Source organism: Zosterops lateralis (genome assembly GCF_965231275.1).
Source record: "Zosterops lateralis genome assembly, chromosome: 2".
NCBI classification, from domain to species: domain Eukaryota; kingdom Metazoa; phylum Chordata; class Aves; order Passeriformes; family Zosteropidae; genus Zosterops; species Zosterops lateralis.
In genome coordinates, this window is record NC_139763.1 from 63,387,047 (window position 1) to 63,459,135 (window position 72,089).

Sequence of the window (72,089 nt, forward strand, 5' to 3'; positions counted from 1 at the left end):
ACACTTGGTTCTATTAGGCCAAAAATGTTCCAAGCAGCATGTCATTTCAGCTGCAATCTCTGTTCCACTACTTTGTTACGAACTTGAGCTAATGGAGGAGAGTGGTGTCCCTCTCCAGTGCTATCATTCCATGCAGTAGTGTCCCCAGAGAGCCAGAGGTTTCTGATCCGATGTTGAGTCAACCCCCCCCATCATTTCACATTTATAGTTTTTTGTTTGATTCTTCTGAATAAAACAACAGAAATGTATGGAGAGACCTTACATAATAGACACCTTAGGAAAGCTGGAGTGACCACTGCCAAGCCAGTCCCAGGGGTGGTGGTGCCCAGCTGGTTCCATTTCCCAGTAAGACTGGATGTGTGCCAGCATGATGCCATCGAGGTGGATGGAACAGGGGCTGGTGTCAGCTGCTGCCCCAAGGCTGGGATGTGGTTGTATGCTGTTGTTTCATGCACTGCTACCCTTAAGGAAATGCTGGCAGGTGAATCTGGCATCTCAGGCTTAAGCAGGGAGTGCAGTCTTGGTTTACATAGAATCCCTTGTGTCCATGCTTTGGTATGATCAGTGCTGGGATAGAGCACACAGGGTTGGCAGTAAAGTTGTGCCCTAACGTGACACTGTTTCACTGTCTGCTGTAACCTCTGTCTGCGTGCTGGTGTCAAGTGCTTCTCAACACAAACTTCACAAAACTGATCTCCTCCTCCAGCAAAGTTGTGTTTTTGATGAATCTGCATTATGTATTGGAAAGGTTTTGACCACTTCTGTTTGAATACAAAATACTGACACAGCTGCTAAGAACAGACTTAACACTGCTGGAGGAAGTCATACTCATCGCTGAGGGGGTGGCAGAATGTGCTTATTAGCAGTAGATGACCCAGGATATTTCTAGTGAGAATCTGAGGCAAATGTCTCAAACAGAGGTAATTATTTACCACAGCCTCTTCTAAAATACTTGCTCATCACCTTCTTCCTAAGTAAATTCTGCTACCTGCTTCACCTTTCCACTCACACCCAGAGGGCCTGGGGTGAAGGGGGTACTACTCACTACTTTTCCTCCTACTCTTCCTCAAACAACAGGATTGTTTAAGAAATGAGCCTCCAATACAGTAAAGAACAGCTATTTCCACCTTAGACGTGAAGATGTGATAATTTAAGAGAATTAAGTTCCTAGAAACCTCATTTGAGGATTAGAAAAGGTCACTGAAGGATGCTGTGGCACAGCAGGGACCTGCAGGAAGATTGCATGACTACTTATTTAATTATGTTAGTGTACTGAGCCTGGTCATACAGCTTTTTATACTTCCCCATTCATAAAATACTGCAAAAGGCACTTGAAGTCACTTTATTCAGCCATAGTCTTAAATTCTCAAGGTTAATTCAGTTACCTGTTAGAAAATACAAGTAAATGCTCCATGAGCTCCACCTTCTGTACTGGGGCAAACCTCCCTCTGTGCAGCACTGGGTGGAGTTTTCACCTTAACTTACTTCAGCCAGTTTGAAATGAAGCATCTACTCTACCATAGCCAGTGATCAGTGCTGGGAGGGATGCATGTCCAGAGGGCAGCTCCTCTCTCTTGAACAGCCCTGAAAGGAAAGTGCTGTGGTCACCTAACAGCTCTGACCACAGGAGAATCTGAAAGGCTGTATGTGGACAAGATACCTTTATCACCATCTGGAATATAGAGTCACTTCACTCTTACAATTTAATTACTTTGAAGTTACCGCTTCAAAATCACCCTTTTCTCCATTTTTCTGAAGTTGATCTGTCTGAGGAGAGACAGTAAGACAGGAATGAATAAGCCTCAAGTGGAACTTCATTTTCTTGAACTCTTGTTTGGGTTTGTAACTAGGTGCTTTTCTTAGCAGTAAAACTCATAGTGTGACAATTCACACCCAGACTTGGTGAGTGCTTCCACTGGGGTGCCAGGGACCATGCCCTGTGTAATGGAAAGGGAGATCCTTTTCATTCTAGCTGAACAATGAGACAAGTGCTGGAAACTCAAAACTATAATACCCTGCTGAAGCTCCTCATAAATAAACTCCAAATAAACACCAAGTGAGACATATCCTCCTACAAATCAGAAAGCCTCTCATCCTAAAGAACTTACATTATTTTACCCTATTTCCAGAAAAACAAGTTTGTATCTTCATTGGGTTATAAAAAGAAGTTCACTATGGCATATTAACTGAGTTTTGAGCTAAAAGTACACTATGAAAGTTTTAGCAGCAAATAGGTCACTGTCCCATAAAATCCAAACACCGACTGTTTAAAAAAAATAAAAAATTAGACAGACTAGATAATGACAAGCTTAGTTAGCTTGACTTTGAGTGGGAAAGGGTAATAGTTATTAGTTACATTAGATTTTTGTGTTAAATTCTAGCTGTTAGCAATGAACAGTCACCACACTGTAGCCATCCTTACAACAAAGCCTACATGTCAGTGGACTTCTACACACTCCCTAAGCTGATGGACACCGAGACTTTCCTTCCAAACCATTGCACATTCTGACCACGGAGAAGTTCTCCAAGGGAAAAGTGTTTCTAGAAGGGAAGAGGATGTGCTCTTCAGCTTGGTAGTAGTCAGACCTCAGTTTCGGAATGCTCCCACTCTGCTGGCTTTGCTAATGAAGTTTTTCAGGAGGTCATGGTCCATGTCTGCAAAGCCTTGAGTTTGTGTAACAACAGTCAAATGGTTTATGCAGAATCTGAAGCAAAACTCTTCCAAGTCCTAGGAACAAATTTAAGTGATTTGTTATATGAATGACTGATAAAACTATTAACATTATTATTTTGTTTCAAATCTGTCATTTAATTAGAAAATACACCACATTGTTCCCATTATCAATCCCTTTTCTGATCCTTTTGATGAGATCACAAATTATAGGATGAAATTTGTTCATACGAACTATTGAATAAACGCACTTTGAGAAAACAGGAGCAGCCACCTAAATCAACTCTAGAACACCATCACATTTACTAGAATTTACTACGTATTCATTAGAAAAGTTACCAACAGGTGAAACCATCAAATTGCCCCAAAGAGAACTACTAGAGCATCAATAACTCCCTTGTCCTCCCTGCACTGCATTCAGTAGTGGTCCTGTGAAAAAGAGCAGACATTCTAGCCATGCTGGAAATAAAAGCAAAATATAATGAAAAATATGATGATGCTTGCTGAACCAAACTGCATGTTAGGATACATGTGTTTTTCATGGCAAACCTAGGATTGTGTCTGTCTAATGGGATTCCCAGATAGCACAAAAGTTTCTGTCTTGTCCTGGTCTCACTGTAAGAGGACGCTCAGCTGTTCAGCACAGGATGGGTACAAGCCATCAAGCCATACAACCAGGACTGCACCCAGCAAATTCTTCCTACTCAAACACCTCACAACAGTGGCAATCCTTCTCTCCATGCACTGGCTCAGTCTCCTTTGGTTGGGACCTGTGCAACACCTTGATGCGAAGAAAAATTAATTACCTTCTGCAGCCAGAGCTGGAGCCAGCAGCAAGGAAGTCAGAATCAATCGTAAAACTATAAACTCTTCAAGGCTTACAGCAAAAGGAGTAACCCATGCAATTTTATTTCTATGTTAACTACACAAACATTGCACCCTGGGATTAATAGTAGAAAGATACTCAGCAGACTACCTGTGCATTTCCTTTTGAAATCTTTTCAGTAGATTCCGTGTTTCAAAATGTAACTAAACCGTAAACTGAAGCACAAAATATCCTTAAAGAAGAAATATGGCATAGCAAGTATATCCTATCAACAGCTACTGGGAAAGTAGAAAAGGAATGAGAAGAAGCAAAAAAGAAATGAGAAGAAGCAAAAAATGTAGACAATCAAAGACAGTGACACCTTAAGTTCCTGCAGACTTTTGAAATGGTATCATCAGAACCTGAATTGCTTTACAGTCAATGTGTGAACTTTTATGCTAGCTAAAATGATCAGCAGCTAATTTTTCTGCTGCTGGTATGAAGAGAACCATAGATTATAGAGAATCCTGGTTACTAATTTTGTACTCAGTTTCAAAAAATACTGTCTTTTTTATTCTGCTTTATAGAAGAGGATAGTCTAAACTTTGCTACAGTGTATATGAGAAATATGCTTTAAATAACTTGTAGCAGAAGTTCTTTGTACTTTCTGAGGATAGGAAAAAATATTTTCACTATCCAAATCCTAGCAGAGGCATACAGTAGTCAAGTTAGTCTTCATTTAATTTGCAATGTGAATGGCATGTCACACACTACTATAATCTTTCATTTGCATTGTTCACATTTAATGACAAAAAAAAAAAAAGGAATTCCATCCTTCCAAACATCCAAAATATGAGGCCTCTTTCATGATCCCTCTTTTGGCAGTTTTCTGCTGAAGTCCTGACACACTGCATATGGTTCTCAAACAGGGAGTTACTATATTAATGTGGTACACTAGAAGATCCTGGTTTATTCCACGATTCCTTAGGCAGAGGCTACCCCCATGTCTTTGATTAAGAAATCTTTGCTGCACTTCTATCCCTTTCTGAGCTGTGAGTGTAGGAAGGAGGGCAACAATACACTCCTGAGTTTGGCACATGCTGCAGCCAGGGCAAGTGAACCAACTAATGATCTGCAAATTGTTTTTCACTCTTTCAGAACACAATTTAACACAGTCTCATAAGGAAGAGGAGGATAATATTTATTTAGTTATCCAGCCAACCCTTTTATTGTGTCTCAGGCGTTATGAACTCTGGTACTTTGTCCAGGCTAGTTTTACTATTTCACAACACACCTAAACATGTCTTGAACTACTCTTCAACTACTTCACCAGATACAGACCAACCAAAATACTTCTGCTTTGAAGATGTTCAAAAATCCTGGAAAGCTTGTAAGAGGAGAAACTACAGAAGAAAACTTTAGTGAAAGATCTGCTGTTAAGATAACCAAACCATTGGGTCATGCCTTCCTGTAGAGTTTTCCCTTGTATCAGCCCAGTACACTGAAAGCACAACTCCTCTTTGCCCCAACCATCCATGCCCTGTTTCTGATACCTGAGTTACAAATGCCTTGTAACTGGCAGCTGGCACTCTTACTATCTACTAATCTCTTGATATCCTCTCTTTCAATCCATAAAACTCACTGATTTCCAGTCTCCTCTTTGCAACTCCTACACAAATTCATCTTCTGTAGTTTGCTCTCTCCATATAGCACTGCAACATTTTTAACTCAGTGTTTGTTTCAGTCTCTTCTTTCTACTTGCCTCCCATACCTGAAAAGTATTTATAGCAATGTCCCCTACATCTAAAATACATAAGCAGACTTTTTGAATAATAAAACCCACCACACAGTTATTTCCACAATCACCACAGCACTAAGAACATCAGAAAAGGAAAATATCTTTGAAAGTATTTGTTTACCAAAAAAGCACAGATAACAGGTTGAGTGCTTGTGACTCATTCCAGAACCAAGGGCAGACCAGATGACAGGATATGGGGGAAGTATTAACAATAGGTAATTTGTTGTATGTCAGCATAATTCATTGTAAACGGTACTGCAAAAGTGTTTTTTTTAATAAAAGCTCAAGTGTAAATATGCAGGGACTTTACAGGTAAATTCTCCCACTGCCTGTAAAAGCACCAGAATGACTGTACCACACACTGGCAGACAAAATGATCAGGTGGAGAACTCAGGGAGTGAAAGGGCAAAATCCAAAGGCACAGATGTAAATGGCAGTGAGAGACTTGCATGCCCTGCCATGCCACATGACAAGGAAGGAAGCAGATTAAGAACCCTGACTCACAAGGGCAAGCCAAAAGGGCAGGAAGAAAACACTAAAACTGGGAGGCTTTTAATTTTTATTTTACAGCTTAAAAAGGGGAAAACAAACATTTGTTAAGCCAGAAAGGGAAATTACAGTAATCATGCCTCGTCAGTTAAATATAGTCGTGTTTACATTAGGCAGCTTCATTTCTCAGAAAACAACTTTGTTTACCTGAAGAGAAGTTCTTACCTGAGCTTCATACTTGACAGCAGCAGAAAGAAGAGCAATGGCATTCTCTTCACAAATGCCTTGTTTGATTGTTTGCTGGCAAAGCTTTTTCAGTCTGTTTTCTCTATACAGTGTTGCCAAATCCAGCAGCCCTGTGAGAATGTATACAGATTTAACTATTCTGGGACAAAATATATTAGTGTCTTTTCAAATTAATGAATCACCATTTTGTTTTAGGCTGAATTGATCAAAGACTTCATCTGTTTTTTTTTTCTCCTAGATGATGTGTGCATTTTTTAAGATCCCCTACAGACCTATCAAAAAAGGAACCATTTTATTACTATGCAAGTGTTCTGTTCTCTTGTTCTCATTCTGGACATCAATTACTGACTTACATCCTCTTAAATTCACACAGGGAAGAGTTCTCTTTTCATTCAGGACCAAAAATCACTACAGCTACTCAAACAAGTAAAGTTTCAGGATGGCATTAGTGCCTTTCTAATTAAAAGAAAGTTCTTAATAAGAGCAACAATGAGCCCTTTCTGAAAACTTTTCACTTTGATCTCATTTCATACCCACCACTCATTCTCCTTGGGCTTGTTTCCTGCTACTGCATCCTTTCTTCCTGCCAAACTCAAGCTTGAAGTGCTAATGACACTGAAATTAACAACCCCTGCTTTCCTTACCCTATAATGACACATATATTGAACTTTTCAAAACCAATAATCTGGAGTAGTTTCCATTTATGGGAAATACCTATTGCATCTTCAGGAGGGAGCCTAATGTTGTCTGTGTACAGATATTCCAGGAAGGCTCGGTAAACAGGATAAGAAAATTCACTCATTTCTATAATTTCATCGTCATTATTGAGTATGGAGCGAAAATGTTCACACCTACAAAACATGAACAAAGATTGTACACTGTAAAGAGTTGAGCTTCAGCAAGAAGTTGTTAAAAAACCAAAACAGATCAGTTCTAACAGACTAAACATACAAGTAGAACCTTTAGCAACATGATTTCTTGCTTTGAACATGTTCATTTCTTTAAGCCTTATAAGACTGATATATATAATTCAGAATTCTATTTCTGTTGTTAATATTTTATGACAGGCTCCTTTTCTGCTTACAATCTACAAGGAATATCCATCTAGTTTTGATGCCATTTTCTTAAATACATGATACACTAACAATAAATTTTATTACCTGTCTTGTAGCAGATGAAGTTTATATTTAATTTAGAAATTTCTAAGATTTGACCCTGATTTCTCCAGCATTTCCTAATGAAGAGGGAAATTATTAATAATTTTAGATATCACTTATTCCAGTGTCAGAGTCCATACACAATTTAGCACTAATCATTACATTCAAGGATTAAATTATTGAAAGTGAAGACACTCACTTTCATCTTTCATCACCTTTTTCTTACAAGTCTGAATACTTTTGTGACAGATACAAACAAGGACAAAGCACTCCCTTTGGTAGCTGTAATCTGCAACTTTCAGTTCACAGTAATTTACAATGCACTGTAACTTACTGTTCCCTAAAAAGCATCCTAACATGTGCATTGTTTTCAAAATTTCTGTTGATAAAAATGCACATCTCCATTTCCGATAACTTTTAACAAACACAATTTAATCTTACTTCTTTGTACTACACTAAATTGTAACTGTCCCACATCTGTATTTTCTCTTTTTTTACTCAGACTTTCCTGTAAAAAGTAGGATGGTTTCCTTTTAATGTCTCTGAGACAAAACTACAACATAAAGACAGTATCACTTAAATCCAAATGAAAAATAATTATTTAACTGATGACTTAAGTTCTTCACATTTTACTGGTTATTTAAATAATTTTTAATCTTAGTATTTTTGGCCTTTTAATAAAAGAATGGAACCTCTTGTCAGATTCATTAAAAAAATAAAGTAATTATCTAGCTTCTGCCACATCTTCTACCACATTGTGGCATTGGGAGAGGCAGACAAAAGTTTATTGTTTTGCTTCCCAGAGCCCTATGTTAAGTAGTGGTGATCATGCTATCCATCCAGTGTGGATCAGACCTTGGGAATGCTCTATGCCCCAATGGCACCACACAGAAGTCAGAGAGAATGTGGTACACAATGATCCCTGAAATGAAGGGATGATCCCACCAAATGAAGAGGGTGGACTATAGCCACCAGTGCAATGTACAAGCAATGAAACCAGTAAAGGGGAGACAAAAGTAATACAGATAAGCAGAGTAGTAACAGGAGAGCTGAAAAAAATCCCAACGAAACAAGGACAGGCAAGAATTATTAGGGAATTTTAATTTTACACAGTAATACACAAGAAACCACTAACAGGACTCAGGAGCAGAAATAAGAAGATGAAAGTGGTGATAAGCTGAATGAGATAGCCAAGCATTTTGAGGAAAAAACCAGCAAAGAGAAAAAAAAATATAACAATGAAGAGGATGAATCAGAAGCAGTTGGCAAGGCAGAAGACACTAAAGCAGTGTCTCTAGAATATCACAGAAGAAACAACATCTGCAGTAACAAATTAATCTCTGCATGTTAATAACAATGAGATCATTCTGTAGATCTGTTTGTTCCAAATCTCACCATAAAATGGTCTTAACTTGCAAAAAAGTTGTAAAAACACACACAAAAAAGCAAGCTTAAAAGTTAAACTCATGTTTAAAACACATAGAACAAGTAATCTGTCACAAAAGGGGAAAAAAGATCATCTGGATAGCACCTACAGAAGTTGCTGAAACAACTGAAGGGTCCTGTGGAAGAAAAGAGTGCCAGGAATAAACATAATCCCCTCCAATCATTCCGATGGAGGAATCCAATACAAAGGAGGAAAAACTGATTCTAACTACTGAGAAGACAGCAGAAGGAAGTGAGTCTTTTCCTCAGCAGAAAAACGTTATTGGACATAAAGGTCAAGGCTATTTAGGAGCACAAAGGAGGATAAATGTCAGATGGAGGGAAATGATGGGAAGGCAGGTAGTAGAGCAACTTGTTTGATAATTACAAAGAGTAACAGTGAAGAACAAGAAATAAATCCCTGAGTCAGGGAAAAGGGAATTTCTAAGAATAAGTCAAGATTTTTTTTCAGTGATGACTCAGCACAGTGGACTACACAACACAGTTTAGTTTATACAATTTATAAGTTTGTTCCTTACCTAATTTTGAGAAGAACTTTATGAACATGAATGTATTTTCCATCCACTAGGAACTTCAGGTCCGCAGTTTCAGGGTTGTCAAATTCCTTCTTTAGTGACTGAGCTACTGTAAGATGGTCATCAGCCTCTAGAATAAATAGGAGACATATAAAGTAGTGAGCAATACAAATATCTCCCACTACAATGTTCTGGGTATCTCTCAGCAATTAACACTCATAATAAATACATCTTAAGGCTAGTAAAAGCCCCCAGCAACCTATGTGTTCTGTATGGGCCAGAAAAGCAAAAAAAGGACAGCTTTCTTCAGTCCTTTCTAGTTTCCTGCTCCAAGAAAATATCTCTATTAAAAAACCTGTGAATTCCACTCCTCTAACTCATCTATATATAAGGCTAGGAAAAAAAAAAAAGTTAACAGTCTCAGAAGTTTACTGCTCCATATGATAGAAAATGCTATCAACCATTACTGAGTAAATTATGTCAAATTGAAACTGTTAGTTATTATAATATCCTCAAAAGATCAATAAAAAAATCATAATAAAATTTTCTGAAATGCTCCTATGAGGAGATATTATATTACAACAAAAATCAATCTATTACAGAAACAACATACTGGTTTGCAGTGAAACTGCCCAGTGCAATGTCCCTTAAAGTAAATACCAACACTTACAAGTTTATTCTAAAAGAATAGCTTTCCCTAGACTTAATGCTGCTAGAAGCACAGCGTATCAATGTCTGCATATTCCTGTTTGTGTCATATGTCTGCATATCCTACTGTGCACATGATATTTGCATTATAAAGTTAACCAAACCGCTTTGAAAAGTCATCCATTATCTGCATACAAAATTTTTTACCTCCTGAACTGATCCAAACCTCCATCACATAGCCTCAGACAACCATCTTCTTTAACACTACTTAAAAAAATCAACAACCTATTACACCCCAAAATCTCATTCTTAACTGTGACAAATATTTTGTCTTCTTACCAGAAAAATATGCATTATGGGTTTACACAGATCTTATAGATCTGTAATTAGTTGTTCTCTACAGAAAATTACATAAATGCTAGGTCCTGTAACCTATCAAGCTAGAAATTAGAATAGCATTCTGCTGGAAATGGAAAGACCATCTCCACAAGCTCCAGAACAAGCTCAACTCACACATACACTTTGATATTGTTACACTTTGTTTAGCACCGTCATTTTGCATTTCATTTAGTGAATGTCAGGTATACACAATTTGGGTAGGTAGAGGTAAAATGGATGGTGGAAAGAAATCCAATCTAGTGATGAAAAAAGGAAAGAAATATTTCTGAAACAATGATAAAGTAGAATACTTTGTTAGCTCTTATTTTGTACAAAGTGTGGTTTATTTATTCAGACCTCTGCCAGCTAAACGAGTAAGCATTTCAGCAACTATTGAAATTCTTCAAAGTTAACTGGCAATCCAGATGTCCACCAAGACACATCTCCAGTTGACTTCTACAGCCATCAGAGGAAAACTGAATATAATGAGGTTTAGCTTTGAAACTCTTAAAGGGAAACCAGATGTTTTTATTTGTTACAGCAGTGAAGGGGGAACCTGAGGAAGGAAATGAAGAGGCAGTTCCCACTGACCAAGGCGCAAAGCCAAAAAAACTCCTCAGCAGCTAGTGCTAAGAATTGTTTTAGAAATGTTAGAACTGCCACAAACATGAAGAGAATGGGAATGCCTGGGTGTGGAACACCAGAATGAAAACGATAAACAGGGGCTGTAAGCACGGCAGATGTCCATGGCATACAGGTCAGCAGCTGTAAGATCCCAGGACACAGCTGCCTGAAGATTCTCACCATGCGTGTATCAGATGACAAACAACAGTGAGTCAGTGCTGACAGCTTGCCAGGGTGGGACAGGATGAAGAGGCCAGTCACCCTCAGCTCCTGGAGTGTGCAAAAAGGCACAACTGAAACCAGCACAGAGGCACCTAACTAAAACAACCCAGGAGACATGACAAGGGTCTGATAGCCAGCATCCTTTATCCTGTGTCATCACAGGGAAGCCTGCTCAGACCCCCTGAATAGTGCCAGGATGCTGGAGAGACTACTTGGCGCATATGAAAAAGTGGCTTTGAAAGTGCATCTGAAACTTGTTTTGTTTAAAAGTAAAGTAACCTTTTTCTCCTGTAAGGCTTCACCTTATGCTTTGGTACAACATTGCTACAGTGTTATAGCACTATTTCCAAAGGAACCAAGAGTTGAGGTCAAAAAACCCCAAACCTCCCCAAAAAATCACACAATAAACAAATATACAACTCCCCCAAGAACAACAAACAAAACCCCAAAACCACAACAAGCCAAAACAAACAAACAAACTCCAACAACAACAACAAAAAAATCTAACCCAACAAGCCAAACAAAAAACTCAACAACACCCATCAACTTCATTAGAAACCATTATGGGATTAAAATGTAGCTGAAGAATGAGCTCTCTGGTAGCCAGTGATGTATACTTAACTCCTTCTAGTCAAGGCCAGCAAGACAGATCTTACTGCTCATCAAACATCTGAGATCCAGCAACTCATGTCTTCAGAAGACCAGGTCATGAACACTTGTGATGAAACTGAGTGCTTGTAGCCAATACAGAACATGGAAATTTAGATTCCTCAGTTCTTAGGAGTCTACTTAAGGGCACCAAAGTAAGCTTCAGAGTTCCTAAATGTTCTTCATGGCTTCCTCAAATGTCTGAATTCAAACTCGGCTTTTCTACCCAGAGCCACTGGACAGTCACATACAGAGGTTACACAAAAAAATCTTCCCCAAGCCTGAGGCATTTCCCCATAAAAATAGGCCACATCAATAAAACAGACAATTATTTGGCACTGCCATCAGGCTTTAGCAATTTTTTACAATCCCATATTACCACTTACACATATGTAACGTGTCATTACGACTACGCCTCCCGGTGCTGGTTTTTGTGAGGAACTACATTTAGGCTTCAAATACACGCAACTGTTTTATGAACTAACGATTCTATTTAGAAGGTGCCAGAATAATAAAAAAAAAAAAGACATTCCAGCTCACCTACGGAGAGCAGGCGCCACATGACGGCGGGGGTGGCGAAGCAGGCGAACACGTCGTCCGTGCAGGCGAAGTGGGTGAGGTGTGGGAAGGTGACGGACTGGCCACGGCACTGGCCCCACATGAAAACCTGCCCGCTCTGCGTCTTGGCCGCCGACGTGTGCGCCGAGTGGCACGCCGCAATCTCCACAACCCTGGGTGTACCAGCAAACAAAAAAAGGAAAAAAAAAAAAGCAACTCACTCTCACTAAGAACAAAATGCTGTTGAGCAAATGTTGAGCCCACTATCTCCTCTCTTTCTCTAGAAAGACACACTTTTATGCATGCATGTAAGCAAGAATGCTTTCTGGTCATACATAGCAAAATCAAAAGGGCTGGCAGTGTTTCTGCAAACAGCATGCACTCCAAGTTTCTCTTTGGAAAAGCATCTTGGGAGCAAGCAGCCAGTGTTGCAGCAGAGCCCTATATCTGCTGCAGCACATGCTCTGCTGACCCCTCAGCTCTCTCAAGCAAAACTATGATGAGTTTCAAGTCTCTGAATGTCCTTGGTGGTGCCGGGCAGTGAGGTGAGTGGCTGTATTAAGCTGTAGAGAACAAATACTTGGAGAAGATGAAGAAGAAAATGAGAAGGCATTTAAAAAAATGTATTTTGGCTTATAATTGAAAAATAATGAAAGTCTTTTTTCTGTTTGCTTATTGGTAACAGTTATAAACCAACAAGTTAAATATACTTCTTACTCATATAATTATTATTACTTTTGTTTAAAGGACTTCCACTTGGAAAATTAAAATTTAGAACCAAACAGCACTTAAAGCTGTTTCTAAGTCTTTTAGCTAGGCTATGTCTCTAATCCTAAGGTTGATTTAGGACTTCAAAACTCCCACTGTGTATAGCATTATGCAATCCTCTGTTTTGCAGTCTGAACTACTGCTTGTTTACTTGTGTTCTCAGCTGCCTGGGGATAATGGCAGGGAAACAAGTTGCTTAAAGCTATATGCAAAAATCTTGCAGGCTTTAGTGAGGCAATATTTTCACTGACATCAAGAATTCATATTCTGACCAACAAAAGGCAAAGGCAACATGCAACATTCAAACTTGTATTAAATTATTACTGTAACATTTTAACTGTGGCTAAAGTGTCTGGAAAAAAAAAATCAGTAACATTTGAAGCAAAACCACAAGTACACACAAAGAAATAGCAATGTTCAAGATCAGGCCATGTTTCACCACCAGAGCAGCAATGCCACCTCCTCACAATTATGTACTCAGACATAGGGTTAAGTGGAACACCTCACTTTCCTTCTTATTCACAACAGGAGCCCAAAGTTAAGATTTCTGACCATATGCATACATGGTTTTACAACAGCAACAGAAAAAAATGCCCCACTGTCCCTCAAGGACATAGAGGAAAATATTTAACTTGCAAAAATTGAAGCTTAATTTTTAGGCAACAATACCAAGAAACACCTCCTCCCCTTCTCTCTCTCCTGGGTTATGAGCCAGATTTAATAGCAGAAATAATTCAAATTGCAGATGTCCACCCTTCACTTTTTCTGAGTACACTTCTTGTCAAAAGTAGCATATTAAAACACAATTTATATTAACAGACAATAAAGCCTTTATTGCTGATTTCAAGCAATGAAACTACATGACTGAAGGGAAAGTGCAATTAAGGCCTCGAAAGTACAGTGAGCCGAAGCAGAAAATAGCATATTCAGATTTTCTTTCACAGGGATGGTATGGGGCAGATTCAAGCACTTTCAGTGAAAATTCTGTTCACATTTAACAGATGAACCATTGCAAAAAATTATAGGCTCCTTCTCCCTCCCCCTCAAAAAAATAGATTAAAAATACCATAATTTTATGTAGTTCTTCTGTGAGTATGTCAACCAATGTCTGATTGCAAGACTGTAAGTATTACCTGTCCTTATCCACAATAACTGTTGTAGGGTAAGACTGGTTACTTTTATTCCCAGTACCTAACTGGCCGTATGAATTGGCTCCCCAGGCATATATCTGACCTTCATCTGTTAGCACTAATGTATGTGCATAGCCACAGGCAACCTATAAGGAATAATAAAAAGAAGAAAATCTCATTTTATGTAATAGTAAGTTAACACATATAGATGCATCTTATGCTATAGGTTAATGTCATTGGTTCTATACTAGTGTAAAAATTACAAATACAGGTATGTTTATTAAAAATGGAGGGAAAGTAGATGAGGTGACTTTGGGGAAAATATTATCAATGAGAAACCCTGACAGATTATCTCAAGTGGAGAGCAAAAAGAATAGCTGGAAACTGAGAAAGAAGGAAAGCTATATGACAAATTTGAACAATATGCAGTAAAGATTGTCTGTCTTGCATTGACCTTGCTCCACGGGCAACTGCTCCAATATGAATAGCTTTACCAGTGGAAAACAGCTCAGGTCTCCCTGCCTGACCCTCTCGTCCCTGACTGACAGCCACACAAAACTGCCTCCCTCCCTGTGCCAGCTCTAGTGCTTGGAGGACCCTCTGCTGAGGTAACTCCCCAGCCCTGGAAGTGTTCAAGGACAGGTTCATTGGGGCTCTGAGCAACCCAGTCTAGGGGAAGGTGTCCCTGCCCATGGCAGGGGGTGGAACTGGATGGTGTTTAGTGTCCCTTTCAACCCAGGCCATTCTGTGATTCTCTGAATTTACATCACTGGAAGAAAACTCTCACAGTACGGTCTGAGAACCACACAAAATAAGAAACAATCAGCCAGGAAAGAGAGGCAAGAGACAAAACTCTCCATTTTGATGGCAGCACACAACTGTATCATAACCTCTTGTGGAAAACCCTTCGGTCCTGCTGAGCTGCCTCCTCACATCAGATTGGTCAAAAAAAATCCACTTAATACAGGCAGCACATCTCTCTCATACAGACAGATACACAGTGGCAACACTACAGCAACATTCTTGCTCTGCAGGAGTTAATGTAACTTAGGACAAATAGACGGCTACCAAAAACCAATCTACTTTGTTCGTAACTAGCTCACCTATCTTTATATGATCTGCAAAGATACACCATAAACACATATACTCCACTGACATCCATGAAGCATGTGATGTACTTTAAATGAAATAAATCGTCAAGTTATTTACTGAGTGGAGATCTATGACATAGTATTAATCAATATCAACCAAATGAAGTGGATGGAAATAGAATCTAAGCCAAACTTGCTGGAGCATCCACTCTCTAAATAGAAGAACAAATACATGGGAACATGATACTCACTTTATTCTGTTACTATCCAACAGTAGTTGCTGTCAGCAAAGATACTGTCTATATCCTAGGCACTGAATGTGAAATTATGTCATTAAATGAATTTCTTTTAAGAGACACAAAAAAATCCATAGCTTTCCTAAGTAAATGCAATATATAAGATCAAAAGTTCAAAATGCTCTTGCAAATTTTCACTAGGCTACAAAACCGGTGCTTTCTAACAGCTTGTATCATTTTCCTGACAGCATCCTCTATTTTGCACGAATTAAAGACTTTCAGTATCAGTCCTGCAGTCACTTTAAATACTTCTTATTAGTCAAAATAAGTCATCTGTTTGCTAGTTACACTGGTGGCAGCCTCGCTCTTTGGTAAAGTGCGGTAACCTCCAAAGGTCAAGACTAACTGTGGAATCATACAAATGTTAGCCAAATGCAGTGGGAGGCAATTTGTTCAGACTCCAAGCACCAGTAAGTCACTGCAGCTGGAGTGCAGTTCTAAAATGAAATTCAGTCTGCAAGACAGACAAAATGCTGAACTGCAGCATCTTTCCAGAAAAAAAAAGGCAAGGGTTAATGAAGAATGGAATATCCTGGAAAGACTCTGCTCTTTACTAAAATAACAGCAATAATTTTTAAATTAACTTTCACAGGAAACAAAGAACTAAACAAAACAAACATTTCTAATGGTCTAGTCCTCTTTAAGTAAAATCCTGACCTCACTCAAGTCAATGGCAAAATTCCCACTGAACTCTACAGGGTCACAGTTGACATAGGGCCATTTTAGGACACATGATTTTTTATTCTGATGTCACTTTGAACAAAGGGCTATCTCCTTCAAAGGCAGCCTCTGCTGCCTATAGGGCCCTTGCAGAGGCTCTTGGAGGGTTTGAGGGAGAGCAGCACAGACGTACCCGCTGCACACGAATGCCCTGCAGGGCTGCGATCCGGCACGGCGTGGGCTGGTTGCCACTGCTGCCCAACCCCAGCTGGCCATTCCCATTGTACCCCCAGACATAGACCTGGAAACAGAGACAAAGACTTTTAGCTGCTTGCTGCTAGTCACTTTTTTTTTTTTTTTTTTTTTTTAGGTAAACACAAACATCTTCACACATATACCTATCTATATAAACGCATATATACACACACATGTTATTCTTTAAAATGCCGGTTATGTGTTCATCTAGAATTGTTAACTTCCACATTCATGCTCTTTAGGACTTAGATTATGTAGGACTTTTTAATAACATTTTAATATGAAGCACAGAAAATCAGTGATTCATATGGCTGCTTGCCAACACAGAGTAAATCCAGCACAATACTTCCCTTTTTCAAAGAGCTGATTTCTCATTCCAAAATCTTCTAACAGAAAACAGACTAGAACAAGTTTAAAATGGAAGCTATGCACAACAGTTTGAGTAGGCAGTTTTATGCCAAACATAAGAAAAAGGGAAAATACTGAGCTCTGATAATTTCAGTGACATATGTTTTACTGCAGTCAATAGCTACTTTGTTCTAAACTCAAGTGTCTGGAGAAATAGAGCCAGTAAGATGTTTACTGCCCAATATCATCAGCTCATATGAATAAAATCAAGAACTTTACAACCTCCTTGTATCTTTGCAAAGATGACAAAAAAAGTATGAGAGAAATTCAAGAGGTACTCCAGTACAACAAATATATGCAATGTACTTTTGTTTTCTCTTAAGATGTGTGAATATGAGCACTGAAAAAAAAAAATCATTCAGTGATTATTCTCACATTCACTGATTATTCTTACATTCACTGATTATTCTTACACACAATACTTCAGATTCTAGTACAAAAAATAATTTATTTGTCTATGAATGCTAAAAACAGCCATGGTATAATAACAAAGTTTTTTTATCAGCAGTATATGCAGCTAGACTTGAGACAGTCTGGAAAGGAAAACTTCCCTTCTGAATAATAGCTCATTACTAACAGCTTTCAAAGTATCTACATGCCAAGTTATTACATGAAGTAAAATTCAGTCCAAATATTCACTTGACATTTCTTACCTCTCCATTTTCCACCACAGCCATAGAGCACATCTGTCCACAAGCTATATTAACGACTATTTTGTTTTGTAGGCAGCTGGTAACTCTTCGAGGAATTGGTTGATTTGCTGTTGAACCAGATCCAACCTGGCCTGAGTTATTATAACCCCATGTGTATACCTGTTGCAAAAGAATTGTCATCAAAGGTGGTTTTATAATATACAGTTCAAAGTACACATTCAAGAGAGGAAAAAGCTGTATGAATAAAAAATTTCATTTTTTATGTGAAAGTGAATATATTGTTTCACAGACCTAGGAAGACACAGGTTTACAACTGAACCATTTCTAACAAAAATATGCCAATCTAAGCATTTATATATTACATTCTTTTTATGCTCCCCCACTCAAAGGTAAAAGGAAACATGATGGCTGCAGTTAATGCTGGAAGAATCCATTGCTACTTTCCCACAACCCAAACCAGAATAGCTAAGTGGCACAGATGGCACTTCAAGGCAAATTCCAGAAAACTTTTTACTTTGGCAGGTAGAACTACTTACAGTGAATGTGATTTACATTAACATCTGCTTTAATGCCATTAAGCATTTAAAGTAGAGTATAGCATAGGAAGGAACTGGCTGCATAATTTGCTATTACAAGTAGATGTGGCACAAAACCAGTATTCTGCACACACTTCAAAACAGCTACACCCTCACAAGTTTCAATTTTTTAGAAACATTTGTGTTACATCAGCATTGTGAGGACTGCAAGAAGCAAGGTCTAATACTACAGGTGCAGAGTGTTTTCCTGTTTCTCACAAATGTGCATTTCATTAAGAGAAAAAGATATTGGTTCCCACTACACTCACCTCTCCATCAGATGTTAACACCATAGAATGGTGAGAGCCACAGGCAACCTCAATGACTTTCTTGTTCACCAAGTTAGTAGAGACTTGACAGGGAACGAAACCATGATTTGTTGTACCATTGCCCAGCTGACTATAAGCATTATGACCCCATGTATACACTTCTCCTTCTACAAGAAAAATGTAAACAGCTGGTTGCAAAAATCTCTACTTTTCCGATGAGTATACAACATAAAATTACAAACTAAAAAGTCAAATTCAGTAACAATATGGATACTTAAGTGTATAAATACATATATAACCTATGGGGCTGTTCAGCCCATGGATGTACCAACACTACCTGGCTCACATAGTGTTGGCCACAAATCCAAAAGGATAGTATCACCATACTCATAGTGAAGGAAAACATACTGCTGCAAGAAAAGGGATGGTGTAATATAGAAGAGAAAAAGAAGAAATGACAGTCAGAGTCCCCATTTCAATTTTTTTGTTACTGACAATCAATCAGAATTTCTTGTCTACACCCTGGCACTGTTTCCCACTTTCAAATTCAAATAATTAAAATTCAAAAAAAATCAAATTTTAAATAAAATTCAAAATATCAAATTCAAATAAAAATTTGAATGAAAATTCAAATAAGATTTCATTCCCCTACAATATGCATATTCCCTAAGAAGGGTTCTCTCAGAACTAGAAAAGCAAAATATGCTACACTAAAACAATACTTCTCTATAATAACTGGTTAAATCTAATTACTTTATCCTATCAAAAGTGAACAACCTTTTCCTCAGTTCACCAACATGTGAATACAAATCTCAGTAAACACATGAAACACATGGCACAGAAACATACGGGAAAGTGGAAAAGACATTAATTAACACAAGAACTGTGTAACATGTAACAGCCCTTTAAAAGGTAAGTTTAAAAAAGCTATGCTGAAGAAATGCTATTAATGCAAATGGAGTTATGAGTAAAAATCATCAAGGATCAGTTTTGCACCTGCTCTTTGTTAGTACTTCATCATTAAGTTAAGGAGTATGAGTGTTTCGGTGGGATCTGCCACTAACAAAGCTCAGAGGAATACAGATGCATAAATAAAAAAAGCATGCAGAATGGTCTGCCGTGAAGACTGGAGAAAATGATGGAACACAACTGAATGTAAAAGAACACGTTTACAACATAATTCCCCTCACCTACTTTTAGTTATAATCTAGAATACTGAAAAGTATTTCTTCATCAACTGAGAGAGATAAGTGTGAATATCATCAATTAGGCTCTAACAGATCCTCACTGGGAACACAACATTAATAATTTTTCTCAAGAGTAACATAAAAGCCACTACCACAATGCGGATAATAGAGTATCAGTGCAGGAAGCATGAAGGCTGGGAGGCAACATAATGGATCTTTAAAGCACATCCAAAAGTAGTTACTGGAGGGAAAAGATGCATTTTAGCTGAAGGACGGTGTCGGCACAAGAACACTGGGGTATAACGTAGCCACCAATGCGTTTCAAGAGCATCCAGAAGTTTCAAATTTAACTGAGAAGTAAAAGAGAAAGTCCTTCCAAAAGTACTAACAAGATCAAAGTAGGGCTTGAAAAACTTCTGAAAATAACAAGCCAGCTGACATGTCATATTTTCCAATTAAGATACTTCTGACTTAACAGTCCAGAATACTAAACACTCTCTCTTATGTTACCAGCCTAGACCTTTCACACCTGCTGGATGAATTTAAGTGGACTCCCTGAAAAAGTAATATTCAGATTGTACTTTACCTTCTGTAGCAAGAACAACATGAGGGCCACTTCCATAACTCAGGCAGGCTATCTTTTTGCCACACAGAGAATCTAACCTCCTTGGTTCTATAGTGCTCTGCATGTCTCCTGTTCCCAAACAGCCACTGCAGTTCATGCCAAGCACAAAAACCTGTCATAAAAGAATCACAGACTCTTAATTTAGGTTGCAATGGAGAACCTCCTCCAAAGGTCAACTAGTCCACCCTTGTTCTCAACAAAGATCTAAACAGATCAGTTAACTCAAGGCCATGTCCAGAAGATTCTTGAACACGTCCAAGGAAAACAAATCTCACAACTGCGTCAGGATTTAACCCCTCTTCTGGAAACTTTTTCCTCGTACTTAATCAGAACTTCCCATCTTGCAGTTTGTGTCCACTACTTCTCATCCTGTCACTATGCACTTGCAATAAATGTCTAACTCTATCTTCTCTTTGTTATTTGACTGTGATTTAATTTAAACTGAAAATGTTTCAGTAGCAAACAAAACAACCAGACATTTTTGCATGCAACTTACTCTATGTATACTATTGTACTACTGGCCTTCAGAAGGACTTGATTAAACACGACATGTCCATACAGACTCTTGGACAATTACCTCATCATTTTCAGTTGCATACAACACTTCATTACCAGCACTGCCAAATACACAGGCTTGACGAATCAACTTGATCTCTTCTGGGGAACAGAGAGAAAAAATGGGCCATTTCCCAACATCCAGCATCTTCAGGGCTGACAACAGTGTTGCCTCCAAGGCCTGGTATTATAAAAAATGCTATCAAACACATGCACAGAGAGAAATATATGCCTTTGCATAGTAAAAAAATCAGATAAACACCACCATCTTCTTTTCCAGCCACAAACCAGTATTTTAATTCTACAACAATACTCAAAGAAAGACGTTAAATAAATATATAAAATATATAATGAACTAGAAATAAAGGATCTATATTCATGGAGAAAAGTACCATGTAAGAGGTTAAATAGTGAGGTCGTATTTTCACTATATTCATACAACATAAGTGCTGTCTTACAGAATTCAATGTACACCATTCCAGTATAAAGTGTAAAGCAAATATTCAAAATTTGAAATCTGTGTATTTTCCCTCGGTGTTAAAATAAGAAACCATAAAAGAAGTCTGCCCAAGAATACATTTATCTTTGAGAAATATATATATTTGTTTTCATGTATGTGCTTTTCTATTCAAAGATGTGAATAAATTCTAGTTTGGAGTCTGAAGCACGTTACATCAGCTATAAGAATATTGCTTTTTCAATTAGTATCACTGACTATGAAAAAATACACAAAAAATATACATAACATTAGAAAATCAAAACTGAAACCCTAAATTAATCCTAAATTAAATTCTTAGGCAAATACCAGCTAATCACACATTTCTTTATTTTGTATTTCTGAGAAGGAGAAAGGAGTGGCCATCTTCACAGGAAAAAAAGTTGTGGTTTTGATCACACCAGTTCTTTCCCTTGCAACAAATAACTGACCAACTTCAGCCAAATTTGCAAGTGAAAGAGAAGTAAGATTCTGCTGACACAATCAGCTTGGCAGCAGGCAGCTGGACAAACAGACATCATGTTATGAAATAAGTCAGTGAGCAAGTAGGTCCAAACTAATCCAATCAAATGCTGTTCCCCATGACACGTAGCAGGGTTATCAGGGACGAAGGACCAGAATCCATATGGAATCAGTCTTACTTCATCTGCTGTTTGCAGAATAATTTCTTTTATGTCAAGAGGTTACCACTTATTCTACAGAGAATTTTAGACTCTCTTAAGATATGAAAATAAATACTGAAAACATCGCAGACTATTCTTCCAACTGCATCAACAAAACTGCATCCCACTTTTGCTCAAGACTGAAGAAGCTTGAAATTCAAAAGGACAGTCAGGGCGTCCTTTAATTTTACAGATTCCTTTTTCAGAATAACATATTGGCTTCTTTATAATGTGGGCTCTAAATTCCAAGTGCTCAATGGGTCAAAACCCATTCATTTTATATAGAAAAGTTGTTTTTTCTGTAACCTTGTTCTACAAAGCACTCATGTCCTCTCCTTATAATTAACAGGTTTAAAAAAAAACCCCGAACCGTAGCATTTCTTAACACTAAAATAATACACTGGAAAAAAAAAAAAAAAATCCCCAACTACTCTTATAAAAAGTACCCAAGGAAACACTTCTGATACTGATCTCAAAAAAAAAAAAAAAAAAAAGAAAGAACCAAAATTTTATCAGACCAAAAAAAAAAAATCATAATCTAAACCAAGTCTCTAGAATATTAGTTACACTCAACTCAGTAAGAGATATTCTTTTACTTTTCCAGACTTTCTCCCCTCACACAATTCCACATTATATTTTGTTTCAAAAATATGAAAACCAGCTTCAACTCTAAGCCTACCAATATTTATATCCTGTAAGTGATCAGTTCCCTCATTATATTGCACGAAGCCATGAAAAGCAGACTTAGACATGAATCTCAGATGTTATATGAATATGTTGTTCTTCTAATATTTTGTGGATGACTTAAGCAAGATTTCTTCAGCTAGTATCATTTCAACCTATAGCTTTTGTTGTCTGTCTATCTTGCATGTACTATACTACTGCTAAATGGAACCTTTTGAGCAGAGCAGTACAGAATTCCCAATACAAATCGACACCCTGACCTTGGCACTGACTCCTTGAGGAGGAGGTTCATCATCCATATGGATTTGTGCTTGTGTCCCCCTGTGGAGAGAGAACTGTGGTTAAAAATCATCATTTCACATTGCTGCAACAATACCTTCTGAAACTATAAACAATTAATATTAAGCCAGAACTATCTTCTTCTGTGGGGTGAGAAAACAAGAAATGTAAAGCTCTCTCAGTTTGCTTTTATATACAACTGTACAATGATCAGTTAGGCAGACTACGCTCTTCTGTATTCTTACCTAAAATATTAATTCTTCAACAAAATATTTATTTAAAACAAGGAGGAAAATTAATCAGATTGTGATCAGAAAGGAAGATGTTTTATAAGCACCATACTCCTGTGTCTTTTCCTTGCAGTAAAAATAAATTAAGAACTTTCCTGACATAATGCTTTAAGACATTTCTTTCAGCAAAAAAAAAAAGCACACTGGTCAGGGAATTCAATTTCTGGCTTAAGCCTTCAAATGTCGCTTATTCCAATTTCATTCTGAAACCAATGTTAGAAAAACATTTGTATCTTTTCAGATTTACTGAGAGCTGCTAAAAAATTCATTCTGCTTCAGAAAATATTGTCAGCCCTGTAAATTACCTGTATAATTTTTATGACATACATTATCAATAGAAACAGATTTTCAGACCAGATATTTATTCACAAATATGCACAACTCTACTATCCTAAAATTATTTCCTAACACAAAGTTATGCAACTCTGTTTGCAGTAACACTACAAAAACGAGAAGCAGCTCTGAAGCTGTACAAGCCTCTTTCAGCGAACAACGATGAAAGTTGTACACATCATTTTCTTTGAAGTACATTGGTTCAGACATAGCTAAAAATCTCACATAAAATTCCATGTCTGTAAAATTCTGACTACAGGCAGAATAGCATCCAACAAACAAGGTACCATTTTACCGAGTTAATTTTCAGAGTAATACCCCATTAAAACAAGTATCAAATGTAAGTGCATAAAACTATCTAACTTACTACTAAACATATTTCTTATGTAAGACTTTATGACATAAGACCTAATCCAATTACATAAAATATATGAAATTAGTATGACTTAAGTATTATAAATGTTAATGATTCAACATGTAATCTACTGAATGAACAAACAAGTTATTTTCTTGAAACAAATAAAAACCTGAACAGCTCGACCATACTGAATATGCACAACTGTTAAGCTTAAGCTTCAACAAAACCCACAAATCTACACACACAGAGTGTATTTTATACACTTTGAGACATTAAATGAAGAATTCAGCTCCTGTGTGAAAGTCCACGGTGACTGAGCTTAAGGCTCAAACACACAACCAAACTGAAACAACTGGAAGCTAAGTTATATTCCCCTTCAACTAGAACAGACTACAGGGCTGACTCAGTCACCTACACATCAGCACCTACTGTTATTTGAGATGACCTTGGGGATCCCTGACACCAAACAGTGCTGGCAGATATGATACAGGACCCACAGGATATCCATGAGCCCATGCCAAGCTGGAGCAGCAGCTAAGAACCAAATGGCACCAGACAGTTCTGCCTGTGCAGCTGGGCAGAGCCCTGGATGAACACACACAGCCATTTACCAAGCTTTAAACCTTCATGGAAATGCAGGACCTTGCTGAGCTCTTGAGGTTAAGCAATTTCTTATTTTCTTCAACATACTTGTTCAAACACTGAGAACGTAACCAGTTGATTTTGTGTACATTATCTCAATTTAAAGTAGAAACAAATCCCCTAATCAAGGCCTTTGCCTGTACTACTGAGTTGTTCCGAAACATTTAATTTCAAGTATACCAGTAGTCCTACTGTCAAACTGATAATCAAGGCTATCCGATATTTTGCAGCATCAATTTCCAACACTCCCTGGCAATGCTGACAAAATATGTTACCCACTTCTTGACCATCCTTAGCCTACTCTAAGACCCCAAGGGAATAATTACTAACTGAATTTTCTAGCTTAAACAAATGCAGAATTCCATATATCCTTCCTCAAGCCATTTGATACAAAACTGATACCCATGATTCTTAAGGTTCTAGTATTTCACTTCAATTGCACCTGCTGCAGACAAAAGCATAGTTTCACTTAAAAGCAGTTGATTTGTCAGTACAAAGATACATTAGGATCTAACCAAGCTCAGTTAACTAATAAAAAGTGCTCCACTTCATCACTTTTCAGACCCCCGATAGTTTTCCCTTTTCAATAACAAAGATGAGTCACATGCCCTCCCAACTTAAAAGTTAAAACATGTTTTATCTTACAGATAACTATGAGAAAATTACCCTGCAACTCCACTTTCAGTTTGCTCTGCAAACATAGACATTTATTTCTGAGGAAATCCACAGGAGTACATGGGGTTACTCAAATTATGCCAGTTTATTCTTTCATTCAAATTCATGTCTTCTAATAAAAGTACATACTGGGCGCCACACATCTGTACCTGCAAAGTTGCTCTTTCTAAAAACCTGTAATTGATTTAAGAGTACATATTCACCTGGGGATCCCAAAAATAAAGACACAAAAGCCTCTTTAAAAACCATTCTTATACATATACTTTTGAAATACTAGCAATGATTCATATTTGCCTACTTGCACAAATTTTCCTCCAGAAATATAACAGTTGTGAATGCAGTCATGCAAATAAAAACCAGTATTTTCATCAAACAAGAAAAGACAAAAACCTGTACATTTGAGTACATCAGGTACAGGAAAAAAACATCCTAGCTATTTCAGACAAGTTCCTGAGTTTGTTTGTCTACTAAATCTTATAATAAGTGCATAACTGCTAAAACCCCTTACTTTAAAATAGCTAGCCACTATATTTAAAAAGAATGCAAAACTTAGTTTAGAAAGTAAAAAGGTAAGCAAGAAATATTTCTCATTAATAAAATATTTTATAATTTTCAATAGATGTATCTCCCAACAAAAATTCTGAAGTGCAAATCTGAAGGAGAAAACATCATTATTGTAAACATTCATTTCTTGAGGACATGAACAGTCTTTTGATATAAAAATATTTGTATTAAACTTCCACAAATCTCTTATCTGGAATCCAAGTACAATTAAGAATCTGGACAGCATACTCTGGCAGTCTGAGTTTAGGTCTTGGAAACTGGAAGTTTTGACCCTCATTTTGCTCTAGCCACAAGAGGTCTTTGGGTAAAACATGTGTTTCTGCAGTACACATAAGATAGATCAAGGAACATAAATACTAATTCCAGTAGCCAAGTTTCATTAGCAGTCCAAGACCATTTAACCCATAATATTTAAACAAGTTTACTGACTCATCTGAATGTAAACATTCTTGTAGATGCTCTCTCTAGGAACTTGGCAAGCAAACAAAAATTTTCAGAACTCCACTTAGTATTTCCTTCCACTTAACTTGAGCATTTATGAATCTCATCTGCTGATTCAAAGGGCTGTCTGCAGCTTCTTCCCCAAGGACTAACCACAGGCTTAGGAAAGATTACAAAGAAAAAGTCACAGCGAAAAGAGACTTGATGAGACTTTTAGAAAAGGAACCTAACCTTCTCTGACGTTCCTGATTTTTCAGCAGTTTCCTACCAGAGTAGTCTTAAAATGATGCTAACTTGTCCAAGCAATTTTGCAGGAGAGCTCAGATCAGCAATACTGCCAACATGTACTCCTATTGAGCAGGTCACATTCCTTTCTAGGAAGACTTTTTCCAAAATTATCTTTCTTCTTCATGTACAGTGAAATGCCAGTACTACACCCAGTGCTGACAATAAATTGAGAGAACTCAGCTTGTCATTCATTCTCCCACTGATGTGGGATTTTCCATTACTGCAGAAACGCAGACCTTGACAAACAGTGAGTAGTTGTTTGAAAAACTTCTAAGTCCAACTAAGGCATAACCTTCTCTCCTTCCCTTCTTGCTTCATGACACCAGACTGTGAATTCTTTGCTCCTGGCACAAGTTCCACCATGTGCCTCCTCATTACACAAGCAATTCAACACACAGTTTAGAGATTAGATCCAAGAAACTCTTTATTGGCTCCATCTCCAGGGGCAAAACTTCAGCCAAAAGCATCTTGTCAGACACCACCTCTCTTTTGGCATGACATCCAGTTCCACTGTTGCTCCAGGGAAGGACTTCCAGCATGACCCCACTGAAGTTTCCAGAGTTCCACATGCAGAATGCCTGTCCTAAGTGATGGTAAGACAAGTGCTCATATTAAGTTTCTTCATTTTTCTCATTCCGATTCCAGTTACTTTTTCCCCATTTAGAAATGTCTATCACCATCATTGATGCAGAATGGTGGGTTGTTGACCAGCCAGCAACATGAGAGGAAGCAACTGGAAAAAATCATCACCCACTGGAAGGAAAACATCTAAAGCAGAAATAAAAAAATAATCCCAAATTCTTTGCTCATTCTACAAACCCTAGAGCAAATCTGAAAAAACAATACCACATCTTTGGCTATCTATCTACTTGACTTTAAAAAAAAGAAGATTTTAAGAAAGTGGCTGGACTACTAAGAAAGGGAAGCTATATAACAAACAGAGACAGAAATACAAAGACAAGAAAACAGTAGGGTTTATTAGAAAATTAGGCCTCCAGTAAAGTTACTGAAATGTCAAAGTCAGCAGCTAAAAAAAACCTGATAAGAAAATGTCAATCAAAACACATTTTCACTTAAAACTATTTACACTTCATTCAACACATGCAAAAGTACCTTTTGAAGGCAAAAAAGTGTTTCAGATCATGGAAACCATGCAAGAACTACTTTAAGTGCTGAAAAGTATTATAGGAAGAAGCTGGAGTCACCTTCACATAATTACTGGTTTACTTCTCCAGTAAAAGAAAAAAAAAAAAATAACAACATAATGAGCATTATCTCTAGACCTTGAGATGTGTTAAAATATACATTTTGTGTGACAGTCTCTCGGGAACAAGGTGTCATTCCTGCATTGAAATCTATCCTAATGTAACCTAATGTAACCTATGTCTAACCTGAGGAGCTAAGGAAAAATATCTGTTCACAATCTTGATATGGCTAATCCAGGATTTTCAGAAAATTAACTTGAGAAGTTCCTTTCCTTTGCTGAATTGTTATCCAAACTCTAAATACATATCAGTTCCTGTAATGCATACAGAAACACAAACATAAAATACAACTGATGCAATTGTTGGGTCTTGCCTATTTTATATGCTAGATAAAACTTCATTTACCATACAACTGATTTGGTAGAACTGATAGCTTATCTTATTTTTGACCCTTCAATATGAAAGGTCAAGGAACCAGCACTAGGGAAACAAAATTAATCCAAAGACTCAATTTAAGAAAGGAAAATTTTTAAAAAATATTGTATCGCTTCAGTAGCCTCCTCCAAACTGCAACAGATGATTTGCATCATGATGCCAAGGCCATTTTAACTCAAGTTTATCACTCAGTGGTCTTATTTCTATTATTGTTTTCACTTGCATGATTAAAGAAGTTTAAAAAGACAATTGTCTGTAACTAACTCAGAATTACTTTTGCCAGTTCTTACTGTCAAACTGGCATTTTTTCTCTTCATTTTCATTTTGCTTAACTATCCTTTCTCTCGTCTTTATTTCTAAAATCATTTTTGATGGTTAGAAGTTGTTTTCAATAGACCTTTTAAAATTTTTTTTGACATAAACTCTGAATAGATTCTACCTTTGGCATAAAACAGCTTTCAGCCTTCTTTAGTTTCCAGGGCCCTCAGGACTCCTGTACAAACAACATCACTAACTAATCCTCTTGATTTTTCCAAGTTTGCCCTTCTAAAACTAAGAATCTCAAACCTGTTTAGTCACCTATTTTATTTCTATTTATTTTATCTAATTTAAAACAGCACAAGCTGACTAACAAACCACCTTTTCACACTGCTTACCTGAGAACAAGCCTAAGGTAATTCAGTGCTTATTTGGCAAGCTGGCAGCAGTTGTATGTAAGATCATACAGCATACCTGGATCACTGTGTGTCTAAATGATGCCATCATCTCTATCTCTTGGTTGTTCAGCCTGGATAAGAAGAGGCTCCAAGGAGACCTCACTGTGGCCTTTCAGTACTTAAAGGGGACTTATAAAAAAGAGGGAGAGTAACTTTTTGCACAGACAGATATTGATTGGACAAGGAGGAATGGCTTTAAACAAGAAGACAGAATCAGACACATCCTAGGAAGAAATTCTTTACCCAGACAGTGGTGAGGGCACAAACAGTTTGCTGAGAAAAGCTGTGGATGCCTCATCCCTAGCAGTGTTCAAGGCCACCAGATGGGGCCGGGGGGGCAACCTGGTCTAGTGGAAGGTGTCTCTGCCCATGGCAGGCAGTTGGAACCAGATGCTCTTTAAGGTCCCTTCCATTCTGTGATTCTACAGTCTAAGAAAGAAATCCATCTGTGACATAATTCCTGACAGTATGTCCTAGCAAGCAATATTCTTATACAAATCCAACTCCTGTGGTCTATAGCAGACACCATCAAAAGTTCTTGTAATTTTCTTGTCTCAAAGTAATGATACACTTGACTCTTCTTCTTTATCCACACAGTCTCTTCCTTCTACTTTACAGCTCATCATATCATTCACATCCTGCATAGTTCTGTCACATTTATTTCCTATATCTGGACAGTATTATCTCTTCTATCAACACTGAGCAGGACAATTGCTTCTAAATGTTTCCTTTACCCGGTGTTTGCTTTCATGTCCTCCAACATGGAATCACAGAATAATTTGGGTTGGAAGGGACCATAAATATAGTTTTGTTTCAACCTCTGCCATGGGCAGGAGCACCTTCCACTGGACCAGGCTGCTCAGAGCCTCATCCAGCCTGGCCTGGAACACTGTCAGGGATGGGGCATCCAGAGCTCTCTGGGCAACTCTTACAGCACCTCACCAACCACAGTGAAGACTTTTGTTCTAGCATCTAATCTAAATGCACTCCCTGTCAATTTGAACCTGCTCCCCCTTGTCCTGTCACTACATTCTCTTGTAAAGAGACTTGCCCCATCTTCCCTGCAAGTTTTTATGTACTGGAAGGCCCATCGATTCATCAGCCCGAATGGTTTCTGACCATTTGCACGAGCATCACTCCCTACAGACCTCACCCCACTCAATGTAACCTGTGCAAAACCTCTTTGCTGACTGTGCCTGACATTAGAAACTCCACTCGCCCAAGGAACGCCATGAAACCCTCCCATCTCCCACACAATAAACAAACGGTGCTTGGTTTCCAAAGCGTCCCTTCTTTTCCTTAAAGCCACAGCGGGTTCCCCAGCTCGGCTCTCTGCAGTGCCGCCACCATCGCCCCCCTGCGCACCTGCGGGCACCGCGCACACGGGACTCCTCAGGGCCGCCGAGCACACACAGACAGACCCACAGACAGGCACAGACAGGCCGCCACCCCCGTTATCGGCCCATTTACAGCCCGAGCGCCCGAGAAAGGCGGCCGCGGGGAGCGCAGCCCCAGCCCGGCCCAGCACACGGCCGCGCCCTGCCCAGCCCCGCTCCCACCGCCCCAGCCCGGCCAGGGAACCGCCGGGAACGGGGGAAGGGAAGCACAGAGAAGGGAGGGAGCCAACCCCCTTCCCTCCCTCCCCTTCCTACCCCCGTGGCCCGCAGCGCACCTTCCTCCCGGGCAGGCGGCGGCTCCTCCCCCGCCCCGGCGGGCCAAGGGAAGATGCTGCCGCGCTCAGGCGCCTCCTCCCCGCGGGCCCGGAGACAGGGGAAGGGGAGGGAGCGGCTGGCACCTCCCCGGGATCCACCCACTGCAGGGGAGCCCAGGCCGCTGTCCTGCGAGCCCGGCGGGGCTGGGAGCGGGGGGAGCGGGGAGAGCGGCGGGAGTGTCCCCGGCCCGGCCCCGGGATGACATGGATGCCTTGGGAAGAGCCGTGCCCAGAGCGAGCCGTGCCCAGGCCGGGGAGACACCGCCCCTGCCCGCCCCCGGAGCACGGAACCAAACCAGCCTGGGAAAGACCTCTGGGGTCCGAGCCCGACCTGCCATCCAGCGCCACCGTGACAGCTAGACCGGGGCACATCCAGTCCTTCCTTAAACACCGCCAGGGACTCCAGCAGGTCCCCGGGCAGCCCCTTCACGGCTGTTGCCTGGGCCAAAATCCACCTGTCAGCCACACACTGAGGGACACGTGGTCAAAGGGGAACGCCAAATATTGCTATGCTGTGTTGTGGTTTGAAAGCAAAATGAGTGAGAGGCTCCAAGTCAGAGATACAATTTAATAAGAAAAAAGGTAAAAAGGTAAAATAAAATAAAATAAATGCAATAACACAAAGGATCACTGACAGGGTCAGAATACAACCTGAGCAGGGTGGTGGAAGCAGTCCAGATGAGGTGCTCTTCCTGAAGCAGTGATCCTGTAGAAAGGTCTGGTAGCTCTGCTCCTCTGGGAATCCAGTGGGTCAGGGCTCCTTGCACTGTTCCAAATCCCAGCTTATATCCAGGTGAGAATGCTTGGCTCCTCCCCCTGGGCAGAGCATCTCACAATGGGATGAGGAGTGTGAAGTGGGTCCTTGATGGCCCATTAAACAGAGATAACTCCTGGAGGGAGTTACCTGTGAGTCATGGGCCAGGTGTTGATGGGCCATTAGCAGAAGACAGCCCTACACTAGAGCACTGCCCCACTTGGTTTCAACAGTTCATGAAGATGGTGATAGAATAAATACTTTGTGTACATCCTATGCTACAACCCAGGACAGCTGTTACAAACCGCAATAATTTTTATCCTTTTTCCCTAAAGGAAGGGGATATTCAGTATTCTGTTTCTCCTATGTCTTATGTTTAAAATTAGGCTCCCCCAAAGAGGATAGACTTTATAAGTTTTCCTAAAAGCAACAACCTGGCTCTTTTGCCTGGTTGTGTCTCTTACATAGAGTGTGACAATTACCTGCTGTTTTGCTGTAGGAAATACTCAGAGACCATACCCAATGATACATTACATTGAATGTTACATTATTGCTGTGGAAACCTTTTTCAAAAGGAGGTTTGCTCTGGATTTTAGGAGCTGACTTCCCATCAAAAATTAAATTCCTTTATGACCTAGGGAAGGTCTCAGTTTTTCTTTTAGAAATTACAGCTTCATAAGAATGTTTTGACATTTTAAAGATTGATGTACTCAGATGCAAGCCTCTGGCTGTCCAAAAATGAGGTTTGTGTAAGTACCTAAAGTTGCAAAAACGCTGACCTTAGAGTTACCAAAGGAGCAGAGGTTCCACACGTGTATGTTCTCCATCCTTGCAATGCTTCATGGCAGTCTCAGTCCATGGGCTACATGTGCCTTTCACCCCATTTCACCTATGCCACACATGAAGTGCCTGCAGAGCTGTGCCAGTGCTCTCCCCTGATGTGCTCCCCAGTGTGCACAATCAAGGAATCACAGAATGGTTTGGGTTGGAAGGAACCTTAAAGATCATCCATTTGCCACCCCACCCCCCACCATGGGCTGGGCTGTCTCCCACTAGATCAAGTGGCTCAGAGCCCCATCCAGCCTTGCCTTGCTGGATCTGAGGTGGGTGTACAGGTAGAATAAAACAGCTTTCAGCCTTCTTTACTTTCTAGGGCCCTCAGGACTCCTGTACAGACAACATCACTAATTAATCCTCATCAAATACCTGATGACCTCAGCCAGGCAGACAGTGGTAGCAAAACCCAGTGGAAGCTGAAGCTGTTAATATTCAGACTGGTAGTAAAGCAAAGTGTAATTGTCCCCTAAAACAATTGTGTGTATTGATTGTGCAGTGCATATTTTAAAACATATTGGATATTTTTCTGGAAGTTATGCTGGATTTGACTCATGGAAGTGCCGTGTATTGCGTTAGGCTGAAGGTCACACTTAGAAGCAGTGGAATAGGTGGTGTATTTGATCCCCTGAAATAAAACACAGTTTGATACAGTGAAGTCCCTAAATCTAGAAGCAATAGATGTGGATCGACAAGCAGAGAAACTGCATTCTGAAACATATAGCTAAAGGATTCAGTTCAGTGAACAACAGCTGAATGCCAGAGGATGTAGAAGTGAAAAAGCCTAATTTCACTCATGAATGTGCCAAGACAGGAATCAACAGTAATTGAAAGGTAATTTGCATCCGGTAATTAGTATTTTAGACCAGCTATTAGGATGCTGCATATAATGCTACCATACATTTTGATAGGGACATTGAAAATGGGATAGGCTGCATGAAGATGATCAATGGTTTGAAAATTAGACATAGCTGAAGAGATTATTTGTTTAGCTTATTGGAAAGAGTTTAAAGGTAATTGCAGTTTATAGCTTCCTTACAATGAGAAAATATTAGGTACTGAATGGCATTTTAATGTAATGGAAAAGAAAAAAACTTAATAAGAAGCAGTGGAGATATATTAAAGCCTCAGGAGTTCAAACTAGAAATGGTGCACAAATTTCTGACAGTGAAAGTGGAAAGTGGCCTCCATTTTTTATGCCTTCAAGTAAAAACCTGATCCAGTTATTTCTGCCTTTCCTTACATGTCATTTGTTGAACTCCTGTCTCGTTTTCTTCCTTTCATTTGAACTGTCCCTGGGTTGTTTTTCTTCTTTCCTAAATGTAATGCCAAATTTAGAACTCAGCAGCAATGAATGGAAGGGAATTGGAATGGAAAGGAATGCTCATTGCAGGGGCGTTAGCCTAGATGACCTTTAAAGGTCCCTTCCAACCCAAAACTATTGTATGATTGTATGATTCTAATATGTGCCTGTCTCATCTTACAAGCAGTTTGTAGTTCCTTCCAATATTTCAATTGATGACTGGGATGATGCTCATTCCATTTCTGCTTGACATGAAGCCCAGAAGGACTGATGGTGCACTGCAAGGCAGTCCAATTTTAGCCTGTACAGTGGCATCACATCATTGCAAAACAGGTAAACCTCATACTGGGATGTCCAAAAAATAGTATCTTAAGGCAGAAAAAAAACATTGCCAGGTTGTGAGAAAATGCTACTGCAAAGAGCAAGGAGAATTTTTGATCACTGGATGATCAGAAAAAATATTGAAGCAAAACAGATTCATCTTTGGCAATAGGGAAAACTGCTCTTACACTGGTAATAAGGAAGTTGGGAATTAATTGCCCAGTGAGGTTGTAATTTCTGTGATTTGAGATTGTAAATCAAAATTAAAGTAACTTTTGTTGATCGTAATTCAGGTTGTGGAAATTGACCAGATGACCTGTTGAAGTCCTTTCCACTTTTAGGATTCTATCATTAGTTCCATTGTACAAGATATTAGTTCAATTGTATTTTCCATGTAAAGGAAAAAATAAATGCAATAAGAGATATAGAACCTGCAGTTAAAATAGGAACAAATAACAGTTTTTAATCAAAGCAAAATATATTTTACATAAGTATTGATTAATAAGATTATGTCACAATAACCTAATTTTTCCAAATACTGGAGCAGTTTTTAGTGGCTGAATTCCCTTTAAAAAGCCATTAAAGTACACTGTTCTTTTTTGGGAGGACAGAATATTTTAAGAATGGAATAACAGACTACAATTTCAATGTCATATGGCTGATAGAACAAATCTAGGAAGAATCATCTATTATGTTTCTGTATTCAATAATCTTATAGGTTGATCCTGACAAGTATTTGCTTATATTCTAATGCCAGCTCTGTTGTGATTTTGCGATACTGCCCATAATGTTTGCAACAAATCAGAATTTTCCTGGTTTTGAAGTAATGATTATGGAAATATAATTCTTCATTATTTTTATTTTGAGTAAGCATTTCAACAGATAATCTCTGGCTCCTCTCCGCCTTGAATATAATTTTGGATGCCTTCAATAGTACTGTTTTTCAGCCTAATTAATCTCTTTTCATCTTTTCCAGAGATTTTAACAGAAATACTGTTTCACTATCTAGTCTCAGTGAGCAAAGGATCAAGGTTCCACTACCTCCATGCTTAAATATTACCTATGAAAAAATTGCTTTGAATTATTTTTAATCTGTGATGTACAAACTTTAGTGATGTCTGTCTGTGTAACTTCTGGAAACAGTTTTCTTTCAGAGTTACATCATACTATGTACAAAGAAGAAAACAGGAGAGAAGCTAGATCTGTGACTATTGCCATTTTCTATAAGCACTGTCATTTAATTCCTTGCAAAGATGCTATTTCTAGCACCACAGATATTCTTTTTCCCACAAAAAATGTTGCAGACAGGAAATGTTTTGGATAGTGTAAAAACATTTCCGGATAAACATTTTATCACAGCTTGATAACCATTTCCTGTTGGCAGGATTTGTTTTAACTATTGACATTTTGTTTGCTTTCTTGCTATAATTAACACACATATGGGATCTGGCTAAATGTGCTCATCCTGTTAAACAAAGGTTTTGACAAGTCACACATTTAATTATAATGTCATGCAAGATTTTATTGTCCATTTCCCTTCATTTCAACTTTGTCTGGAGCGGTAAATGAAGGAGCAATACACGCGCAGCATTCTGGGAATGGGGAATTCCCAGAAGGGTGGAGGTTCCTCAATATTCCAAACAGAGCATTGTCTGCTGCGAGCTCAGTGGTTTCAGTAAGCTTCCAAAACAACTTTAGATGAGAAGGAGGGATTTCACAAAAGATCTTGTTGTTTATTACAGACAGGGACTTAAATTGACCTGAAAAATACCAGAAGAAATTTGTCACTTTCCGAGCAAACTAATATTAAAAGGAGACTTCATTCAAGAATTGTGAAATTAATCACATTTTTTAGCGATCAATATATCTTTTCAGTCAGCAGAACTACTTTTGCCATTTTTGTACCTACCTACTTATTTTCTAACTGGCAAAAGTATCACTTGCAGACAGCTTAGTCTGGTTCTCAGTCACATGAAGATTGGAGGCATATTTATCTATCCCTTTACTAAACTGTAGATGGCCAGGACACAGTCTCTCTCCCTGCCTGGAGGCATAGCCTAGCTCATGTCCATATTATTTAGGGCTGTATTCCCCTTAAGATCAGATTGGCCAATCAACACTACATCTCAAATGGCCCTGGAGCTCCCCTGTGCTGTTTGTCATCCTGTGGCCTTCAAACATAACTTGCTTATGTCTATGCGGTTTTTTAAATCCAGTTCATTGTATTTGAAAGTGGCTGTTTATTACCTTTTGTTTAAAGTTTCACTTCCACAATTTTCTTTCCCACAGTTTTGTTTTTTTTTTAAAACCCTAAATTATGTCACTTTAATGAAAGCATGCAGGATTTGAGGGTGCAACACCTGCTGAGATAGCATTGAGAGAATCTGTAGAGAGCAGAGTTGGAGCAGGATTATCCACAGAGTCCACTGGAAATGGTGTTTAGCTTACACTACCCTTGAACTGTTCTAGTTGGCACAGGCCAAGTCTGCAGGGAAGTCAGCTAACCAGCAGCCTGGGTGATCAGAGGTCAAGTGGTCAGGCATGAAGAGTTTATGGAGTCTAAATAACACTTTGCTTTTTTTGTCTGTTGGAAAGGCCTGAGGAAAGAAGAATCTGGAGGTCAAGGCTTTGGGGAAAGCCTACATGCTTAGGGTTGAATTAAAAAAAATAAAAAATTGTGTGTTGTGGATAACTATATTTTTGCATGCACATCCTGATTGTATTCTTGGAAAAATATCCAAGGAAACAGAATCTGAAAAGTGGTGTCTTTGGTGGAGGGGGTGGGTGGGTGGGTTTGTTTGTTTGCTTTTAATTAGACTGGAAGAGAGTAAATAAAATATTCTTACAAAGAGCTGATCCCAGTCATGCAGCCCAGTGCTGACTGCACAATCTCTTCAGGCATCTGAAAGAAGGTGACATTGATATAATCGTATGTGTCACTCACTGAGGATTAGTGTAAAAATATGAGGTGTTTGTGGAACAGGAAAATGAACTCACAACCTTGATTTATAATTCCAAAAGGAAACAAAATTGGTTGCACTGAATCCAGTAATGGTGAGGCTAAAGTAGATTGATTTTCTATTATTGGACTAGCAATAAATAATAGGTAAGGCAAAGTGAATGCTATTTATGGATAGTGTATCCATTATTACCATCTGCTTTCTCTGGAACAGACATCTTAGTAGATACTGCCTTTGACCCTCCTGAATAAAGCAGTTTCCTGTACTAAAAATGTAAAATTTATGGTAGCATGTATTTGATGAGGTAGAACATTTTTCACTAAATTGCCTTTAGTTGTGTAACTGTATTATTGAAAGACGAGGTAATTGCTAATTTTAAGCAAATACTTTAGCATTGCTCTCAGATATCTTTCTGGCAAGGAACATATACAGTAATCTTATAAGAGGTAATGACTTATATCTCAGGTTTTGTGGGATTTATATTACTTGGTGCAAACAATTTAAAAACAGTCTGCATTTTTTTTTCCTTGGAAATAATTTGCAAGTCATTCTATGGGCTGTTAAAAAGCTAAATAAAATAAAGCAATTGCTTTTCAGATATGTATTAGAAAGAATGTTACAGATTATAGAAGCATCCCATTTTATCAGAAGCCAAGAGCAATGTTATATTATTTATGATTGCTATCAAAATGTGAAACTTATAAAATTAATTGTCAGAAGAATACTTTTTTTTCTTTTCAATGTACAACATTAATCCTAAGGTTCAAAAAAAGTAGTTTCCCTCCTGCAATTCAACTTTCAGAACTTTCCATTTTGAGATTCTGGATGTTCTAAACACAAATCAAGGGAGAGCACTTGACTGAGATTGCTCACGAGGGTCTCCTGCTGAGAAATCTCTGAGCTCTGAATGTTCAAAGCCTAGGATAATATTTGAAGGAAGTTTTCATATTTTCTTACCCTGCTTTTTCTAACTCACTGCCAGAGAACAGATTTTGTTAGAAGGCCTGACCCTTTATGGCACTTTTCCCATTCTGTGTCCTTATGTAGAGGATGTTTAATTATGTGTCTAGCTTTTTATGCTGCATAACACTGATATGCACTTTTTACTTCCTGTGAGGAAGTGCTCAGTGCTTTCTGGGATTGGAGTATTTTTTGGTGTTTTATTTTTAATGGAAACATGGTTGCCATTTGTTGATGTAAGGAATATTCTCTGTTAAGGTCAGGGGGACTGGATTTTGGACAAGTCTAAGAAATCCCATGTAAGACCAGCTGGGCATGCCCAAACCCACACTGAATCTAAGATGGAAGGTGTCTTATATACCACTATACTAAAGCATACAGAAATAATTAGCTTTAAAAAGAAAGCATACTGCATGTTCTGTATAAATGTATTTTATTGCCATTAGCAGCATTGTAGTATTATACCATATGCTCATTATGAAGTCTACTCCATATATAGATCTGGATACACTTAAAATGCTACACTAACCTGTGATATAGCAGCTCTAAAGGTAATTTACAGAGCACCACACATAAGGGAAATAGATGGTCATGTTTATTAAACAGCAACGTCAAAAAATAAACTGAGAATTTGAAATGAAGATTAATCAATTAAGCAACAAATCTGGGTCTACCTGAGGAAGTAACCATGTTTCGTTTTTCCCCAAATTGATGTGTAACCATTAGTTCTTGAAATACATGGGGAAAGGAAAATAAACAAGTTGCTCAGGGGAAAAAGCTGGAGCTATAAACTGGACACGGACAATTTGAGTTCTCAGTTTCATTTAAAATATTCCTGAAACTCTTAATCTTTCCCAGTGACAGGAGTCTTTGGATCACCACAAGGTTTCAATGTTCTTTTTCGTAGCCTAGGAAATCGCTCACACTGCGCTTCACAGCTTTTTCATATGTTTCTCTAAGTGCAAGTCATGATGTGTGACAATTCATCAGTCACCCTGTCAGTTTCTCTTCCAGTGGAAAAATGAAGATGATTCTAAGAAACGTGATGGAAACTGCCATTCAGGGGAGCTTTTGCGTTTGTGAGAGAAGTTGGAAGAATAAAGAAGCCTTGCCAAAATAATAATTTTGTCCTAATTCAAATGTCAAAAACCTTTAATCTAAGTAAAGTTAATTTATTGGAGTCATAGGTACAAATCATGCTTTACAGTTTAGCAATGGAACAGAATAGTTCATCTCCAATTCCTGATTTGTGTGGAAAGTGAATTACATATCTTTTTTTTGTTCCACTTAACTTATTTGTCTTTAAGGGCTATGTTTTTTCTCTTTTATTACTACTATGCATTTATACACCATATGTTCAACAGTATTCCTTCTCTTCTCTTTCCTCAACCCCCTACCTTTCCTATATTGTAGTCTCCTTGGAAATTTCACAAATGGGGTGAAATTGCTTCAATTGAATAATGCCTCTGGCCTGGTCATTAAATGGCCAAAGCAGAGCTCTGGCCACTGTACTATAGTACAAAACCCACTTGTTAAAACAATAGATGCAGAAGTCCAGGAAGCACTTTTGATATGTAAATTGCATTCTTCAGTAGAGTGTGTAGCCCAGACCTGTAATTAAGCAGCAAAACAAAATTACCATTTCAGATGTCACTCCTCTTTGCTACTTCCTCTGGGTCTGGGCATCATGCATAAGCACTGCTGTATGGTATAAACAAGTCTTAGGGTCAAGGTTGGGGCACACAGCTCTCCTAGACCAATGTTCAAGGAATACAAGTGATGGTCAATTCCACTTCTTTCAGTAGTGGAGGTCGCATGTTTTTTTGTTCACAACTTCACTTGTGGTTAGTGGTGTTCTCTCTTTCATTGTTTTGAGACAAAGACAGAAGGGTCCTGTCGTCCCTGCATTTCTTGCCTTCAAGTGTTTGAGTCTTTGCAGCAGCTTCTCACGCTGCTTCATGTAAACAATATAGTATTCTTAGAATTTATCTGTATGTTTTGCATTCTTGTTCTCTGAGAGAGAACTTGACTGATGGTCATATTGACCAATGGAGTCAGGAGGTTGTAACCTCTTTGGGCCAATCTTGGCCCTCTGTACAAAATGTATATAAGCTATTGGAGTCAGATAATAAAGAGCTTTCCATGATTCACCAAGCTGCTGCCTGCTGTCCTCTGTGAAAGTCCACTCCCACATCACAACGTGTTGCCCCTCTAAAGGGCAGGGGTAACAGGGTCCCAACTGGTCCTGACTATCCAAGAAATTGTGTCTGAACTGGGATTCTCTGGAAGAAATCTATTCACCATAAATTAAGTAACTTACCTTCCATCAGTGGATTAGTGTTTCTTGTTACCTAAAACATTAAGATCCTACAATAGTAAACATCCCTGCTGTGAACTATTTCCTCTCTCTTCCTTTTCAAATCCAATATAGAGACTAAACTAGAATATGCGCTGATCAAATTCACAGAAGGTTTCAGGTGCAGCCAGGAATGTAATAAGGCCTCCTGGGGAAAAGTTCAATGCTTTAAGTACAGCTTGTTCAGTCTTTCCTTTTTTTTTTTTTTTTTCTAACTTCAGAGAAGAATCAACATTTGGTGCACTGCTTTGTTATGTAGATGTTGGTTCTACATATTAATTTGTAAGAAGGCTAGGACTTGGATAGTGGATTGAACCACCTTAGCACTGAAATCCTTAAGAACTCCTGCATGTATCATTTTCAGAACTTCACCTTATAGTGTTCCACTGACTCCACTTTCAAAGGGCAGACTTGTGTCACTGCTCCGTGCCCACACTTTACTTATCTGTAAATCAGGTCTACCATCACTAAAGGTATTCTATTCATGTGAAGGAGGACTTTAATGACAGAAAGAACTTATAGCCCACAGCTCATGAAATAATTTAATGGATGCAGATTAAAAAGACAAACAAACAAGCAAAACTAAATTAAATTTTAAAAATATGTGTGTAAAAGCTAACATGTAACCGGAGGGTAGGACTTCAGCTGTCAGGTAGCTGGGTGCAACATTATGGTTTATATTAGCCCTGAAGTTACTTAACCCCATCAAGACAGGAACAGCTCCCTCCAGGAACATTGGGATACAGCTGGATCACATCTTTCCTATCAAGTCCCATGGTCGGGTGGATAAGCTGCAGCAAGATCAAGTATAAAAGAATTGTAAAGTTCTCATTTGGAGGAAAGAGGATAAACAGCAGAGCTGCGCCCCACTTTAGCTGCTTGCTCTAGCCACTGCCACCAGGCTTTTCTGGGCACCATCCTTGTAGCAAATGGAAAGGATGTGAGGAGGAAGGCTCCCTTGGACAATAACCACCAGCCAGGAGAAGCTGGTGCTTTGTGTATTCGGCTAGAAAAACTCTCTAATGAGACCAGTTTCCTCCCTGAGGAGCCTTCTCTTTCCAGAGGAGAAGAATGAATATCTGAATTTCAGTAACTTCTGAAAGTGTACAAAAGCCTAGTTTCTCAGGGACTCGACTGTATTTCCCAAGCTGAGTCCAAATGCCATTTCCAGATCTGTATGCCTGTGCATCCAATGACTTTCTCTCAGTTGACATCTAGGCCAATCCAGATTCCAGACCTGACCTGTGTGACTGCACCTGAGAGAAGGAGGTCTGACTGCAAGCACTGTAGGGTAGTACAGGCTGGAGACCTCTTCCCTGATGTCAGGGAGCCAGATTTCATTCATCTTTCATGTCCATTGCTACTTCCCTTTTGAGATGAGATGGACTAGGCAAACTTAAAGGATCCCTGAAATGACCATCTGGAACTGAGCCCAGCACAGCAGTCTCTCCTTGTCCCTGTGAGTGCTGGTCAGGATGAAAAAACAAATGAGAACCCAGGCCTTTCAACAGGGCCAGTATCCAGCTGGGCTCATTCCCCAGGGCACTCATGTCTGAGGCTGGGCAGTGGCCTTTTGGCAGGTTTCATAACAATGTGGAATCAGGAACCAACATTCCATCCACGTCCCAGCTTCAGTACATAAGTCCTCTGAGGTTCTTCAAATGAAGTGCTCTTCACTCCTTCCCATACATCATTAATGGAAGCACTACAGTTTTATATTTCTGCCATGATAGTTTAACCAGCCAAGAGAATAAAACAAGATTACATCAGTATTGCAGGGTTTGCTAAGTAAACAAAAAAATATTAAGATGCCATCTGTTTTGCTTGACTGATTTAAGGGAGCGCATCAGTAACTAGAGAGCAGACTTGCCCTTAGCACATTTTCAAATATTGTTTGTTTGTTTGTTTTGGAATTGCTTATCCATAAAAATTCAACAACTGCTCCATACACACCTTTCTAAGAAAAACTCCACCTGAATTAGAAAAAAGGAATGTGCTGTTAATGGACAAACACAGTAATATTGCAAGCTGTGATTGGTATTGTTGCTGTAAAAGAAGTTTGTACTGGAATATCACATATTAAGTATTATTACAACCACATAAGAATTTTGAGTAAAAAGTATCTTTATGTCATTAATCAGATCCTTGAGATGCTGGGTGCCATTTGTTGCCAGATAATAAGTTCTGATCTCCTTAGAGTTGTGGCCTGTCTAATGTTATAGGGGACATAGGTAGAATATAGTTCGTGAATAAATTTGGATTGAGAGGCTTAGGCACAATGTATTTCTGGTACCTAATGCTCAAGGTTCGGGGGTGCACACCAAATCACAGCCTCTAAGTCTTAAAAACCTTCCAAAGATCTCTTTATGTTTCTGCTGCAAACCCAAAGCTTAAAGTATGTCTTAAACCTCTGCCTGAACATCTGCACTTCTCTCATCCAAATTTAAGACTGTTTATACTTCCCATCTACCCTGGCTGACAGGAGGGCAAGTGTTCCTCCAGGAAAGACCATAGAGTGGTTTGTCACTCAGCCATATGATCCAAAATAGTTTGGAGAGGTCAGGCAAGCAGGGCTGGTCTGTAGGGCTGATGAACACCTTGAGAAAATCTCCTGATGAACACCTCCTGACAAAGAAGTATGTTATTCTTTGGACATACAGTTTAGGCTGCCTCAGAAGACTTACACAGTTTTTTTGTGAACAAACAGCAAATCTGGTCCCAAGGTAGTTCAAGTTTGCTTTTGCAGAGCAGCACTGAATAATGAGATAGGATGCAACTTCTCTCATTATTTTGGTGATGCTCACACTGGACTCCAGAGAGTCATGTTGCTTCACTCCCTGCATCCATCATGTTTAACACAGCTTTGAATCACCCCAGTGCTTATCAGTTTACAATACAAATGCAATTGCATGAGTACTATTGGAGTTACATGGCTACAAGCAGAACAACTAAAACATGAGGGTGCTTAGGTCGAATACTGACGATTATATTAATGCTTTACATTCAGACCATGAACAGGATTGTATAACCTGATGGCCAACATTTTCATGATGATTTAGTGAGCAAGAAAGTACTTTAGGCCTTCCATTCAACCATTGTAGCATCACGTAACTTCAGGCATGACTGTGATATGAAGGGTGTTCTGCAGCTGCTGGTGGTGCTCCAGTGAAGCATCCTACACACTGTACACGGATACCATGGAGCAGCCAGCCAAGAGGAACAGTGCTGAATGTGGCTCAGTCTTAATTAAATTCCTTATCATCGTGACCTGTGTGTTATTTCTTCCATATGGAGCCAGTCAAGCTGCTTCAGCCACGAAAAACAACAATAACGATCAGGAGAAATTAGAGAGACAGGAGTTATTATGAGCAAATTGCACTGAATAAACAAAGAAAATGTCAGCTTTACTTAGAATGTGTAACCTGATGTCTATGTTTGTCTTGTCTCTACCACGGCCTGCTTTTCAGGTCTTCTAAGTACTTCCACAAAGGCAATTTCCAAAAAACCCTTTAGGCCAGTGGAGCCAGGTACAGTTTTCTATAAAAGCATAAAGAGAGAAGGAAGCCCAGTGGTCTCTTTTACCTTATAATGACAGCAAATCAACCACAGAAGATAGTCCACATATCTCAGTCCCTGGTAGTCCTTCCTGGTAACCAACGTTTAGTGTCTGCTTAAAAGTCCCCCATGTTCCTGCCCTCACAGAAATTGTTCAGGAGAAGGAAAATTTGCCTTCTGGTTCAATCCTTTGGTGTTGCCAGGACACAGGTCTATGCAAACAAACTTTAAGCTCTCTAGGGCTAAGCAGTAATTATCCAGCTTTGCCAGCTGACTGGTTGACTTGCTGCCAGGGGACTGAAGCAAGGCTGGAGACTTCTAAGCATATTGCCTGACAAGTGACAGAACATGCAGCAGGGATAAAGGTACAGATTAGCACGGTTCAGCGGACAGAAAAAGAAGCAAAATGGGGCTAAATGGGATTTGGCCGAAATATATACTTTTTCATTGGGTGCAAGCTTCATATAGAGAGTCCAGGGATGGAACTATTCAAAATTTCAAGGGAAGTTTCTCCCAGCTCCAGTTTGCAAATATTCCCTTAGTGCAGTTTTGTCCCCCACAGAGGCTTCATGTATAGGGAATTGTTCTTCAAAATCTCTCTCTTTGTTTTTTTTATTCCCCCTTAGTGGAATTTCTTTCTAAGGAAGAGCTATGGTTACAATCCTATCTAAACCAGTTCTCTTCTATCCTCAACCCAATCTTCTAAAAGAAAATTTTAACTTCTTTTATCTGTTTCATTGAATGCAAATGGCAAATCAAACCTGAAATTTAAGAGAAAAATCAGTTGCAGTAAAGCAAAAAACCAATTTAGTACTGCTTTGCCTTTGTAAGTACTAAATTAGGGATGCAGCTTAACTTCAGGATCACAGCCTAAATTAAGAAAGCTTTAAATTATAAGGTTCATTTTGTTCATTGCTCTGCTTAAACAACAGGAATCTTGATAGGAAGCACCTCTATGAAGCAAGGGAATTAAGAATTAAAATATGAACCAAAAAAGTGCTGTTCAAATTGTACCATAATCTTCCCAGCACATGCAGGCTTTGCCATTTACTCTATGGGAAAATGTTTCAGAGACAGGCAAAAAATACATAAGCAAATAAATATGGGTAGAAACTAATCCATGTGAAGAATACCAGGCTAAAAGTGAGTCTTTTTATAATGTGGGCTATCAAGAGGAATCTGGCTTAATTCTCCAAAATTAAGAGGCCTCACAGAAGTGCAGATGACTTCCTTTTTTGATGAATCTGAAGTATTCCTTCCTTCATACTGTGAAGTGCCATGGTCTCTTCAGCAGGGACTGCTGTTCATGGTGACATGAGCTGAGAGCAATGTTTGTATTCCTCAGTGAGGCCAGATCCAGTCCCCACACAAACAGGGATCACAGGTAGGAGCATCTTTCCTACCTTTAGATGTCCACAGGGTAGACCTATACAATCACCCATGAATCCTTTCTAATCAGTGAAGAGCAGTCCCCATTTTGAGGGGTGATTTGCTTTATTTTAGATGTCTCCTCTAGGACAAGGTGAATTAAACCCAGGCAGTGGCTCTTTCTCTCTGCTAATATAGTTGGAATTTGAGATGGTAACTGGCACAGAAGTCCTTGTTTGATGGGGTAAATCCATCACTGGCGCTACCAGGCCTTGTGGGAACATGGCTGTTTACAAGGCAACAGCATGACAACCTGCTGAAATGCACTGAGATTTTGGAAAATCTTTCGATAATTAGAACTTGAGGTTGTCTCTTTGGCGGTGTGTGCAACACTGTAGTGAACTACAAATGATATCTAATGCTTTCAGTTGATTTTCAGCAGGACAAATAACTTTAAGTCACACTTATTTTACTCTGATCTGGACAAAGAATTAAAAATATCTGTTCTCTCACTCCATCAGGAAAAGCTGAACATAATATTTGAACCCACAGGTTTAATTTTAAATTGATATCTTCTCTGGGCATTTAAATTGCAATTAAGATATTAAATAACATAATTTAAAAAAATCTTGATATCTCTTTAGAACATTGACATCAAAAATAAAAAAGACATTGGATATTAATAGTTTCACTATGTACTGGGTTACTTAAAATGCAAATTGCTTTTTGAAAAATTCTAAACCTGAAGGTTTAATTATTGATATCTATTCTTGTCACTGACTAGCTGTCTCTTTTTTGGTCATGCTAATCATAATCCTAGTACTATTTCTCTCTCTTTCTATTTTGTGGGTGTTCCTCACTGTCTATTTTTTTCCTGGCGTTTTGAACCAGCTTTTCTAAAAAAATAAAGTCCATATGATCACTTCATTTGCTGACTTCTCCCCATCCCATCTGCTCAGCAAGTGACTTTTACATTTCTTGTCCTGTTTCAACCAAATGAAACAGAGGGAGAGAGGTTTTCAGAATAATTACATTCCTACCAGATCTATGAAGACTGACAGCTAGGAAGAGGAAAGAGCAGAACAAAGGGCTCTGCTGATGGACAAACAAGTGAACCCAAGTCATGACACTGTTTTGACCGCAGTATGCAAATATTTTTGTGGTCCTTGGAGGACTCCAAGGGGACTTGGGGGGAATTTGGGCTACTGTAGGATGAGCACTTAAGTGCACATAAAAGAAAGGGACCCAATTCAAGAAGTCCGATTTACCTATAACTTGTGTCTTTCATGAATCACGTTCTCTGATTTCTCTGGTTTTTTTTCCCCCCTTCATTTGTTTTTCTTTACTTTACCCTGTTTAAATTAACTGATAAGAGCTTTCCAAACTTGTGCAAATACACAAACAGAGTCCATTTGCTCTTGGTTCACTGCCTCAGAATAAGCTTTTCAGTGTGTTTTTAAGAAAAGCATGTGAAATTCCAGGAAAAGAAAGCTGTGATCTCAAAGTTTTACCCTGAACTCCTTGAACTCAGAAGCAGAGCTGCAATTTCTGTGCCAAAGAATGACACATACTGTGGATACATGGCAATTAACATTACATTTACTCACTACTTGTAGATGCCTCAAATGGGATTGTGGCCTCTGAGCTTGATATTTTACAAGTACATGTGTGCAAAAGGCAGAATGAGACACAAACTAGAAGCAAAAAAAAAAAAAAAAATCAGTAGAGATTTCTATGTAGATTAGACATGGCCAAAAACTTTTCGCCAAGGTGACTGTCAATGCAAAAGGCCAGCTATCTGAAATGAAAACTCCTTTTTGTAAAAAATGCATTTGTTTCAGTTTTGCTATTTGCATGTGGTAGGAAGAACTCCAGGGCTTAGTCTGCCCTGTGCAGAAACCTGTTGCTGTCTGAAGAGAAAAATCTCTCTGTAAGTTCACATACTGAGGGATGAAGCTCAGTTGTGGAACTCTTATCACAATCCCCTGCCTGGATGTCCTGCTTATGGAAGGATCCATGGAGCCTGGCCATGGGAGCTTCTCCTTGGGAAAGCATGGGGTGAGCTACCCACAGCCCTAAAATGGGCAGAGCAGCACCTCCACTCTGGGTCTTGTGCTTTAACTCAAACTGGGATCTCACTGTAAGAGGGAATTTTCACTTTGTAAGGAGGAGGTCATGATGCATCTGGCACTCATACAATTTTGTACTAACTGGGTAAAACCCTTAACCCTGTAAAGTTTTTAACACTCTATGGTAGAACAGACTTTACTCCACATTGGCTGTGAAAATTAGATACTTTGAAATTCCTACTTTGTTACATCTTGAGGAAATTGAAAGAGAAAAATAATATTAATAATTAATATGGTTTTTTACTCCTTATCACAAATAGGCCCTGAAACTTATCTCTTAAAAATTCATAATCTAATATGTGAATGGATTTGGTAATTTGCTGAGCAGCACAGAATCAAAGAATTATTTTGGTTGGAAAAGACCTCTGAGAACACTGAGTCCAGCCAGTAGCGCAACACTGTGAAGTCCATTACTAAACCATGTCCCTATGTACCACACCAACACATTTTTAATCTTTTTTTAAACTTAATTTTTTTGTGTATTTTTAAATACCATCAGGGATGGTGACTGGGGTTGATGGGGTCAACACTATCTTCCAGTAAAGTGCTGCTGGATTTTGAAGGCTAAGTACCCTTTTCCTATTGTTCGTCTTTAGGAGTACTTACAGTGTTTTTAAACTTAAAAACTTGCCTTTTTGCCAAAAATAGAAATAAGCTTTTTTTTTTTTTTCTGACAGTTTCATAGATTGTAATTACTTCACCCATCACAGAATTTTATGTTTTGAACCACAAATTATAAGGCAGATCATTGTATGGACACACAATGGTGACTGATGGACACACAGACTTGCAGTGAACCAAGGGAGACAGTGTGATTAATGTGTTTCTGACCTCAAAATTTACATCTGGGTTGGAAAAGAAAGTCTAAGGCAAAATTTGGAGAGAGAGTTAGTGTGGGTTAGCGTGTTTAAAATAGAGGGAAGATTATGGAGAAAACTTCCTAATTCAACTCCTCTTTGTGCTGGCAGTTTTATTTCAAGGAGTGGCAGAATTATGTCCCACTCCTGCAATGTACAGCTGACATTGGCTGATTACTGCAAATTAAGACAATCACTAGACTAATTTTAGATGAGTTGGAAGTGAACCAAAGAATCAGGAAGTCGTTGCTTTCAATTTTGTTGTGAGCCTGTGCTCTCTTAGGGAGAATCACATGATATGTATGCATTTGTTCATGGCAAAATACATCAGACACATGGTATTTCATCATCTCTGGTCTCACAGGCCACATGCCAGTGAAAAATAAGTACAGACATTGGGTTTGATGGCATTTATGCCCAATATGCTAGGCCCAGCACCTATGTTTCTGAACAAAGAGGCAGCTGTGCAAAAGGCACAGCTCATAGGATCTAAGCAACTGTGGCACACAGGAGAAAAGAGGGAGCCCATCATGTCCGAGCAGTCAGGAACAGTCCTGCTGACAGCAACCAATTCCTGTCCCTTGGGCTCTGCACCCACACTCTACCTTTGCTCTCAGCAGGTTGTATAAGCACAATCAATGCTTATTTTCATGTAGGCATAAGCTTTTGTATATTGACTTTTTAACTAAAGCTTTTGTGTAGCATCCTTCTGAACAAATTGGACAGGATCGTGTCAATGCCTTGCCTTTGTCTGAACTGGTTGTGAGTCATTAGAGAGGGGCAGTGATGTTGGGGCCTGATTCTTTTTTAAATGTCTGAACTAGGTCAGATGCACTGCCTCAGACCTCAGAAAGTGAGCATGACTGCTCAATTTCTTTTGCTGTAAAGAAAGCATGGGATATAAGTAAAACCATGCATTGTAACTTGCATATGATTTGGCATTAATAGGAATTCTACTTCAGAAACAGTGCCACCTTAAAATCAAATTTTAATTTTTCATATTACTATAATAGTGTCTTCCAGCTTGATTGGAATTTACAGTAAGACAGTGTTTAAGTTGGAATTGCCACTCAGAATTAAAAGGCACATTGAACATTTCCTGTGACCTTAGCCAATGCTGTATGAATTGAATCATATCATGGATGTAATAAGATATGCAGTCTGTAATAACTGAAAAAGAGAGTAGTGCCAACACTTAGAGCTACTGCAGAGGGAGAATTACTGAGTTGAAGCAAAATGATTTCGAAGTTTGACTCCTGGCCACAAATCAGCCAGTAATTAGACCGTGGAGAAAAATTCTAACAGAGCATAGATGGCTGTAGATTCAGAAAACAAATAAAGGAAGAGGTCAGCCTTAATTTTACTGAAGTCTATAATTGGTTCTAGATTTTATTCTAGATTGTCTGTAATTTGGTAATTCCCACTGTGTTCCTGGAAGAGCACAAGAAAGAGCAGGACAGGTAGATGGCATGACACAGTACAGCTGTGTTTGCTTTGTGAAGACAGCAGTGTTTGCTGTACCAGTCTGTGGGTGCTGACATGTGTCAATAGCTATAACTTGTCACTCTGTTTGTTTATATCTGATGGGAGATGGTGGAAATGGAAGCAAAATCCTCTTTCCTAAAATATCTTTTATTCCAGTGAAACTTCACCAAAATAGCTTGCTATAACATGGCTGTTTTCCTAACAAAACATTAGTAACCAAAGGTTTAACTCAAATATTCCTACTCAAGTGTGTAAATCATTGGAGCAGCTAATTCCCTTAGTAGGGAGAACTACAGGAAGAATGATACTGTATGCAATTCAACTCAAAGACAGAGATATTTACATAATTATACTCTATAAATAATGTTTCCATATACAGTTTTGTATGTTCCAGATATGCAGTGATGTGGCTTTTCTGCTCAGAGCTGCAGGAAAAGGGGAAGATGAGAAGTGTCACCTCACCAGCAGTTCTGGCCAAAGGCAATTTGCTGGTGGTGCTGCTGCAGGCTGAAATTTTCTGTGGCTCCTCGGAAAGCTCCCTTTGAAGCTGCTCAACAATGCTTCTTAGAAATGAACTCTACAGCCTCTCTGGAAACATCTGTACTTGAATTGGGGGACTTGTTTGTTACCTCTTTTTCAAGACAAACCTTGTGAGGTTTGTAACCTCACAAAGGGAGTATCTCAGTCTCCTTTAACACAGGTACAGAAGAGGGGGCTGTCAAAGCCACATTTCTTCCTCTCACAAAAACTAGAGGAAAACGGGAATCCAGTCATCATGGAGATGTTGTTACTTCCTCTAAAAAAATCCTCTTCACTCAGGCATTTATCAGGTTTTTATTATCTAATGCTACTCCTGAATATACTGTGTATTATAATATATCTTGGCATATTGTGCTTAAAATAAGAGATTGCATGATCTAAAACCCAGCTCACACATTCACAGAGCAATTCTGAAGTTTAAAAAAGTCCTGTATCCAAGTGAAAACTCAAAACTGAAAGGTAACAAAAAGAAAAAAGGCCAAGTATTATGACTGGTCTTTGGTTACCATTTTTGCCAATAAGTTGAGACTGACGTATTTAGAGCTGGCAACAGAGACAGCCTGAATATATGAGAGCTATCTGCACATCTGGCACACCAAGCTGTGCTAAAAGAGCATGAATGCTTTGGACCCAATCTCTAAAAAGTTAGGAAATGCCAGGAAAAAAAATGCACAGGCAACTCTTATTAAAATTAAATTTTAATTTTCCCCTTTGTACAGTCATGTTATAATATGGGCTTTAGCTTTTCCTCAAAAGAATTTCTGCCTTGATCTGCACAAAGAGGAAGAGTGCTGATTGTTCAAGAGCTGCTCCTCAGTTTGTTTTATCCTAGTTTAGCCTTTGGCCTGGTTTACTGGAAATGGAATTAGAGGACAGTTGTCCAAAGCTCCCTCTGGAGTCAGTGGAGAGACATTAGTACTTCCTCAGAGATATTCAGTTCAGCATAGGTTTTGAGTTACTTTCTGGAAGCATTTCTTTCTCACCTTTCTGCAGCAGGGAGCCTAAGGCAAATAAGTGCTTGTATCATGCACTTTAAATAAGCATTTATTTAGGTGAAAAAAGCTGTTCCATAAGCCTTTTTTGCAGAAAATGTTCTGTTCCTTCTCTCCAAACAATGGTTAATTTCCCTATGTGAGTTGCCATGGTACATATTGGTTCAGTATTTCAGTGCTTTCCAAATTATAACATTCTTCAAGGTCCTCTAAAAAGAGGGGATGACACAACTCCCATTTGTCTGTTGAGAGCTGATATCCTGAATAACAATAACAAAATCCTGTTGATTTTCTCTTCTGTGTACTATGCATTATATATAAATTAAGAGGGAGTTCCTGTTGCCTCAGCTGTAGCTCTGTGTTGATACATGAAGTCCAGATCACCTCACAAGATTTAGGGCAAGCCCAGAAAAATGCATTTTCTGAGCCACTGTGAGTGGTCTTGAGTAGACAATCTGCTCAACATCATTCAGGATGCTGTCTCCTGGAAAGGGCAGAGTTTCCTTTTCCACAGCATCTTTCTGTCAGCTGAACTGCATGGCTTTCTTCTCCTTCCCTTACCTCATTCATCAGTTGTCTTACAATTTCTGTTAGTTCAGTTCTTCCTGCTCCAGGTCTGCCTTCCTCTTGGCCCCTTCATTTCTCCAGCTACCTCAGTCTGGGTTTTCATACCCCTGAGCCACATAAGGAAACTTCCTCAGCTACCTCAGTACAGTGGAAGGGTCTCCCAGGAATAGCTCTTTACAGGAATCTTCTTAAAAAAGGTGTCTTGGCATTAAGTTACCATCTTGGCTCTGGTTTGAAGCTACATCTAAAATACAGAATATCCAGCAGTGCATAGGTCAGCTCCAGCACCGAGTCGAGACTCTGGTTTAGATAAATTAACTTCCACTTGCCGTAGTTTTTCTTGTCACATTTTGGCTTTGCTTGTAGGTTTCTCATCCAAAGAAAAGCCTGACCTCATTAAAATATTGGCCCTATGGACTTTGTGTCATGTCATGACTGCTATTACTTTATGCTTACCACAGGGGAAAAGAGCGTGCCAAGCCTTCAAAGTTCAGAGGCAGAATCAAACACGGCTGACAACTTTGCTACATTTCAGGTTTTCCATATTGACATCTTGAAGCAAGTCTGAATGTTCTGAAAATTCAGAGACCAGAAAGTCTGGAGTCCACTTTTAGATCTCCATTTAACCTCAGTTTTCTTGGAATTAAACATGGAATTCCATCTGATTAGATTGAGTTTGGACATAGTGCCAACATTTATTTTAGCCAGGAATGATTTGGATAACTCATTCCAAGAGTGTAACACTCAAGTTAGAAGCTTAGTTAAACAGAAATCAGGAGGTAAAGTTTATAATTATTACAATATATTAAAATAGAATTGTGAAGAATAACTTTATATTAGCTTATTATGGTTTTCATGCTCACAAGATGCTTTTCAGGCCAGAAGAGAAAGAGCAGATGTAGGGACAATGAGCTTGGGGAGCATTTCAAAATGTGTTCCTCAGCCCTTTCCCAAATCATCTAATTTTCTGGATGTTTTGTGGCTGTTCCCCACAGATCAAGCATTGGTTAATTTATGATTATGTTATTATGGCTGTATTAGGATCTTGGCAGCTCTCAGAGACCTTACACACATGTCTCTTGAGAGCTGCTCTTCCAAGGACAGATAGTTGATACTTCCCTTACAACACCTCAAGCAGGGTCTCAGCCACCTTGGCCTCCTGAGCTGCCCTGTGCACCCTGCAGCAGTGACCAGCTGACATGGTCAGCAGCGTGCAGCTCAAAACCACAGCCCTGTCAAGCCAGTTATTTGGCAGCCACAGAGGCAGATGCAGCATCCTCACATACTTTCATTCAGCTACTCCTACGCTGCTGGTGAAAGTGTCCCTGGTGTTTCTCGTTGCTGACTCTGTGAACCTGCATGACCCCGTAATATGACCCTCTTTAAAGGGTTCTGCCCTGGGTTTTGCTGAGTGAATGAATGCAAGAGGCACATAAATCACACAGAAACCTTCTGGCAAATAGGCATTTACAGCTCTCCATGTTTAGTACCATCTTGTCTAAATGTTTTGTATTGGAACCACAGATCATAATATTTTTCTGTTTTCATTGTCCCTTTTTTATTTTTAGCTAATTTATGGATTGAACACACTCTTTGAGCAACATGGATGTGCAGGCAGGTTTTGAACTCAGAAATTATGGCCTGTCTAGTCTCGTGGAAACATGCTAGAGACTTTCTACCACAGCTATGAAATTTGTTGACTCAAGCATACAAAAGAAACAGAACCAAACCAAAAGTCATTTGAACCCGGGCAGATGTATGATGGAATTTAAACCTGAAAGCGGGCATCTGCTGAAGCCCTTGGTTTGTCCTTTATAAGTGAAAGGACAGAACAGTTTCTTAATGGAAAGTGGAGCTAAAAAAAGCAGTCAGTTCTTGTCTTTAGTACAATACATGAAGAAGACAGAAATGCAAAATTAGAGAGGTGTGTGTAAAAACACAGCTCAGGTAGATGCTTTCAAGACATGGCAGTTGCAGATGGGAATTCCCAGATAATGGGATATCTTGGATAGCTGATCTTCTGGTCCCTGGTGTTCAGGCTAGTTTGGCCTGTGCTATGACTCATCTGATCTGGTCTTTCTCCTGTATCCCTCTATTAGCAGAGAGGACAAGCTGCATCTGTTTCTCCTTGTTGCAGGAATGTTGCACTACATCTGCCTCATAAAAGGGGAGGAGACACTGCACGTATCCATTATATATCTGAGGGGTGACTGTTGTGTCACAAGGTTCAATAATATCCAAAATGTTTGCAAATACCAGAGTGCAATAAGGACAGCACAAAGAGTTAATTTTCAACATGTCAGCAAAACCAATTCTACTTCCCACCTTTGCTCTCCCATCTGGAAATGGTTCCTCATCTGTCCGAAATTATCTGAAAGACAATTGGCAAAGAAAGAAAAAAGCCATCATTCCTCCCCTCACTCCTCCCTAAGCTTCCCCAGCAGCAAGCAACAGTCACACAGACCACTGCAATTCACAGTACTTCTGTCAGCCTTGCTCTGGCCCTCCCAGTGACAGGAAAAGTGGAGGCAGGAGCAGCTTAAGTCTTTGCTGAAAATTCCTGCTTCATGGGGCAAAAACATCCAGAGTCTAAGTCATATGAAAAATATGTGTAAAAACAGGATTAAGACACTTTTAAGTATTTTTGGAATCACCGAGGGCTGGAAAAAGCAGAGAACACTTTTCACTGAAATGTGTCCTTGTAATTCATAAAAATACTGTGGATGCAAAATGCCTTTTACACTCTGTAAACCAGGCTGAGAGCTGCTTTTTATGCTCCACTTCACTTTTTTTTGGTGTGTTTTATTCCTCTTCTAGATGGCGCCAGTGTCTCATTACTGAGATGGCTCCTTGCTCTCCGTGTATCTCATTTTTATGTTTTTATTTTAATGACTGCTTATGTAAAGGACTGAAATAGGTATTTGCCAAGACTCAGGTTTGCATCCTGTTCTGCTAAATTTTGCCACTGGCTATTATTTTTCACACAGTCTTGCCTTTATGGTACAGAATATTTTCTACAGGTGTTCATGGTTTTAGTATTTCTTTTTCACCTGTTTTATGCCTTATTGTTGTTAAATGGAGCATGCCAGTTAACGTGAAATATGAAAGAAGATTAATTATATTAGTCCAATTTTTCCATGCTCCTGGGCCCTCAGGAACAGACATTCTCTAAGAGCAGAAAGGAGCCTGTTTGTGCTGAGGCATTGCAGTTCATGTGTAAGGAAGAAATATTTGTGGTATCCTTTCACATGCAGCTGGTGCAGTTCAGTTTGTATTCCCTGTGCCGCTGTAGTTTTAAATGCTTTACCACCTAATGTAAATTGGCTCCTCCTGCAGGATGCATGTCTCTGGTTACAAAGAAATGAGAAAAAGCTGGTTTCTTTTACTTTCAGATGAATCATACAAAGACCCAAGAAAAGGAGCTGTTAGGTATAAAGAGAAAAATACTATTCCTTAAAGTAATATTTTTTGTTGGAAGGGTGATGTTGCTTTCCAAAGTCTGGAACAGCTTTTTTTTTTTGTCTACCCATCCTGCCTAACAGATTTTTTATTATATTGCTCTGCTAGTCAAAATCCATACCTGTCACAAGGTTTTCTACAGCATGTGTCATCCAAAACCCCAAATGCCCTCTGTGGAGCTGGGATTTTCTAGTAGGAGTGTTGAAAGAAGAAAGAGGATTTTGCAGCATACCTGAAGGTTAATAACAGTTTTTATCATTTTGATTTCCTTCAGGATTTCTTTCCCCATTGGAAATCTTGAACTGAAAACATCTGTCTGTGACTCACTGCTTTGATGCTGAGATTTGTTTCAGCAGCCAGCAGCTGCCTGGGTGGCACAGGGAAGAGTAGCATTGCTGTAACAGATGTCTGTGCCTGGACCTGATGCTTTTCTGCCCAGCTCATAGGATGGGTGCTGCTCTGCACCTCAATTCCACTGCCTTGGTAGTGCTGAGGGCCTGCTATTTGCAGCCCTGCAGCCTGCATTTTGCTCCCAGCTCTACAACCTCTCACCACAACTGTTGTGGTAGCAGATTTCACAGCTTCTGAAGTGGTGCCCTTTTCTTGTTGGGCTCCATCCTCTTTTTTTTCATGCTCTTTTCACAGTTTTGTACCTGCAAACCCAGTAATGGTTGTAATGTATTTTCACAGGAGACAATTACTACTGGCATGAGTCTGCAACATTATTTCCCCTTTTTCCTTATCTCTCATTTTGTAGTTTGAACCAGAGAAAACCAAAACATAGTTTTTAGTAAAGTAGATAGAAATAATTTAAATACTCAATGAATGTTGTCCAGTAATTTACATGCAATGCTTGCACCTAAGGGACAACCAAAGGAGGATTGTAATCTGGGTCCCCATCACTGCTCTTCCTGGTCTGACTGTTCACTCAGACAGTTTTGCCTTTCTCTCTTCTCTCTCCTGTGGTGTTTTTTTGTTTCTTCCAAAACCAAACTTTCACCATTAGAGAGGATGTCAGCCATCAGCTGCAGAACCTGCAAACAGAACTGCATGTGCATCTCTCTGAGCATTCTTTGTGCATCATAAGCACAAAGATAGCAGTCCTCTGCCATCCTGCAGTGACACTGTGCTGTTCCTAAAAATAGCCCACACATTTCAAACCATATGAAAGAACAAGACTCTCTGGTCTCTCTTTTGACATACATAGAAGGGAAAGAAAGAATACAAGCCTATATAAAAACAACTTTTGAGTTAAGACTGAAAAAGGCTTAATTGAGGAATTTTAATCCTAAAGCCACTTCAGTAAAAAAAAAAAAAAAAAGCACTGTTTTTAATCCAGATGATTGCCAAGTGTCATATGAACCACTCTACACGTAAGAACTTGCTTTCTTCCTTTAACAGGAACTGGCAGGGACTTTTGCTAACTCTGTAGATATAAATGGAGATCAAAGAATGCTCACACCCACAGATCACACATAATTCAGCAGATTACTGGAAAAGTTTTAAACCCCTTAATCAAATAGCAAATGGCAAAATTATATGACAAATAGGCATCCATTAAGAGACTGCAAGAACCAGCATGCTTGAAATTCTGCTCTCCCTATTCACACCAATTCTCCCTATTCAGACAAATTCACTTAGCAAGCAGATTGACACCTCTTTGAGAAGTAATTCCAAGTCAGTTTTTAGGTATTTTTAGTATTTCTATAACACGATTGTTCCTTTTTCCAAACACACAAGTGAGAAGTCTGACCTTTTCAAAGATGAACTGAAGCTTCACTGTGAACAGCTCTGGCTAATAGAGGCTTTGCCTTCCCATGTCTTGAATCACATCAGATCTGTTAGGAGAAGCTAATAAAGTCAGCTAAAAGAAAGAGCAAGAGTCTCATGGCTAACCAATTATCCAATTTCATGTGAGGTATTTAAGCTTGTGGGCACTGTGGCTGCATGTTCTGGCATTCTTCCTATATTTGCACTGATAACCACCTTGTCAGTAGTACCCCACACCAAATCCTGCATTTCAGCACTGCTGCCCAAGTGCTGTCACACACCAGAATAGCTGAGCCCCTCTCTTCTGCTGTCAAGGACAGACTTTCCCAGTAGGACACAGCTGGCACATCTGGCCTTGCTCAGGCCTTGCACCACCCCTCAATGGCATCTCCTGCCTCAGTGCTGCCCCACTGCCAAGGGACTCAAATTTACCTCACAACAGGTATGTGCCTGAAGAAATTTTATGCTTGAGTAGCTGCTGCTTGCAGCCACAGCCTGTCCTGGCTTGAACATGTGTCCCCTCCCAACATCTTGACAGAGACAGCACAGATAGACAGGCCTTTAGGGCAGAGATCATTGCAGCTCATGGCCAGATTTAAATAACAAATGGAGATAGAAATCCCAAACAACAGAACTGAAACCTTGATTTTTCCTTGGTGTTTTCCTCTGGGATGTGGGTTGAAGGTACATGTGCCTGACTTCTTCCACAAGTTCCCCTTGGGCACACAGGGAATTGTGCATCTTTCTTTGGAGAGCCTCCCTGTGCCACGGACTAGGGATACACTGAGATCTGTGGAGGTGTGGCCATCAAAGGTTCTCTTGATGCTGCCTGTCTCCTGCTTAAGTGCCCTGGGCAGGCTCCCTTTGGGCACTCAGTGTGTCAGGCTGCAGACCCAGGCTTGTGTGGCTTCTGCAGGCCTTTCTCAGGAGGTTGCCCATGAGAGCCCCGCAGTGGCTGGGAGTGAGGGAGGAAAACAAATGTGTTAAGCCTGGCAGGGGAATGGGAAATGAAATGTGTATTGCTTGACTGTGTGTGCCTTGCATCCTGAGTTGTTGCATTAAAGCTCCCAAATCCCACATCACTCCTTCATCACACCCAAGTATAAATCCCCAAGGACAGGTGTTCCCCCCTCCCATGGCCTGGGCATGTGGTCTGTCATGTCTCTGGGTGCTCCTGAGTTGTGCTGCTTTTGTCTGAGGTTTGTAAGCTCCTTCTGTGGAAGAAGGCCTTCAGGCCATGCCAGAAGAAGCCCTCAGTGTGCTGGTGGTTTGCCTATCTGTATTATCTCATGGCCACCTGCTCTTGTTCTCCCTTGTTCTGTGGCAGGAGGAAGACATCTTGGTAAAAACTATGTTTTCATATGCTGAGACACAATAGGAGCTAATAGGACTTCCCAGCACTTCCAAAATAAGTTAAGGTTTAGAATTTTACACAGAAACTAGCTACAATGTTGTTAGTATATGCTGGCCAAGGGGCACATTTGTCTTCTAGATGTAGCATGGACTGCTTGGACTAAATTTACTTTCAAACATTAACATTATAAAGTTCTTCAGAAAGTGCATGGTGGTAACAATCCATCCCTAAAACCAAGAAAGAAGAAAGTGACAAGGTGAGGAAGGTTTGTATCCTTCAAGACAACATCTTTTCTGAGATATAAACAAGACATGTAGTAGCTTCTAGGATATAACACACTTATTAATCTGGTCAGGAAAATGAGAGTTCCAAGATTGGCTGAGTAATATAAAATAATTTTAAGTATTTTTGTTAAATTTTGTCAGAATAACCTACAGGTGTAAATTACTTTCTTTTTCATTTCTGGTTCCTGTAGAGGGTGTTGAAGTACTTCTTAATGCAGTGTCTGCCTATGCTTGTTTTGGTGGTTCATAAAACTGCAGATACATTAAAATATGTCTTCTGAAATCACAACTCTGCTTTCAGTTCTTTGCTCAGGCTTGTTTTTCAGATTTTTTTCTCTCTGTCTATATGGAGGTGTTATTGAACTAGGGACCTGAAATGCAAGGAGCACTGTATTGAGGAGGTGACCATCCATCCACATTTGGCCCTTTAAAATGTAAACTCCACTGTCTAGTTTCTTTGGAGCACTCCAGTTCTGCTGGGATATTCAGTTCAGGGGTCTGTAGTACCACTGGGATCCTTCAAGACTCTGTCCCTTCTGACAGTCAGGGATTTGTCACCTCTCAGATCATTCTTGGCATATCATCCTTCACCTACAATGAACCCAGCAAAGCCCATCACTCTTCATTAGCACCTGGCAAGGAAAGAGATCAAGCACAAAATGAACTTCGTGCACTTTATGACATTGTCCTCAAGCCTTGGCTTGGGAGCTGACGTGCTAGGAACAGTTTACAACCATTACTTGCAATAGAATAGCACCAGAGGGACTATTTTAGATGCCATATAATTTACCCATAGTTAGTAACCAGAAACACATACAATTGAAAAGATGCAAAGATTGCATTTGAGAATCAGTGTCACTGCACCTTAAATAACATTTCTGTATTTTGCAATCTTCATCTTCCTGGACACTTTGGGTAGGCAGTGCAGTTACCAATATACCAGAGTGTGGGAAGGAAGAGCTCTAAGTGAAATCTCTCATAGATATTTCCCTAAATAGATATAATTTTCCTTGGTATTTTCTAGACTTCTTTTCTATACCTTTATGAAGACAATTGCTTAGTAAAAGTTCCAGGTATGCTGGAAAGGCAAGATCTACAAAGTGCCTTAGACATTACTTTCTTCTGACATATAATCATAATGAGACAACAGCCCAAACTTATTTCAAAATTAATAACCTTGCCTTTTATTCACTGTCATGATTTTCTCACTGATGAACCCATGTGTATCAGAAATGAATGCATCTTAAATCACTTCAAAGAACTTTTCTTACTGCATAGGTAAGTAATTTTGCAGTGAAAAAGATCCTTTCCTATTCATCCATGCATGCACTAGACATCTGTAGTTTTAGCTTGCTGACTGCATAGATCAAAGTCCTTAAGTCATTCTCTGAATGCTTTTTGTTGCTTTTTCTAATAAGTAGCCATGAACAACCAGTCTTAAAACAAAAATATATCCAATTGAATTTCAGTAGACAAAGATTTGGTTTAGCATAGGTAGTCCAGCTCCTCAGTCAGATGTACTCTAAAATAACTCAGGCTGTTCCTTCAGTTTATTTTGGGAGTTTTACAATAGTTTATATAAGAAAACCATCTGCAGCTAGTAAACTTTGTGCACATTCCCTGCTTACTGAAATATCACTGCATCACCTGTCAGAGGTACAGTCACAAAGACAAGACGTCAAAGCATCAGTTCAAGACTTGGTCTGGAGTCAAAGAAGGTTACATTAATAGAATACCTGGTCTTTTGGACAGAAAAGACACAGATGGGTGGGTTGTAAGACTAGTCATCGTTTTCCTTTGTGAACATTTTGCTTGTACTTCTGCAAGACTTTGCTCTCTCCAGCTCCATGGATTACCATGGCTGAGGCAAATAATTCTTTAAGCAGACTTCAAGCAGCACCTTATGCTAATAGACAAGTGCTTGTGCATCACCAGAAATAAAGTAAAAACAGGCACCCTTTAAATTAACTGAAATATTGCCTATCAGTATTCTAATATTGTTTTCTCTGCTGCAGTGAGATTAAAAAATTTCATAACCCCAGTGTTCTCTGCAGATTTGTTGCACTGTGGGAAAGGGGAATAGATCTCACTGGCTAGTTCATTCATCATCATGGATTTGAGGTACAATTTAGTAATGTCTCCCAAAAAAGCAACTCCTCTGGCAAAGTCTCTCCTCTCCTGGACATCTCTATGTAGGTTTTTCTCTCTTTTGCCTTTAATGGGAAATGTTTCAAGTCCTGTAACTGCTGAATCAGGATGCATGCCTGCCAAGTGGCAGTGGTTTTGTAAATCTCCTTGTAATCTACTCCACAGACAAGATATTTATATTGAAAGTAGGAATGCTCAGTTCGTTGCAATTAGTGTTGGTGCCTTTGCATGGTAGACAATTGTTAGTGTATTTTTCAATATCTTTTCCCTGCTTTGGGAGCCACTCTAAACTCGTTTTGCAGCCAAGGATCCTCTCCCTCAATTCAGATCTGTTTCCTTATAAACTCATTTTTTATTTACTCAGAAATTTGCTATTTCCCAACCCAGATCATGCCTCAACTCTTGTCCTGAATCTCTGAATTATCAGAGAAGATGAGTCTGCTCTGATAGGTTTTAGTCATTCCTCTTTTTCAGCTCACTTCCCAGACCTATCACAATTCCCTTGGCTCTGGCTATACTAATAAGTGTGTTGAACCATCCTCTAACACTGAACTGAAAACTTGAAAATCTGTGACTGCTTCAGTCTTTATGACCCTGTGTTTTCCAAATGATCCATCATAATGACCCTGGTAACTTCCAAAACATACATGGAAACTGGAAGACCCCAGGCTGGCATTCCCAGTACCAGACAGTTTTAACCATTTTGCACTGTAGACTATCTGGGAAGATTTCTAACATCTGAGAATGTCTCCGGGGATATATAATTTCATTCTTCTAATTGTAGCCTGCATGTCTTAAAATAGCCGTTTTTTTCCTAGGAAAACTCATGGTGTTCCTAGGAATATCCATTTATGAGATGGATAAATCCCAGTGGGGGGGTTTCCAGAAATAACATCTAAGGTTAGCACTTTTTCTACTGCAAATGCTACTAGTGTCTACTGTTTATCTCAAAATCTTAGATACACAGAGTCATTGGTAATCACTGCCACAACCTCCCCACCTCTATTTGAGGAGATCCCAGGGACAGCTCTCAATGGACACAGTACACTGGCGATCCTGTTGACAGTCTTCCCCTCCCTCAGAAGCTGAGGATATTTTTTTTTCTCACTGTATTCCCCTGGTATACTCAGTCCTGTCTATATGTTGCAGAATTTCTTTGATATTCTTCCTACAACTGGATGAAATCTGTTAACAAAACTATTCTTTCCTTTGTTTCTTGATTTAAGAAGTCACCCTCAACAAATTTCATACCTTGGGTCTTGTCCTCCTGGGGGGCTGAATTTTAGCCATGCAGCAATTGGATGCTCAAACCCAAGACAACCTTCAAAGGACCTGACTCGTGCTCCTAATAAATAAATCTGGGCAGCAAAGGCTTTATTCTCTCCCAGACTATTTTGAATTATAATATTCAAGGTTCCATCAAACCCAGCTTTACCAGCCCAGCTCGTGGGGGAGAAACAAACATTTGTAATATCAATATTCTTCCATTGCTGTGTTAGCAACAATCCACCTCATTCTATTGCTGTCCACATTTTATTAATACTTTTCCAAGGATAAGCAGGCATCACTGCTGTGGATAAACTGTAATTCCCACAAGACGATTCCTTGTCTCTGTCAGTTCAGGTCTTGGTGTTGATGTGTGTGCTTTGCTCTTCAGCCTGTCTTTATTGATTAGTGATGCCACTGGGAGAGATGGAGACATCTCTGCCCACCTTCCGAGCCCCACCAGTCACTTTCTGACAAGTACTAAACATGTCTGAGTTTTTCATCTTGTGCTATTAAAATGAAAAAAACCACAAAGAATCCACCTTTTCCTCTTGATTCCTTTTAGCTCTTCCTGTGCTTCAAGAAGCTCCTTACTGCCTTTCAGTGAAATCATCAGTCTTAAAACCTTCCCTTTTTTTTTCATGGAGTTTTAATGTCACTTAGAAGGCATTTCATTTCCAGTATGACCCAAGTGTGGCCTACTAGCTGGCCTACTGGCTCCTATAAAAACAGATTCTCCTGCATCAGACACATACTTTTCAGGCTAAAATTAATCCCCTGATCTTTAATTCGAGGAATTAAGTCCTTTATTAAGTCCTTAAATAACTCTTTCAGGAGTAACTTAATACTGAAATATTTCTACCTTACAGTGGAAACCACAAGAAGATGAATTTTTTCCCAGGGGTGCCCTGATACTGCTGTATTTCCCTTACTAATCAGAATGAAGTAGCTGCCATCACTCCTTTCCTTCCCCCAAGTCTTATATATCAGAATTAAGCTGCTTGCATAAGGTTAACCCTCTGGAGGCAGAGATACACATGGAAGGGAGGAAAAGCTGTAGCAGTGGCCAGTTTGATCATTACCCATATAAATAATTGACCTCATAGCAGTGGCTTGCTTGCCATATGACCCTCAAAGTGCATCTGAACCATCTTCTAGGAAATACTGGAGAGGTGTTGGTACTTGTGACCTCTGTTCAGCAAGAAGCTGAGGATCAGGATCTCTCTGGCTGTACTGTCCAAAAGGCTTCTGATCATGCAAGGCCAAGAAGAGGCAGAGATGTAATTCCAGCTGGGGGGAGATGGCAGGGGCTGATGGCTGCACAGGGACTGCCTGGGCATTGGTCAATAGGCAGTAAGTAAATGTGTGTTGTTTTATTACTTTCTCATTTTTTGCAATCTCCCTTTTCATTACAATTGCTATTAGTAGTAGTACAATATTGAACTTTATTTATTATGTTATTTAATAATAACAATTATTGTACTGTTCTTAGCTAACAACATCATGGTTAAATCACAGCACCACATTGCATTATTTTTGGGTATGTTATTGTTACTAAATAATATTATTTAATAATATCACAGAACAGTTGTAGGCACCTTTAGGTACTGTCTACTCCAGCCATTCTGCCTCAGCTGGCGTAGATTACCTGGACTTCATGAAGGAACAATATTAGCATTTAGTGACTTACTGTGGAAGAGCCATTTGGTAGTTGTGACCCTGATGGAGGTGAATTTACAGCATTTTCAGGATCAAAAGAAACAAGAACACTCAAAGAAGTAACAGCCACATTACAGCTTTTATATTTTGCAAAGAGGAGCTATATAAAGGAGAGGGCGCTTATTAAGTGTTTACAAGAGCATTGAATCTCTGCACATAACTTTAGTACCAGGTAAGAGTTCCACCCTGGAGGAAAAAAAGAAATGCCTTCCGTTAATCAAAAAAGATTTGAGAAAGCACAGAAGGAAGGCAGCATACGTAGACACCATTGAAAGGAATGCTGTTACAGACAAGAAGACTTCCTTTGAGCAACTGAAGTTGTGCCCAAATAGGGTGAATGGGAAGATCTCTTTGCTGTAATTAAGGGCAAAAACATAGCAAGGCAGGCCAAACAACTTCCTTCTTAATCTCAATCTCCCCTCCAAATTCAAATACTCAATTCAAAAATTCAGGGAATTATTTACTAATATCAATTAATAAATCCTAAAACCACATCAGAAAGCCTGACAGGGGATTGTTTCAGTAGGTCAGAGATTGGAGTGTGAAACATACAGGGAAGAAAGAGCCACAGACAGAAAAAAATAAAGAAAGTATTCATACTTTTCAGATCTTTCCACTGAAGAAGAGTCTGGATAGCTCTTCTGCAGAGAATCTATCAGTGGACATCTCAATTTTAACTAAAAGTGTCTTGGAACAAGCAGACAGTATTAACATTAATGAGTCCCCATTACTTGATGGTTTTTATCCAAAGTGCACCCAAGAAGTTCCAGGCAGAAAGTGCTGCATTTCTCAGTGTAATGTATAACATTGCACTTAGAGCTAGCTGTCTTACTACCAAAGGAATGGAATAGAGTTAATGTGAAAAATTAAGCCACTAATTTGGAAACCTGGCATGTGTACTGGGCAAATTACTAGTAATGGTCTTAAAGAATCATAGAGAATTAGTGGATACATGCATAAACCAGACAGTGTGAGGAAGAACTTTTTTCTAGTGAGGAAGAAATTTTACAGTGGTAAATTGTGTCACAAAACCCATGTTGGATTCCTCTGAATGAAAAGTTATGAGAATGAAGGAGGTCTGGATTCAGCATATCTGATGATGTCTAAATAATATTGAAGAATCTAAATGTAAACCTTTCAAACAATTCAGCAGCTGGTGCATAGAAGGGAAGGTGCTTGTGTTAATAATCAGGAGGAAGGGTAGAAGAAAATAATATTTTTTTAGGGCAGAAAGGGGTTGCTACCAGTGTGTTCCAGAAGCCTTTGCTGGGACTTAGCTGTTCCACATAAGGTTAAAAGTGAGGAGATAAAATTTGAAGATGATATGCAGAATACTTTGCTATTCTGCAAAATTGCAAAGATGAGGATTGACTTTGAAGAACTTCAAAAGCACCATGTGAGTATGAATAACAGGGCAATTAAATGACACATGGAATTTAGCAGAGATGGATGCAAAATTGTGCACATCAGAAGCCTCTGTGTTTGGCAGTTTCACCTTTATCCTTAAGATGGGGTGGTCTGAGCTCACGGCTGCCTCTCAAACACAAAAGCTCATGCTAGTAAGGCCTTGGAGTTCAGGAGAAGGCAAAAACCCCAAGCTATTGCACCACTGGGTAAATCCAGAGTTTTTAATATTCTGTGCGACATCGAGGGCCCTTGCTCAGTGGTTATTAACTCAAATAAGGTTTACAGTTAAAAATGACCAAGCTGAGCAACCTGGCTTCTATACATGGAATGAATGTGTAGGTTGGGACTCTCCAGTCTGCCAGAAATGACCTGGAGTTGTGTCAAAGGTCTACAGCCTGGAAGGGGTGATTACAAATTGAAGGTACTCACACCAATGTGAAAATCAAAGAAAATGTTTCACCTATGTAAATGCCAGAATGGTCCATGCTTTCTTTCAAATGCATCATGATTTTCTGTACTGGCTCAAGGGGCCAAAAGTGATTCAGAATAAACAAATGAAATTGTCCATGCTAAAAATAATTGCAAGGTGGGAGAATACTAAGGAGAAGTAGTATATATGTTTACCTTGTTCCTGTACTTTGTCACGCACGTAGAAGACGGGATGCTGCTCTAGGTACATCCTCATTCTGAACTAGACAATGTTTTCTTCATATGTAGGAAGGAACAACTTTTTCCTTTCCTTTTTCTGTGGAAGAAGCAAGGAGTCTCAAAGAAAGGTGACAGTCTGCAGGTTCAATAAAGGTGAAAAAACGTGATTTTCATGCAGGTAGTTCTAATGTACGTGTGTCTAATGTAAGTGATCTAATTTTGCAGCATTTTTCCCATGATATTTACTCATTCAAAGGAATTCTTCTGTGCAAGATGTTGTGTTGCCAAAGGCTGACATTCATTGAAGGAAAACTCATCAAGGGTTATTAAATCGCCAGACTTTTCTCCTGCAGCAAATCTTTAAGCAAGAATTGTAGACAGCTGAAAGACTGTTCTAGGAAAACATCGCTACATACTTGGTTTTTATTGAACTGTTCCACAGGCATCCTTGATTTGTCCCTGTTACAATCAGGGTGCCAGGCAAAGTGAGCATTTTGGCTGATTTTGTGTGGCCTTTCTTGACATTTGACTTGCTCTTGCAATGATGTGGAGAACGTGTGTGTACATCCCTAGGTTTGATCTTCCAAAACCTGGTCTCCAGGATAAAGCTTGGGGTTTTTTCTTTAACAGTCAGCTGGCAGCAGTATGTTGGATATATCATCTCTTTTATTTTCATCACTGACACCAGAAAGAGCTTTTCCCCAGGCACACAGAAATGGCTGAGATACAAGGCTAATTCCTATTGTACAGCTTATCATTCTGAATAGTTTAAAGAAGGCTACCATTGAGCAGTACCGAAGGCAGTCCCTGCTTTCTAGCTACAGTCTCCGCTGTTGCTAGTGAGCACAAGCATGGCCTGATGGTCACGCAGGAGTGAATTTGTTCATACATATAGATCAGCTATTCATCAATAGTTTGATTTCTTTTTTCCCTCTGTTGAATAGTTGCACAAAGGGAAGCAAAATATTTATGTTTCTATGGCTATGGCCTGCAGACATTGTATATTGTATCTCAAGAAAGAGCCAAACATAATTTGGATGGTATCTTTATTGATGAGAATCCTAACTGTGGCCAAAATTTCTTGTGCTGAAGCAAAGGAAGTTTTCATTTTAAAATATTTAAAATTGTGTTAGGTTTACTACAGTTTGCCATTTCAAATAGAAAAGAGCTTCTATCACCCATTTGCAAACTCTTGACATAGCAAAAATTGTGCTTTTGTCTTTTGGATAATTCCAGCACTTAAGTGTTACAATTCCTGTTCTAATATGTGTCAGCAATACAAGTGATGGATCTATGCACTAGAGAGATGAAAAATGAACAGAAAACATTACTAAAGTGGGAGCATTCAGTTTCCTCAGCCAATTTGCTTACACCAGCAGATGTTTTCAGTATTGCCTGTCAAAGGGAAGCAGAATTTTCCAGTGTTATATCTGGTGGATATTGTACATAATGCTGGTTTGCAGAGATGCAAGAAGAGGATATTAGACCTAGGAATTTTGCTTGACAAATGTCAGTGTTGCTGATAGAAACTACTCTATTACCTACAGAGGGTATAGTGACCATGCTTAATTATTAAAAAAGAAAGTAAGATGTGATAGTGTAGGCAACTTAAAAAGATTTGGTTTATTTGCAGAAATTATCTTCGATTAGTAGTGAAATGAAAGGCTTAAATTATAATGTAATGATGCTAATACAATACAAGTGCTGATACAAATTTGCTAGAAGTAATTTAGCTAGCTCATAGGAATTATACTTACTATCCTACTGAATGCATTTATGCAATGCTTAGGAAATTAAAATATAGAGTGAAGCAAATGAAGTGCAAAAGACATATTAAAGGTCTTGTTCTTTGGAGCTTTCCTCAGTGATGCTTTTTAGTGTCTGCATCATGTAGCTCTATCAAGTCATTATATAAAAGGCAAGTTGCTGCCTTGATTTTAAAGCATATTAACTTCATCTTGTTTCCTCTTTACATAAGCCTTTGACTTTCTGTAACAATTTTAGTGTCACAAAATAACAAAGTTTGAGCATCTCAACCAGATGTGATGGGCCTCAGTCCCACTCTCGTTCTGTGGATGGGTACTTGTGATTGTAGAAAGAAAGAAAAATTACATTGCTCAGCACTGAGAAATACGAAACATCGGTTTGTCAGTCAGAGACATAATTTACACTGATAAGGGCTTTCCTTAGCCCAGCACAGTGCCACACACACACACCAGATGAGTGGGTCAGAGGTCCCAGCAGATTTGGGAGATGACCTCTGGGTTTACTGGGTATGTCCCCTTTCTGCTTGGCAAATGATGTTCTGATCCTAGGGAAATTGGTTGAGCTCCTGAGAGATACCTGTGGCAGCAGTGGTTGTCTGATGCATGTGAGGGTCTCACTGGGACAAAGCACGAAATCTGTGTGGCAAAAGCCATGGGATTTCATCCAAACTGGAAATCTACTGAAAGCCTGCTCTGTATTTTGCCTCTTGTTTCTCAGCCAGGCAAGATGTTGTTAAAACCAGTCTAGCATGTGGAAAGCAAGAGCAGGGATTAGTGTGCTAGGCAAACGCAGCCTTCACAGGAACCCAGGATCAGCCCTGTTGCCAACAGAGTACAGCATGACACCGTGGAAAAGGGGTGGCTACTGAAGATGTCACCAGCAGGGCAGACAACACAGACCTTTCCCATGGAACCATTTAATCTGCCTGGGGATATGGCTTTTATGGTGTTGCAACACACATTCAAAACCTGAGGGAGCTGAGTGGGCAGATGTTTTGGCCAATGTTCATACTCCCAGAGTGGCTTCTGCTCTGCAGCCATGAAAGTGTGTTAGCTGAGCTCACAAGGCGCCTGAGTAGAGAGGAGAAGACTGTGTATAAACTGTACTAGCACTTAGTCCCCTTGTGGTTCCTCCTTGTCCTAGAATTAGCTATACCAAAGCTTCATGTACCTGGTCCTGTGAAGAGCCAAGAAGAGCTAATTGTGACATGGACAGTGAGTCCTGCTGCAGCTAACTAAGGCTACAAAGAGTACATTTTCGTTGTGTCATTCTCTTTAATGGGAAATAGAATATGAGCTAATGCAGGAGATCCTGAGCAAGAGAAAGCTTTATTACATATAAAAACTCCTCTACTTTCCACCCAGTCTATTATGTGAAAAATGAGTCATATTTTTGAATGTGGTTGATAAGAAAAGTTGTGGCTGACAGACTCTGAGTACAAAAGGAAGCAGATGGATGGGTGTTGGAACACGCTGAACAAACAGCTTACTTCATTTTGTTTATTCTCTTCTAAATGATCAGTCCCTGGGTGTTGAGAAAGTTGCATAAAACTAAGACCATTGTGCTAATTCCTCTCTGGTGGCATGATCTGTATTTCCAGAGAATTACAGCATTGGTCTTGTAGCAACAGCAACAAAGTGGAAGAAATATCCCTGCCAAACAAAACTGAATAAAATTGTGTATTTCTCTTTAGGTTCTTCTTCCAGCAAAAGACCAGGCAGACTCTGCCCAGCTTCTCCACATTGCACTGAGGACTCTGAAAGCAGCAAATGAGGTAGTTTAGTCATCACTGTAAAACCCTATGAAAGATTGACTGACTATCACATGGCTGCGTACCCAGCCCATGGCAGGTAGCTCAGAGCTGCCCAGACTGGTCCCCAACACTACTTGAGCTGGTGAACAACATCACCTGATGACAACCAACTACAAAGAGTGGTGCTGATATTGGAAATTATCTAACTTTCCCAAGCAATTTTAAATTAGTTGTTTTATTATTCATAAGCACTGCCCACTTGTAGCAAGCACAAATTAATTTCTTTTTCACAGAGTCTTATTGTTACTTTGATCACTAAATCACCAAAACCTGAAGTTTCCTAAACTTACCCTGGTAAGATTCAATAAACAAAGCTTGAGGGAGTCCAAGACTGGATATCTGGGATCTTAAATTTATGGCTCTTCAAAGACATGTTTGAGTAACCAGAAGATACAGAGGAGATTGTAGCCTGGAGAGTTGGAGATTCCCTGTCTAAAAAGAAGATGATAAGAGGGATAAAAAAGAAGTGGACTCATTACCATGAGGAGTGAGAGAACATGTCACAAAAACATGTAGCCTGTGACAAAGATGAGCTTAAAGGAATTCCCATTTTTATCTGCGGGAACACTAGTTGCAAACTAATTACAAAAGAAATGTTATCTTAGCAATTTTCAAGGCTAGAAATTTCATTTATAAATGGACTTGTTTTTTCATTGTATTTATGGCCCATCACAGACACATGGATATTGTCATGAAATTCCAAGTGAAGAAAAAGGGACATAAGGTCGTGTTATGATCTCTTTCAAAATCACATCTATAGATAACTTTATAGGACATTATAAAATACAGTTTAAAAAACATCAAACAGCACACAGTAAACCGTTTCCCAAAGTCAGAAGAGTAGAAAATGTGTCTATTGAGATCTAATCCCATCTGAGTTTTATCTGAAAAAACATCATTAAAATCCAGACTGAGGACAAAAATTTAAACTTGCTTTGTGTTGGCAGCAGCCAATACCTGGAGGGAGAATTTCCCACATGCCCCAGGGAGAGGGACCTCTGGCAGGTGGAACCCATCAGCCTCAGATGAAAAGGTTGGAGAACTTAGGTCCCACATTGTGCAGAGGCACATTGTGGTCTCTCATAAAGTTTTTGCCAACTACCATTAATAAGTACAGTGATATGAAAGCGGACTTGGTGGTAGTGGGTTATATGGAAGGACTTGCAGGTTGTATCTTATGCTGGTGTTTGGCCATTGGATATAAGAAGCAGAGCATCTACATCCTGATTTTAGAAAGTTGTGGTTGAATTTTATCCAGCTCTTGAGTAGGGGTTATTCTCTCACTAAAGAGTGAAGAAAGGAATCTTGTTTTGCTTAGAGTTTCTATATTAGTAAGGAAGGAGACTTCAGCAGAATTCTCAGGATTTACAGAATATTTAATATGTGGTAAACACAGACCAAAATACAGCACTGTGTGCATACATGCATATATGTGCCAACATATACAAGTAACAAGTCTTTGGGAGACCAAATCTTAAGGCAGAGGTGACTAGATTCATTGCCAAGTCCCTCAAATTCTGCACTTTCATTATCCCGCCAATTTGCAATCCTGCAGTGTCTAACATACAAACCAGAAATAACACAAGCAGAAAGCAACTTCAGCACCACGGTGATTGGTAGGTAGAGAAATGGCTGCAGAAAGGTACATTTGAGAGGTACATTACATGAAGAAGACAGAATATACCTGACATGCTGACAAGCTTGCACATGTTAGATCTGAAATGCTTTTAGCTAGCTGGAGAAAAAAGAAAAAAAAGTTGTTTTTTCTTACAGTCACAGTTTCTGACTCTGTCTTACTTAGGTTTTAAGCCAAAAAGACACTATTCTTTCCAGTGACTTCAACGGGTTTTAGATGAAGGCCTCAGAAGGTGTTTGGTGTTTTGTCCTGCTCCAGTTCAGTCTTTTCAGAATCAAGAATTGGATCGATTATTCTCTGGGAAGAGCATTAATGCTCCCAGCTGTCATTAGCTACACAGCTTTTGGAGACAATCAATTTTTCCGAGGACCTTTAAAGGAGATGGCAAAAGCATTACCAGTTTTGGTGCTTCACAGTCAAAAAAGAACAGTTTATTTTACTTAAAGACAGCATTAGATGCCTTTTTCCATTCCAGCTATATATTAAGGCTACTTCACTCTCAAGAGTATTTTAATGAGGAATTGCAAACAAATAAGAAAGGACCACAGGCGATTGAAAAATATGTCATTACTAATGTTGCAAAAGAAACAGCTTGAAAACCGTCTGTGCTTTTCCTTTCTGTACAATTCCTTTTAGAATTGCCCCTGCTTCTTCCCCTTCTTCATGCAGCTGTTACTTTCATCTTCCCATCCATCCAGCCTTAAGGCTGACGGCAGATGAGCTACTAACATTGGATGCTGGGTTTTTTCTGGATTGCACAGAAAATGAATGTAGGCTTGTAATTTTGGTCTCTGGAAATAGATATGTGTTAGTAGGCTAAGCTGCTGTGTTGAAGTCATGCAATGCTAAAATTCAATGGAGGTAATCCCTTCTGGTTTTTTGACAGATCCATTTTTACCAAAAATCTTTTGGTGTGAAAAAAAGTGGAACTCTGCCACTAGAAGTTTGTGCCTCCAGACAGCAAAACATTGACTGAGCAACTGGAAAAATATGCAGGCTCCTTCACCTGGGTTGCCTGGGAGACCTGGTATCTCACCCAGCTCTCCTATACAGGGAGTGTGGTACACAGGCCCCTTGACTGGCACCCACAGCAGATAGTGCTCAGCCCATAAGGACACTTGAACTAGCCTATAGGAAACTTTGAAAAGGTGAAGGAGAATCTAAATTTTTGCTTTTACTTAGCCTGGAGTACTTACTTCAGACTCAAAATCTGGCTTTTTCACAGATTTGGAGCCCTCCCCTGTGGGCAGTACCTGTGTGCGGGGCTGGAGGGTGTGTGTTTTTATGAGCAAGGGGAAGAAATAGGAGGAGTAAACCCCTCCTACATTTCTGTCTTGAAACTGGGCTGTCGTGGAGCCAGAAATGCAAAAGGAAACAGAGA

At 39.3% G+C, this 72,089-nt stretch overlaps 1 protein-coding gene across 5 annotated transcripts; it reads right to left on the bottom strand.

Annotated features, from left to right (window-relative positions):
- Positions 1–213: 213 nt before the first annotated feature.
- RCBTB2 (RCC1 and BTB domain containing protein 2) lies at positions 214–30,499 on the bottom strand. 5 transcript variants are annotated; one of them, XM_083854604.1, is made up of 15 exons: positions 30,418–30,443; positions 28,762–28,874; positions 26,333–26,972; positions 22,780–22,840; positions 20,700–20,858; positions 20,084–20,234; positions 18,311–18,477; positions 17,467–17,625; positions 16,344–16,451; positions 14,107–14,249; positions 12,188–12,378; positions 9,131–9,257; positions 6,724–6,860; positions 5,989–6,119; positions 214–2,728 (listed from the first exon to the last, which is right to left on the bottom strand). In XM_083854604.1, exons 4-15 carry the CDS (start codon positions 22,816–22,818, stop codon positions 2,588–2,590), a joined length of 1,653 nt encoding a protein of 550 aa, XP_083710730.1. In that variant the 5' UTR covers positions 22,819–22,840; positions 26,333–26,972; positions 28,762–28,874; positions 30,418–30,443; the 3' UTR covers positions 214–2,587. The 5 variants fall into 5 exon arrangements, with proteins under 5 accessions (XP_083710730.1, XP_083710729.1, XP_083710728.1 ...); XM_083854603.1 differs by lacking the exon at positions 28,762–28,874 and having other exon boundaries at positions 30,418–30,462; XM_083854602.1 differs by lacking the exons at positions 26,333–26,972; positions 28,762–28,874 and having other exon boundaries at positions 30,418–30,499.
- Positions 30,500–72,089: the final 41,590 nt, after the last annotated feature.

Coding starts and splice junctions, on each gene's coding strand:
- RCBTB2 (XM_083854601.1), bottom strand. CDS start 25,128: ATGTCTATGTTTGCAGAGCAAACTGAAAGTGGAGTTGCAGG. Junction 17,626..18,310: donor TGTTAACATCTGATGGAGAG/GTGAGTGTAGTG, acceptor CTTTTGCAACAG/GTATACACATGGGGTTATAA. Junction 16,452..17,466: donor CTGTGGTGGAAAATGGAGAG/GTAAGAAATGTC, acceptor CTCTGTTTCCAG/GTCTATGTCTGGGGGTACAA.